Source organism: Protopterus annectens, chromosome 9.part0, assembly GCF_019279795.1.
Source record: "Protopterus annectens isolate FY-2018-M chromosome 9.part0, PAN1.0, whole genome shotgun sequence".
NCBI classification, from domain to species: domain Eukaryota; kingdom Metazoa; phylum Chordata; order Ceratodontiformes; family Protopteridae; genus Protopterus; species Protopterus annectens.
The window spans coordinates 779,503,701-779,575,789 of NC_056743.1; positions in this window are offsets into that span (position 1 = coordinate 779,503,701).

Genomic DNA, 72,089 nt, shown 5'->3' on the forward strand with positions numbered 1-72,089 from the left:
ACATGAAGAGTCCTTGTTGTTAGGAATTTCTCTGTCAGAGTACATAACATTTATTCTTCTTTCATTCATATAGTCCACATGAGTGTTGCCTAGAAAAAGATGCCTGAGGCCAAAAGGACATAATTTAAAAGCAGGTAGTCAGGTCAAAAGGTAGATGGAAAGCACTATTCCATGGAAAGAGTGGTGTATATTTGAAACTACCTTCTCAAAGACATGGTAAAATTGAAATTGATAATGGAATACAGAATGCATGGGGAAGATAAAAGGGAACTCCTATGAGGGTTGAGGAAAGTAAGTTGGGTTTAACAGAACCTGAAGGTTACTGATGACACAGAGATGTGGGCAAACTACAAGGGCTGGGAGGTGCTTGACTGCAGAAAAACTACATATTTGTTTAGATCACCTTTTTATATGACCTTTGATGAAGACACTGAACCATCATTGTTTTTCCTTTTCTGAACTGATCCTGTCCAATCTGTTTTAAAGCAAAGAAAGGATATCAAGAACTGCACATAGTCGTCTGGCAAGTGGACATCTCTCCCCTGTCTGTACAGAAGGAGAGCAGTTTTCATTTTTTCTGCATGTAGTACATTTCAGTATTTTCTTTCTATCCTACAACTCTTGCTATAACTATTGAATACTTTTGGATTACTTTTAAGTAATCTGATATGAGAGCCTTATAGATCTTTCTTCTTTTGTTGTTACTATAACTTCTACAACTGTAATCTCACTTAGGACCTTCTTCCCTATATATTGTACTTTGTACTGACTTTGAACTGTAATACTCCTGACAAAGCCTTCCAACTTTCTCACGTCCCTTTCCATCCTTTCACCTTCCACCCACTGGTGTTCATTGATCATTACTCACTGTTGCTACATCTGCAAAACATGTGAGGTTTTTCTTCCTCCCAGTCCTCTGTCACTTGCAAAAACAAAAATTAAAATGAAAATGAACTGGAATTAGTACCACATCTATCCTCTTCACTATCTGTCTGCTAGTTCTCTTCTTCCAGCACAGCTTTATTAATTATTACCTTCAGTGTCCCACTGTTAAGTCTATGCTTTACCCATGTTACCAAAACAAAAGCATGTCAAAGACTGCCATAGTTAGCATTTTGTGTCATGTTATGCAAATGACATAATAATGTTAGGTACATTTCCTTGAAGCTAAAAAATTTAGTTTATAACTGCTTAGAAATTATCCCTCATAACTGACAGCTCAAGTAGATAAAAGCTTGAAATGTCAGCACTAAAGCTACTAATACAAGAAAGTAAATTAGAATAAAAAACAAATGGAAAAACATTCTTGCAGAGGTTAGACCCCTTTAAATCTCCCACTGGGGAAGCTTCATCTTTGCACCCTTTTTTAGTATTATTTACATTGCAAAACTGCCTCAGAGAAAAAAATATCATTGACAGTCAGTGAAAACCATGTCTCACTCTTTCTCTGGAAGGTTGTGAGATAAGTAACAGCACCTCAGCCTCATTTCTGTGTGAAATTAGCAACTGCAACCTTGAGCAGCTATACAGGAGCAGCTTAGGAATGTGCACTAATGTCTGGAAAAGGTAACTCCAAGCTGTGCCGTCCCTTCTCACTATACGTTCTGCTTTATGCAACAGCGTGGAATGCTGCTGCATTTGCTTGTTATAATGTTTCCTGCTGTCTTGGGTCCTGCACCTAACACCAAGTGCTAAGTAAGGATCCTTTTCCTGTAGAAGCAGTTTTATGATTTCCTTTCTAGTGAGGTTAAGCTAGCAAGTTTACTGCATCTCTCTCCCTCTCGCTCACACACACACACACACACACACACACACACACACACACACACACACACACACACACACACACACACACACACACACACAAATACATAATGGTCTAGCAATGTTCATCTTATTATTGCTGTTTATTTAGTAGGGAGATCTATCCTTATTACTATGTAAAATAAAAGCCTTTTTAAATATGAGGCCGTCTGCTGCGTAACAGAGGATGTGTGTGTGGGGGGGGGGGGTATAGGGATATAATAGTGTACTCATTCAGTTGTTCTTTCAGCTTTTCCCAGTTAGGGGTCGCCACAGTGGAACTCCAGTCCACTAATGATTGGCAGTAGATTTTTACAGTGCCGAGGTGCCAGCACGACGCCCAACCTTCAACGAAGGCACACCCATTCTACACATGTCTTTTGAATGCCACTCAACTGCGGGGAGGACATGCAGACTCAACACAGAAGGCGCTCCAGCCAAGAATCGAACAGGAGAACCTCTTGCTGTAAGGCAACAACGCTACCGCTGCACCACCACAGCTTGACTAGTGTAGTTATTCAGTAGAAGCACATAAAATCTGCAATCTACAGTTTCAAGCACCAGATATTTTGAGTCACCATTCTGTATTAATAGTGAATATTCAAAGATGAAAATTTTAGAAAAATAAATAAAAGTAATTCAACATATTACATTAACAATTACAGCTTTGTAGTATGTTTTTGTTTAAAAAATAAAGGGAGACTTTCTGTAGAATTTTATACTTCTTATACCTGCAGTCTGGTGTGTTTCATTTTGTATGATATTTTATACTTAGGAAATGTGTTTAAAAATCATCTGTGTCTTTTAAACTGAAAGCCTCCATAGACTTCTTAAAAAAGCACACGCACACCATTTATTATTGCTTATCAAAACCTAACGTGTTTACATAGTTATAATTATGCCTTGCTTTTACGATGAGTAACTGTTTCTCTTTAGTTCTCTTACCTCACTGCATTCTTTCCTATAACATTGATAAGGTTGGCACCTTTGGAAGTTAGCATCTCTTAAGTACCTTCTGTTTGCCAAAGCAATGATAAATAAATTATTTAAATTAAAATGGGGGTATTTATAGCAAGACGGTTGAAAGAAGTTTGGAATTATGAAACTGTTTGGCATACACCTTCTAAACACACTGCTGTAGATGAAATTAAATGTCACTGCATTTTGTCTTATGTTAGACTGCTTGCCTGTAGCTTTTAATTTGATTTTTATTGAAACTGCATACAAAAAACAAAATGGTATCTTGGGGGATACTTGAATGGTGAGATGAAAGAATGCTGAATGAATACATCATAGTGAACTTGACACTTTAAGAGCAGATATGAAGTAGCAATATATGCATTCATTTAGAACAAAAGAGAAATTTAAGAATGACTCATTATAAGCCTGCCACTTAAAGTTTTTATCTTTCTCTTTTGTCAGTTTAGATCTAAATAATCCTGATTTACAGTAGTTGGTCTGAGACAAAGGAAAAATCTGAGTCATGCTAAACTAAGTAAAACTACATGCTTTAGTCTAAACTATTAAACAGACTGGTGAAAATGTACTTTAGTTAATGTAGTTACCAATAACTTTAGTGCTGGGCTATTCCAAAGGCAAGAAAACTACTGAGAAGGAGGAGACTGCACAGGGGGAGGAGCCCACCACACAGGAGGAGGAGACTACACAGGAGGGGGAAAAAGACTATAAAGCCCTTTTCCATCTGGGTGTCTGCTGATTCAGTGCAGTACAAGCAGAAGCACAGCTAGGGTAGGACAAAGGAGGCTGGCGCCTTGTGCACAAAATGTCAGGGGACACAATCGGTAAATACTAGTCGGTCTGCTATTCATACTGGCATTTCAAAATAAATGTTGGTTTCCCGATCACTCAGTCCTGCAGCTCATAGAGAAAACCTCTTTCCAGACTCTCCCTTTAACATGACATACTCTTGTAAATATCTAGGGATTTGTTATGACCACTCCTCTTCTTCTACATTACATTCCAATATATCCAAAATATGGTCAATAATTTTCCAAGATTTGTCCAGATGGCAATAGATGAAACTGCCTTTACTATCTAAAACATTTATCATTAAAATGAACATCCCCCCAAAGCTTCTTTATCGATTTTATGCATCTCTCTCTTCCATTCCCAACACATTCTTTAGTAAAATCCACAAAGCTCTTGGAAAGTTTATCTGGCATCCAAAGTCGGTAAGGGTGTCATACCAAAAACTTATTTTCCCAAAATCTAAGGGGAGGTCTTGGCATGCCAGACCTTCAACTCTACTATAGAATCCTGCATGCCAACAGATTAATTACAATTGTCAACTACCTTGTGAACAACCAAATGTGGACTCCTTTTTGGGTAAAAATCTGCTTTAATCATGCTTTGGAAAATAGTTTGAATCCCAAAGCTCTCCCCTTCTTAGATCCACTAACTCTTAGGAAGTTAAAGTTACACCACATCTTAAAGGGTAAAATTAAATCCTTCCAAGAAAATTTTAAGTCCCTGAAACTAGAAAAAGCTCTCCTATTCCAGCCCATCCACTTAAATCCCAATATCAAACTGAATAATAACATGATTAACACTGTAGATTATCCTATAATAAAAGATTACACACTCTGGGATATACATAAACATAAAGCTTCCTTGCCACTAGAACTACGAGTTACCTTAAATTTATCTAAAAAATACATTATAATTCTGCGACAAATTAGAGAAATTATTGCATCCTTACTTCAAGATCTCAATATTGCTGACTCTGACTTCAACCAGGTATCTAAATTATTACAGATCTTAGCAAGTAAGAAGAATATGCTGTCCTCTCTCTCATAAATTCATAAATACAATTCAGTAACAAGATAAGGTGGTATATGCAGACTACTGGGATCAACAAGGGACTATCATATTAGAAGAACAAAGGATATCAGCCATTAAATCCACCCTTTTATTCTCCCCATTTAAAAAGCTTACTTATACACAATTTATGATTAACAATAACTTATACTACACTCCCACACATTTAAATAAATTTAACCCAAATGTATCTCCTGCATGCCCATGCTGCTCCTACCCCCATGCTGACATCCTACATATAATATGGACTTGCCGTTACTCTTCCAGTATTTGGTGCTCTCTCAAGGTGAGACTTGACAAGATTGGCTATCACAAATCAACCCTTTCATGGGAGATGGCATTATTACACATTACTAATCTTAAATTATCAAAATTAAGATTTCATATCCTAATAACACTTAGCTTATTAGTTAAATTCTACATCTCTAAACATTGGCTAGATTGCTCTAAGATGTCTTGGAGAGGGTTTAGGAATATGGTTGTCAAATACATTACTTCACAAAAGCTTTTAATAACAAATTCGTGTAAACACACCTATTTCCAGAAATTCTGGAATGTCATATTTGAGCTTTTGGTTGACAACTAACTACTGATCTTCTGAGTTGGTACATTACTACTAAAAGCTCTTCCTTTTTAGATTTCTTTTTTTTCCTTTAATTCACTTTTGTTTCCCATATTCCCCTCATTTTTGTGGCTCAAGATAAGTATACATGTTTTCTATCCTATCTCATATCTATGTCTTAAATGAAGGCTAATACATTTTGTGTAGGTACAGTACCTACCCTCCTGCATATATGTTCTTTTTTTTTACTAAACTTATCTCCATGGTTTGCATTATCCCTAAGCAACACTGTTGTACATATTGTTTATAGTTATTAATTGTATGTTCTCTTCTGTATTAATGTGCATTTCTAAACTGCAGTTGTTTTGTGATATGTCTATAAAGCAAAATGAATAAAAATTTCTATTTGTAAAAAAAATAAATATCGGTACTGAATTTGCAGTCAGAATTGATGTGCCAAGTGCTCTAGTGCTTTGTGTCTGTCATGAACTATAGCAAGCAGTTTGCTAGAGTGTATAAGTAAGAAAAGTTTTTTTGATTCTTAAATTAGATTTAAATTTGGAGTGGGAGATGCCTGATTAGGGGATGGCAGTGGGCATAAAATAACTAGCTAAACCTCTGCTACAAGGCTTCATCAGCTTACTAGGACCAAGTCTATAGTGTTCCAGCCTTTGGTGAGATCAGAGGCTTCCACCAGAGTTTGGGTTCCAGTGAGGGATTGGAGTGCTTGGTTTTGATTGGTCTATTTCTGTGAGTGCATTGGCTACATTTTTGTCTGTCCAATTTCTGTAGGGGAGGAGCCTTAGCAACTTTAAATACTAGGAGGCTAGTTCAGTTTGGCAAGTTGCTGTGCAAATTCAGCAGTGAAAAACATTTATCCAACCCAAGAGCTTTCTCTACAACAGCTAATGCAACCTCTTCATCCTTGTTATATATGCTATTATTTTCACTGCTTTCTTTGTTGTAATCTAGTTCTTTTACTGCTCTTGATTTTATTACTGCCTTATTTGTATAGTGAAATAACTGTAATTTTTAGATTATTAAATTACTCAATGCAGTTCTTGTGGGCCCATTGGTGAAATTACTACTTTTGTTCTAATGACTGTTGTGCTATTAATTTTACAGTTATGCTATTGGGAACAGCTTACCTTGTCCTTATAATCAAAGGCTGCTGTCCCCCTCACTTAAATTCCCACTCACTTAACTATACCCTTGTTTATTCTACCCAGTAGTTACAAGCTTTACAGAATGGCTTCGGCTCTATCCTGCAAATTCCTACATTGCCGACTGCTCCAAAGCACTGGACATACATGGACTCACCCCATGTGTAGGATTTCTCTAAATTCCCCATGAATGAGTAAAAACATTAACTAAAAGAACTTCACTGTTTTGGCTACCTGGCTTAATGATTGATTTTCTGCCTGCCACGTTCTCTCTCTCAGCCTGAATTCATCCTGCTCCGTTCACCCTCTGCTAAGCTCCAGGCTCACTCCGGTCCCCTATCCTACCCCCATTCCCACACACCTTATATCATTTAATTTATACCTAACCTCTCCTTTCCCCACCCCTTATACCCCTCCCCTTCCTGCATGCTGAGCCAATCCAGTCACTGAGACCTCCAGCTAGATAGTCCACCTACTCTATACTACCTACACTTACTTATTCCTTTGCTTTCTGCTTGAGGCATTCTTTATTTCTCTCTGTTAGTAAAACTACTTTAGAAATATCCTTAACATTATATTTCCCTTCTATTTCCTGCCTTCTACTACTAAACCATCTCTTTACTCTACCAACATGATTTTTACCTTACTCTATATCCCTCCTCCTCTTCTACCTTTCCTTCTCACCTCCTACAATATCCAGCTCACACCTATATATATATATATATATATATATATATATATATATATATATATATATATTTATATCTGACATTAGCATACCCACATTTTATACATCCTCCTCAATTATTTAAGATCCTCCCCTCCATCTTTACCTCAAATATTGTCTTTCCTGAAATAAAAATTCTTTCATCCTCCACAAATCTCCCTAAAACTAAAATAAGACATATCACCTTCTACCTTAACCTCTGTATCACATCCTTCCTCTCCAAAACACTACTCTTATCAGGTGATATTCATCCTAACCCAGGCCCAGTACTTTATCCCCAGACAGTTATTCACCTGGCCTTCTCACAAGCCACCCTACTGTACCAAAAAATCAATTGTCTTTCTACTCATTGAATATTAGAAGTGTACTAAACAAACTTAGTAAATTCCATGCCTGGATATCAAAACACTCCTCAGATATAATCACCCTCAATGAAACATGGCTAAAACCAGCAAACTCTGATAAAGACTTTCTACCTCCAGGATATAATATACTTTGACTAGACTGACAAAATAAAAAAGGTGAAGGAATAGCCATTGTCTACTCAGATAATCTCACACTCACAGCACTAGATAAACCAACCCCCTCCTTTCTACCTGTAGAACTATGAATGACCAACATTAAACTAAACTCTCATATTACTATTGCTACTATTTATATACCCCCAGGCAATAACATTCCCTTACATTAAAATATTCTTTCCTTGCTCACTCAACACATTCATAATGAAATTATACTCCTAGGGGACGTCAATATAAATTGGCTGCTACTCTGTGAATCAAGTTCTACCTCATGCATCAATCTGCATGGATTTACCCAACTAATCTCCACACCTACCCACACAAATAAAACTAGCTCACTGATTGACTAGATATTAGTCTCAGACCCACATAAATACCACAACCCGGAAACTTTATCTGATTGCTTAAGTGACAATTCCCCAGTAAAAGTCCTACGTTACTCTCCTCATATCACCAGATCACATAGATTCATCCAATCTCACAAGCTATCCCAGTTCAACCCAGTAGTCTTCAATACCCTCCTCTCTAAAATTAACTGGACATCTCTAAATCATCTACCTTTAGATGAAGTAGTACAATCATTCAACACAACCTCCCTTAATATTCTTAACTCAATAGCCCCCTTGTACCCAATCCATGTCAAATCTAACATACCTCCCCTGGTTAACTAATGCCACCCGCATCTTAATGAGATCAAGAGATAAACTGTGGAAAACCTGGGTGAAAACCAAACTCACTGCTGACTTACATAAATATAAAGAACTCAGAAATCTCTCAAAGAATATCAACAAAGACAAAAATGGATTTCTACTTAAACCTCCTATTCCACAAAGCTCAAATCCCAAGAAATTTTGGCACTCAAATCAAATACTACATCCAGGACACCCCTCATCCCCTAATACCTTCCCACCAATACACCCAAAGGAACAGCCTCAATCTTCAACTCTTACTTCATTGAATATATCAGTAACTCCTGTCCTCTCTAATCCTAACACAACAAACTCATCTGACCTGTCCCCTAGTCAGAACTCTAACTCATTCTCACTTAAGCCTATATCCACTGGCTATAGTGGATATAAAAAGTTTACACACCCCTGTTAAAATGTCAGGTTTTTGTGATATTAAAAAAATGAGACCATAATAAATAATTTCAAAACTTTTCCCACCTTTAATATCACCTATAACCTGTACAATTCAATTGAAAAACAAACAAATCTATTAGAGGAAAAATATAAAAAACATACAATACGTTGGTTGCATAAGTGTACGCACCCTCAAACTAATACTTTGTTGTATGTGCACACCCTTAAACTAATACTTTGTTGAAGCACCTTTTGATTTAATTACAACATTCAGTCTTCTTGGGTACACACCTGACATCAATTAAAGAGACTCTGATTAACCCCAATTAAAGGTCAGCTGTCCTAGTAGGATTTTCCTGACATTTACTCAGTTGCCTGGTACAGCAAAAGCCAAGGTTCGCAGAGAACTTACAAAGCATCAAAGGGATCTCATTGTTGAAAGATATCAGTCAGGAGAAGGGTACAAAAAAAATTTCCACAGCACTGGATATACCATGGAACACAGTGAAGACCGTTATCAAAAAGTGGAGAAAATATAGGACAACAGTGACGTTGCAAAGAACTCGACGTCCCTCCAAAATTGATGAAAAGACAAGACAAAAACTGGTCAGGGAGGCTGCCAAGAGACCTACAGCAACACTGAAGGAGGTGCAGGAATTTCTGGCAAGTATTGGTTGTGTACTACATGTGACAACAATCTCCCATATTCTCCATATGTCTGGACTATGGGGTAGGGTTGCAAGATGGAAGCCTTTTCTTACACAGAAAAACATTTGGACCCTGCTAAAATTTGCAAAATGATACATCAAGTCTCCCAAAAGCATGTGGGAAAATATGTTATGATCTGGTAAGACCAAGACTGAAAATTTTGGCCACAATTCCAAAAGGTATGTTTGACACAAAAACAGCACTTTGTATCACCAAAAGAACACCATCCACATGGTGAAGCATGGTGGTGGCAGTATCATGCTTTGCGGTTGTTTTTCTTCAGCTGGAACTAGGGCTTTAGTCAAAATGGAGGGAATTATGAACAGTTCCAAATACCGGTCACTTTTGGCCCAAAACCTTCAGGCATCTGCTAGAAAGATGAAGAGGAATTTCACCTTTCAACATGACAATGACCCAAGCATATTTCTAACTCAACAAAAGAATGGCTTCACCAGAAGAAAATTAAAGTTTTGGAATGGCCCAGACCTAAATCCAATAGAAAATCTGTGGGGTGACCTGAAGAAGGCTGTGCACAAGAGATGCAGTCACAATCTAACAGATTTGGAGTGCTTCTGCAAGGAAGAGTGGGCAAATATTGTCAAGTCAAGATATGCCATGCTGACTCTTACCCAAGAAGACTGAATTCTGTCATTAAATCAAAAGGTGTTTCAACAAAGTCTTGGCTTAAGGGTGTGCACACTTATGCAGCCAACTTATTGTACGTTTTTTATTTTTTTATATTTTTTCCCCCTAACAGATTTGTTTTTCAATTGAATTGTACAGGATATAGGTTGCATTAAAGGTGGGAAACGTTTTAAAATGGTTTATTGTGATCTCATTTTTTTATATCACAAAAACCTGGCATTTTAACGGGTGTGTAAACTTTTTATTTCCACTGTATATCAAGTGTCTACTTCATAAACTGAAACCCTATTCTGAATCTGCAGATAATATACCTCCATACTTCCTCCAAGTTGCAGCAGACTCAGCCCTCCCTATTTCCATACTAATAAATCATTCTATCACAGAATCATAAGTCCCCTCTATCTGGAAAAAAATCTATACTATCCCTATACACAAAGGAGGTAACTCTATAGAAATCTCCGGTTTCAGACCCATTTCAATTTTATCACCCCTCTCAAAATTATTAGAAAAATGCCTGCAAAAATTTGTGAAAATCTTCTCACCCCCACACAGCATGGCTTTTGCCCAAAACGGCACCAACACTGCCCTCTTATCCTTTTATCAACACTATTTCCCTGCCTAGAGATAATAATAAACTAGTGTCATGCTTATTCCTTGATCTCTAAAGCATTCAACACAGTCTCTCTCTCTGCTTTCTTCTGGACAAACTTGCTAACCTTAATTTCTCTACTCTACAATTGCCTGGTTTTCTAGTTACCTCACAGATTGACTACAATCTGTAAAATGACTCTCTGCTCTTTCTCCTCCTCTATCAAATGAGTGTTCCCCAAGGACCCATCCTAGGTCTACTACTTTTCAATAAATTTACTAACCTACTTTATGCCTCCTGCTTTCCAATCAACCCTCATCCAATATGCAGATGACTCTACAGTCATCACCATTGCATACTCTCTTTCTGGATTATATTTCATGACTCAGAAATCCTTTAACTCAGTTGAAACCTGGCAAACAACCAACTAATTCTAAAACCTAAAAAAGTCAAACTATTACTTTTTCTGCCCAAAAAACAGAACCACCTCAAATCTACTTTTACTAGCCTTTCTCTTAACAAAAAATCTATCTTAGCTGAACCAAACACAAAACGTCTTGGGATCATGATAGATGACCAACTCAAATTTGATTTACTTGTAAATAACTGCATTAAGAAAACCCATCAAAAACGTGGTCTATTATATAGAAATAAAAAGTTCCTGTCTAACAAAGCCAAAGTCTCTCTTTCTCTCTCATGCCTACCTCCTGCTAAGCCTACTGTACAGCTTACAGATTCTCACCAACCTCGATACTAAGTTAGAAACTACCTATAAGAAAATATCCAGATTTACTGCAAATCACAGTAACAGCTCTCATCACTATCTCTAAAACACTTAGACTGATTAGAACTCCTTCACTTGCTTCTTCTCTCACAGCTACAAATTATTCACTTTATATTATACCCACCATCCTTTTGTCCAAACTTGTCTGCTCTAATCTCCTACTATACTCCTACCAGGACTCTTCGAAGCTCTGATAAGGACTTGCTCCAAATTTATAAACACAACACTAAAATTGGTGGTAACCTTTACAGCTACTATCCTGCTAATTCTTGGAACAAATTACCACTAGAAATTGCTAATGCTTTGTTTGTTAAATAAATTTTCCTTGTAAAATAAATATAACTGTCAATTGTGGAGCTTTTCTCCCTGAGCCTCGCTGAAAAAGGGCTATCTCAGCCCAATCATACAAACCCGGTCAACATATATAAAATAAATAAATAAACACATGACACTATTGGGCCTTGTTGGAATTGTACCTTTATTCACTTTGCTTTGCTGACTAGCGGTACTAAGTTTGAATAGTATTACATTATTGTGCCTTGTTACTTTGGTACAATTGCTCAATACTGGCAATATCTACGATAATATTGTGTTTGTGTGTGTATGTATGTATACATATATATGGTTCATACTAGTTTGGCCGATTATGGAGAAGATTGACCTGCTTATAGTCAACTCACTTTGGTGGACACTGTATATAGTTAACAGTTGTGCAATAAATCATCCCTTGGGAGGGGAGTATGCCACTTCCCCATGCATTGTGTAATCTTAGAGTTAGTATATATAAATATCAGGGGTTGTAAGGGTGCAGCGTGGGCATTCCCCTCTGTAAAAAAGCACATTTTTGTGGATGTTCCAAGGATTATCCTTGGAGCATGTGTAGTAAGTAGTGTGTCAATGTGTTTTTGTCAATATTAGTGCCTTAAAATAACAGCTGATCACATTGCCTACCCTGTCTCAATCCTTATAAATACCCAATCCAGGAATCCCATGTTCTCTTCCTTGGTAAAAAGTCACATATTATCCCTCTAGACAAAGGAGGAAATTCAACAGACATTACAAACATTAGATCTGTAGCAATCTTATTTCCCTCCTCTCCAAAATACTTGAAAAAGTTTATTCAAAAACAATTGCTAAACTATCTCCTACTGGAAGAGCCCTTATCCCCCACACAACATGGCTTCCATCCTTTCCATAGTACTAACACTGCACTTCTAGCCTATATAAATACTGTCAAGTAAGCTAGAGATAACAACAAACTAGTCTCCTCCTTATTTCTAGACTTGTCTTTGACACTTTTTGTTACTGCAAAGTTCTATTTAAAATGTCCATATTATGCCTCTCTCAGTCCTTCCCTCTATGGTTCAAAGCTACCTGTCCAATAGGCATCAGTCAGTAAATGGCACTGCACCTTCTGTCCATACTTCCCAGTCACCACTGGTGTACCACAAGGCTCTATCATTGGTCTGCTCCTCTTTAACATTCTCACCAACCCCTTCCACAACAGCCTCCCTAATACAGTACGCAGATGACTCCGCACTCATTTGCACATCTGACAACCTCCAAAAAATTACTCAGGAAGCTTTAACAGTGACTGAAACATGTCTTTGTAACTCATAACTTAAGCTTAACCCTAAAATAAAAGTCCTCTCTCCTTGATAATGCAAACATTGGGTAGAACTACCCTATCAACTAAGCTATAAACAGCTTCTTACCACCTATAAAGTTATCCAAAATATTGCTTGTTCAGCATTAAATAACATTCTATACAACTATGATCCCAGTAGGTCATTACAATCCAATGACCAAAAACTCCCATCTTTCCACAAACCTTTCAAATCTGTTGGGCATCATCTGTATTTGTATCAAGGCCTGGAACTCCTTATCTGTTTCCATCAGATCAATACCCTTTCTCCCATCCTTGAAAAATATTCTGAAAGACTTTCTAGTGAAAAGCTGACTCTGTTCTTGCTCATCACCAGGATAAACTATATCCATAAACGGGAACAAATATCTATTCATACTTTACATCCCCGTAACCTTCCCTCCTTCATTCACTTCCTTACTTTTATGACTTTCTTTCCCCTGGCTTTCTCTTTAAATATACCATACACCTACATTTCTCACACTTCGTATTACAATTCCTGTTTATACTATACCAACTTACCTTTAATTTCTCTATAAACTGGCTAAATTTACTCTAACTCTTAATCATTGTCATATAACTTGCATCTATTTTTAACCAATATTTTCATTATTTAAACTGTAGTTTTATTTTTGTGAGAGACCCATACACGCATTACATGTAAAGGGATGTAACGATTTTCTAATTTGTCCTCATTACACAACAGTAGCAAATAGTAGTAGATTTAATTTCCAGGCATTTATTTTGCTTGAAAGTGTTTAGTAAAAACTTGAGCTTTAATAAGTGTTGAGATGAAACTGATCTGACTTTTTGAAGTAGAATACGAGAATTTCTGAATCCCTGGTTAATCCTTTACCACCAAATTGCAATAAGGGAAAGAAGTCGGTATTCTTTGTTTCAGCCAATGATAATGCAGAGGGAAGCAGAGAGAAAAGCTTTTCCATACAGTAGAGTCAGGACAGGAACATTAGGTTGCACAGAATTCAGTTTCAGTGGATTGTGGGGCACCTTTGTGACTTTTGCTTAAAAAAGGCTATATATATATATATATATATATATATATATATATATATATATATATATGTGTGTGTGTGTGTGTGTGTGTGTGTGTGTGTGTGTGTGTGTGTGAGTCTGTGTGTGTGTGTGTGTGTGTCTGTGTGTGTGTGTGTGTTATATCTTAGGAGTTTGACAGTTTCTTACTTCCTTTGTGAAACCCCAGGCTGAGCCTGAAATTGGTCTTTAAGAATCATAGGTGTAAACCCAGTAAACAAATGCAAAAATACCTACACATGTAAATAAATAAATACAATAAATAAAACAGGTTTCCAAAACAATTTAAATTAAACTTGATTTCTTGAATATAAAATTATTAGAACATCCTAGCTCTATGGAAAACTACAGCTGAACTAATAGCAAAGGAAAGCATCCTCAACACATCCTCTCCAGTTATAGCACTAACAAGGTACAATGAATATGAAGTATGTAAACGTAACTAGAAATGAAAATCTGCAGAAAGAAATAATTAACAGAAGTGGTTCTTCAGTACTGTCTAGTGCAGCATCATAAAAAAATAAAATGAAAGGTGTACCTCAGTATGTCTAAATGAGATAATATCTATGGTTTGATGCTTAATAAAAATCATGGTAGCTCTTGTCAAGCCAACTAATTAAGCAGCTACTACAGCAGTCTGTACATGTTCATCACAGCACGTAAAGTGCACAATGTCTTTAGGCAGCACTATGTGGGATCCTGTATATGTGCATCACAGCACGTAAAGTGCACAATGTCTTTAGGCAGTACCATGTGGGATCCTGTACATCACAGCACAAAGTGCACACTGTCTTTAGGCAGCACCATGTAGGATCCTGTACATGTGCATTACAGCACATAAAGTGCACACTGTCTTTAGGCAGCACCATGTGGGATCCTGTACATGCGCATCGCAGCACAAAGTGTACAATGTTTTAGGCTGTACCATGTGGGATCCTGTACATGTGCATCACAGCATGTAAAGTGCACAATGTCTTAAGGCAGTACCATGTGGGATCCTGTAGATGTGCATCACAGCACATAAAGTGCACAATGTCTTTAGGCAGTACCATGTGGGATCCAGTACATGTGCATCACAGCACATAATGTGCACAATGTCTTTAGGCAGTACCATGTGGGATCCTGTACATGTGCATTACAGCACATAAAGTGCATACTGTCTTTAGGCAGCACCATGTGGGATCCTGCACATGTGCATCACAGCACGTAAAGTGCACATTGTCTTAAGGCAGTACCATGTGGGATCCTGTAGATGTGCATCACAGCACATAAAGTGCACAATGTCTTTAGGCAGTACCATGTGGATCCAGTGCATGTGCATCACAGCACATAAAGTGCACAATGTCTTTAGGCAGTACCATGTGGGATCCTGCACATGTGCATCGCAGCACAAAGTGCACAATGTTTTAGGTAGTACTATGTGGGATCCTGTACATGTGCATCACAGCACGTAAAGTGCACATTGTCTTAAGGCAGTACCATGTGGGATCCTGTAGATGTGCATCACAGCACATAAAGTGCACAATGTCTTTAGGCAGTACCATGTGGATCCAGTGCATGTGCATCACAGCACATAAAGTGCACAATGTCTTTAGGCAGTACCATGTGGATCCAGTGCATGTACATCACAGCACATAAAGTGCACAATGTCTTTAGGAAGTACCATGTGGGATCCTGTATGTGTACATCACAGCGCATAAAGTGTATGATGTCTTTAGGCAGTACCATGTGGGATCCTGTCGATGTGCATCACAGTATATAAGAAGTGTACAATGCCTATAGGCAGTACCATGTGGGATCCTGTACAAGGCACTTAGATGCAATGTATCTGGTAGGTAGTGATTAAATTGTAATATATGTGGCAAATATTAACTACAATGTAATATTTCTTGTAGGTATTGAGTAAAATATAATATATTTGGCAAGCGTTGATTAGTCCTCGCTATCAGAAAATTAAACTAAATGCCAAAAGGACTTTACAAAAATCCCTTTGTGTGGTATGAATTAAAAAAATTCTGACTTTACTGCCTTTCCTGTTTCTGTTCTCATATCATTTCTATATCCTCAAAATACATAACAATCCCTTTTTTCCCCCAACATAACAGTCAAGAATATTATTTTTTTGTGGTTGGTAGCTCTACCAACTGCAGTCTTACTGAGCTTGGTCACTACAACACAGGTCGTGTCTGAAAGGGATGCATTCAGACCTGAGATTGGGCAATTTTTCCAGTTAATATACAAAGAAACAAATATCTTAAAGCTAATAAGTTACTCTGTAAAACTTAACTCAGGTAAACTTATCCCCTTAACTCCCTCTGTAATCACTGTCATGTCTGTCTCATTCTGTTACTGTTACAACTACTGCCAGGAGCTGACAACCTGATCTCTGTACGTCCATTTGTTATACCACACCTGTTGCCACTCCACATTAGTTTATTACCCTATCCCTCTGGGCTCCACAATGTAAATAAGTACAGAGTATGTGAAGCAAAATCAGTTCAGCTGAGTCTTTGTGTCAGCTACATCTTTTTGACATCCTGGCAGCATGTGAACCCAGGTTAAAACCAGACATTTTTATTTCACACTGGGACTCTGGCCAAAATATCTGACTCTGCAGGACAGACCGAACTACATTTTAGGAAGTGGTACTATACTGCTCTGCTGATTAAAAACATTAAAATATTAAAGTATTATACTGTAGCTAGCAGTGACAAAACTGAGTGCAAATTATGCCTTAACTACCAGAACAATATGTTAAGTGTTCCATAAAGAATCATGTGAGAAAACAACATGAGAACAGAATTACAGTTTACAGTTAATATTCTCTGGATCAACCATGGAAATCATCTACCACTTATTTGATAAAGAGGTGCAGATGCTCCGTGAGCTCAGACTTCTTAGCCCCACCCACATAACCAAGAGAGTAGTGTTCTACTGACCATGCAACGTACATGCAGGCTACTAGTAAAGGTAGTCACTGTCTGGGGCAGTGATAAAAGCAGAAAAGACTTCTCTCATGTCTATTCTTCTGTTATGGTAAATAAAGAGAATCGTACTGAAACTGGTATGATGCATCATTCTTTAAACAACATGATACGCAAAACACATTTAAAGTGGCTGACCAATGGTTCCCCTAAAGTCTTGGGCTGTAGGTGGCCCCTATTATAATCCCCTACTTGCCTTCCTGTCTTTTCTGGTGTTTAATAACTAGCTCTTCCAGTCTCTGTTCATGTCCATCCCATGCAGCCTTCTGGTGGTTTTCCTCTGGAGTCCTTCAAGTGACTCAATGCTCCTCTGTTTCTACAGCCGTGAAAACTGCACACAGTATTCAAGGTGTCACCTGACCAGGCCCTGATGGACTGGGACTACTACCCAATATTTTGGGATCTATTCCCTACAGTCACACCCCAGCATTCTGTTTGCTACTGTTGTTGCTCTCTCTCTCTCTATCTGTCCCTTTTGGTTCGGTCCAGGTGATATTTACAAACTAAGAATCGCTTTGTGTCTGTTGTCATCAGTTCCATACTCCCAGCTGAGACTTAATATCAGAATTGTGCCTGCTCAGCCTAATTTGTCACTTTTCTGTCCGCCTGTTCAGTCTCTCAGAATCCTTCCTTAAATAATTTTCCCTATCGTCAACTGTTGCAGCTATCTTTGTGTCATTGGCAAAGAGGTTGTTCTTGAAATTAATTTTCTCAGATGTCTTTGAAACAAAACACTGTAGAGTACAGTACCCAGAAATGACCTCTGCTATTTTCCTGTAGTCACTTTTCTTATTCCTGACACTATCCATCCCTCTCATAACAGCCCTCTGTTCCTTTTATTTCTATGAAACTGCAATCTGGTCTCTTAGTTTTAGTCCGATTTCCATTTTTTTTTCTAACAGGAACCTGTGCAGAACCAAGTCAAAGTTGTTAGGAAGTTCAGGTAGCACATTTTTACCTGTATAGCTCTATTAAGTTCTCCTGTAATCCAAACATTTAAAGTGGATTGGGAGTTAACTAAAAGTTCATTCTGGTCATGAACTTGTTTTGATCATTGTCATTGAGACAGATGTCTGTCCTACAGGAAAGCAATCAGTTTTATATGGAATCCTGGCATTTTATCATTCAAAATTTGTTTGATCCCTGTATTATTGGACTTATAATGTCAAAATATCATTTAGTTGTTGTTGTTGTGTCTTTCGGCTTTTCCCGGTTAGGGGTCGCCACAGCGGAACTCCGGTCCGCTAATGATTGGCAGTTGATTTTTACGTGCTGAGTTGCCAGCCCTAACGCACAACCTTCAACCTTCCATGCAGAAGATGCTCTGAGAGTCGAACTGGTCAGCGTCTTACTGTGAGGCGACAACGCTACCGCAGCACCACCACAGCGGATCAAATATGTATGTAGCTGTAAGATTGATGAATGTTAAAGAAATATTTCCTTGTCCAAGAATTTGAGCAATCTTGGAGTTACTATATTGTATCCATGAACTTGGTTGAACAGGTGGGATTCAGTGACTTCCTGATTCATCAAAGACTGGCTCATCTATACCATGGACCTTGGGCAATAGAAATTGTCCTCTCCTGCAATACCCATGATGACGCTTGCCTTGGAGTTTTGATGAGTCAGGTTTCATTGACTCAGGCTCAGTGAGTTGAGAGTCAATGAAACTGGCTCAACAATGGAGTAAAAGCTTGTATAATTTAATATAGTCACAGGGTGTTGGGGTGCAGAACCTCTTTTCTCCTTTACACAAATTACTTCCTTTTTGGGGGGATTTATGGTAAGGATGTATGTGGCATAATATGTAACTTGCTCAGCCATCCTCCTGAAATCTCCTTTAAGTTAATTGCGACTATTTGCAGAAAAGAAAAATGTCTTCCGGCTAGTGTGCCAGTACCCTTGCTTCAGAAGGAAAATAAAAATTGATGTGTGAAGATAAATGAAGACAAGTGGTCTGCCACAAGGTAATTTGACAATGCACAAAGACATTGGCCAGAATGTAGATATACAAATGGACACAGCATTGACTAATACAAAATTCAATGCGTTACTGGCTGAAATGCAAAAAAAAAACAACAATTCTATGTTAGACTATATGGCTAACATGGATAGTAAAGTACAGGATATTAAACAAACTCACTACCCCCTCAGATTCATTCTTCCATCTACAATCCCCTTTCCCATTTTTGCACTTGGGAAGGGGGTGGCAATCATTTAGGTTCACTTAGCCGGGTGGCTAGCCTCTCTGATAAACTCACCCAACCCACCTAAATCAAGGAAGAGTTTCTTACTACAAAGCAAAAATTCTGTTATGCAGAAGACAGATTAAGATACCTAGAGAACAAAATAACTGCATTATCACACCTATTAGGTTAGACAGTTTTTATTGGGATAACATAGCTTTGCAGAAACAGAGTTGTCATGATGTCACAAGTTTATATTATACAAGGAATACAGTATTATTTTCCATTTTCTATAAATTTGTTGCTTGTTTTCCATTGTTCTTGGTGTTTAAGTACGATTAATATTTACATTTGTATTTGCTGTAATGTTAAGATCTTGCACAAGAAGTAAGAAAGAGAACTTGGGAAGGACAATTTTAGTAACAATGTTAATGTCCTGAAGTAACAATATGAGATGAATATAGGCAATTCAGAATTTATTAATCTGTAATAATTACCAGTCAAATGTATAACAGTTGAAGCGTGCGGCTAGAGACCTAAGAAGATATGTAATAATAGCTAGTGCAGCAATTACTACTCCCTCATTGAATCTTGTGGTACATATGTAACCAGTTAATGTGTTTTCAATAAACTTTTCATGAAAAAAGACAATTTTTTTATATTCTTCATTTTTGCTTTTATATCTATATGTTGTTGTTTTTATTATCATTATTTTGCTGAAGGTGAGCAAGATGAAGTGTGTATCCTCTTAACTTCAGTAATCAATTTTTTAGTAATGTTCGGTTAACAGAATTATACTTTCCGGGATTTTCCTTTCTCCCTTTCTTGTGGTGGAGTATAGCACTTGCTGTGTCAGACAATTCTGCATTGGTTATGGGTTTACTGAAGAGCTCCAGGAAAGATCTGCCAGCACACTGTCAAAATTTATGAGGATTCTTGGTTTTATTGTTCTCTTAAGGTATCATTTTGAAGAAGCAATGTTTCAGAATCTTCTTCTTCTTTCGGCTTTTCCTGGTTAGGGGTCGCCACAGCGGATCACTTGTCCGCTCATGAATACAGTTAGTAAATTAAAAAGATGCTGTTTGGAGGGTCAAAGTATCTGTAGCTTTTATGTTTCTTAAATAAAATAGCCTCTGTCTTTGCTATGACCTGTGACATTTCTTTCAGAGTTTGCAAAAATTACAAACCTGTCTTTCTGATACTCCAGTGAGTGTGTATATGCGTGTATCTGTGTATTAGTAGACTTGCAATATAATAGAGTCATTCTGCTGTCTCTACAGTCATATACACAAACACAACAGACATTAAAATTAAAAATAAGAAAATAATTGTAAACCGAAGTGAAAACCAGCAAGTTCTAAAATATGTTAGTGACTGAGTGAGAAAGAAATAGTTAAAGTAATAGATTGAAAAATTGTAATTTTAATGTCTGTTGCATTTGTGTATATGAATGTAGAAACAGCATCTCATCCAGGGACAAAGAGGTCATAAGATCCCTGTATTCTTCCCTTACAAGGCAAATTACTGAGTACAATGCCGCTTCGGCATGTACCTCGCAAAGCACATGTAGCAGCTGGAGAGACCAGAGAGGTTCTTCACCAGGAGAATTCAGGGCCTCAAACACCTACCCTACACAGATAGGCTAAAAGCCCTGTCCCTCTACTCAGTTTCATACAGGCTCCTCAGAGGTGACCTCTGTCTTGCATACAAAGCAATCTCAGACCCTGCCTTGATGGGACTGCTGCATATCCACAAGTCAAGCTCCACTCGAGCAACCCATACACATGACCTCAACCTGGTCTGTGATATCAATAGGAGTTGTTGGCAAGACAGACTTGTGTCCCAGAGACTCCCCATCTGTGAAATAGACTCCCACTCCACTTCAAAAAGAGTACCTCATTATCCCTTTTTAAGTACAACCTGGATAACTGGATGGGAAACAGAAAATACACCCCTGGGATTCTACCTGTGTCCCTGCTGTACAGTGGTTTTGGGTGCTGACTTATCTAAACATGGGCTAAACTCTTGGCTAGGCTTATAAGGGCCTCAGGGCCAATAGCCTAGTATTTATTTATTTATTTAACATTTGTTTACCTGTAAAGTCTGACTTGGAATGAAGCCAATTTTTAGCGGAGGCGCAGGGAGAAATGCTTCAGATTCATGTCTTTGTGAAGTGGGAGGAAATTGGAGCACCCAGAGGAAACCCACACAAAAGCAGGGAGGACATGCAGACTCCACACAGAAGGGAGTCTAGCCGAGAATGGAACCAGAGAACCTCTTGTTTTGAGGCGACAACACTACTGCTACACCACTGCACAGTCCAATAGCCATAGTAACCTCCTATGATCCTAAATATTATGCCCTTAATTGCATATTTTCAAATATATTGGAAATTATGAATGAATCCCCAAAGTCTCCAGATTTAAATCACTTTTGCAGGCAGTCTCATAAAAAACAACAAAGTAACAATATATTGCAATGTTGAATTACTGTGATACAAAATTGAAGTGATATAAATCAAACACTTTAACAAATGAAATATGTAATGCAGTGGGCTAGACCTCTCAGCACCACCCACACCCAATATAGCTATAGTAACTCAAGGACCCCCTTTGATTTGCAGTATGATGTAACCCTCTTTTATTTGAACAGTAAGCATGAAGCTAACGCATTTGTAATATGTGAGCAGCTTACGTCCAGTACAAGTTTTATTCACCATATTTTATTGATATACATGCTATTAGTTCAAGTGCATCTATTCTAAGAAACTGATGTTTTCCTTTTAGTTTTATATTCTTTTTGTTCATATTATTCCTTACATTAGGTATGTAAACTGCAAACCTGCAGCTGTAAACTGTTATAAGCCAGCATCAAAGCAATGCAAACTTCCTAATTAAAAAAAAAGTCATACAACAAACTTATCTCACCTGAAACGGGAATTTTAAGTCAAGCTAGTTTACAGCTTCTTCTTTTCCAGTTTCCTGTAGTTAAGACTATGCCTAGACTAGCCCCCACATAGACTGAGAGGACCCCTTAGTAGTCAGAATGACAGATTTCTCTGCTTTTATTGCCATGCCGCTAAGTTACAAAGCAAGATAATTTTGCCAATTGAACAGAGGCATTTCTTACCATCAACTAAGGCTGTCTATAATGGTCTGGCTCTCTGAATTTGCTATAGTTTCTTGAGCCATTACAAGAGATTCATTCATTCATTCTCAATTTGTTCAGAGATGGTCAAGTCCTCAAGCTCTTAGGTTCCACCTAAAAAGATCTCCATTTGGGATTCAAGTCATCTTGGTTGTAAAGACTATTCTTCTTTTTGAGCAAAGCTAATAGTTATGTTTCTACCTCTTTTTTTTTTTTTTTTTTAATGAGATTTTCCCGATGTGTATGCAGAGCATAATGCCTTCCCCTTAGCTGGAAGTGGTCCATTCAAACTTTTACGTGGTGATTTCACCTGCAATCAGACAAAAGCTGTCCAGGGGTGGGGGTGGGCATCATTCATGCAATCATGATGGTGCTTTATGCCTTGCCAACATCCTGACAATGAGGACTTTTTTTTTTTATATTGCTGATTGCTAGGGGAATGTGCAATATGCATCACTGTGGAGGCCCACGAGGCCTTCAGCCTATAAGTGCACACTTCTATTTACCCATGCTGGAGGATAGCACCAGGCAGTGTCTTAGTAAACTTAATGCCTATCCCCAGGTAACACATTTGTATTACTCCTCCGCCTCCTCTGTGGGATTGTGACAGTGTACAGTTTGCTCCAACCTCTCCTCTCCCAGGACAGACTTGGCAGTGCCATCAGGCAGCAGAGACATTACTCAAACTTGAATTATCAAGGTTGTAGTCATAGCTTTATCCTTGTATTCTACATGAGCTGGCTACCCTTAATTCTTCTTTGATCCTAACAGCTGGAGAGTTTTTTTTTTCTTATAAACAGTATTTTCTTGACTTTAACAAGTCAATCAGGTATATCAAGTTGCAGGTGGTGACTTTGCACATCGTTCCCCATCTGCCGCAAGGCACCTTGAATGCTGTTATTGGACATGATGGACAATTCTGGCACATCAGTTTCTGTAGTCTTGACTGAAAATCCCTTTGATTCATTGTGGGCGGGCAGTGATTTCCTTAGAAATACTATCATTTGGTCTCTTGATTATACCCAGAGTGTTTATGAAAATATTAACTATGGTGGCACAGACCTTGAAGAAGAACAAATTCCATCATTTCCCTTAAACGGATAACAGATTCTTGGTGGTCTCGGACAGTATCCTATGTGAACAAATTACTAGGTCTTGATCTTCAGAAATCCCTGTTGTTTCACAAACAAAAAAATTGTGCAAAAACAGATCACTGCATCCTCCTTAACCCCAGCTTCACATAGCATTCCCCTTCTAGTGTCTGACTGATGCATATAGTACATATTTGTCCATTACATCATTTAATTCACAAAATGTGAATGATTAAAAGACAGTAGACAGGTGCATGATAAACTGTTCTTTTAGCTCATAAATCTATATATCAGGAAACATTTCCTAACATATAATACACTATAAGTTGGTAAAGTGAGTCTAATCTGGCTGAAATGCTATTATTATTGAAATATTTCTTGATTTATAAGGGCATGCTTAGCAAACCTTTGAAGGCATAGCTTGTCACCTTCATCCAAGAATCTAATATTATAACCAGAAACAAGACTCTAGATCTCAGCTATTTATTTATTGACATTTGTTGACCGGGTTAGTCCAACTGGGATTTTGTCCCATTTTCAGTGGAGACCCGTATTTGATTACTTTAAAAAGGCAACTGCAAGAGTGTGTGTGTGTGTGTGTGTGTGTGTGTGTGTGTGTGTGTGTCCATCCTGCTAGCCCATGCCACACTCTTCAAATAACTTTATTTCAACTCATAACTCTAGAAGCTGTGAGATCCCATGTGTGATTGGTTTGCACAGCATGATAACTACTCAAACAATATCACAGAGTATGAGGTGATGCTGGGAAGGGAGGCATTAACTAGCAAAACATTTTTTTTGTCTGTTAAGCATTGCAGACTAAATGGCCCCATAACATCTGCATTTGCATGTTTACAGCAGGAGATGGTAAAAACAGGGAATTCTCAGTTTTGCTGGGCTGTTTCGCAAGACAGGCCCACATTCATTCATTTACTACTTTTTTCTTCATTGAGTTAACTAAAGTTCAGTTCCACAGAATGTGTGCTCACAACATATGGGCTGTTCTATGTATAAACAACTTGGCAGCAAGTATAATTTGCATGGTTTAGGCATTTGACGAAAATAAAACAACAGGCTTCTTGGCCAGAAAAAAAGTTAAAATTATTTAAAAAAATGGAGGCTGTATCGCAACAACTCAATTGCAGCAACCACTTCTGGAGAATATTAATACTGTAAAAGACTTGAACCTCACAGTTTTTCCTAAGAATAGTGAGTAACAGTAAGAAAATACTGCATCCAGAAGACCACAGAGAAGAGTGATGAAATTCCTATCTCAAAGATTTTTGTCTTTTGCCAGAACTTCTACAAGATTTATTTTTAAAATGAGCTTGTGAATGTGTGCTGCATTTGATTAACACCGCTTTTCTTTCTGGTCTAAACTTTGTTGACAATAATAGTGAAACAGCAACAGCACAGTTTTCTTTGCAAAAAGAAAAATAGGTACTTGTAAATGCTTGGGTATACCATGAGCTGAAGGTTCTCATACATTACTGTATGACAGCTGTGAAGAGCACCCCAACTGCTAGTTTATGGTACACTCCAAAAAAGCAGGTAAACAAATATCAGATTTATATGCAGAAAATGCATGGTGCTGGTTGTGGGCAAAAGGGGCATAGCTAGTAAACCTGTGCCAACCTTTCCCAGGTATGTGTGTGTGTAAAAATCAAACATCAAAGAGTGTGTGTGTCAGCAACTTACGCAGGGACAGGAAGCACTGGTTCGACAGAGAGGGTGCTGCAGGTCTTGGCTTGGCCACTCAGCTGAGGTCTCATCTCTACTGCTGTGCCAGTGGGGAGTCTTACTGAGGATCTTGAGAAAGAGGAAGAAACCAGCCCCGCACTGACTGTGGTCTCTGTGTGTTCTTAAGGGAAATTGCACTTGATGCAGAGCGCTGCATCTGGAAATACTGTGTGTATACCTGTTATCCTCCCAGTGTACATCCCCCACTGGTGCCAGGGGTGAGGACTGAGGCTCCTTGATTGCTGGTCCAGTGGTGGGTCATCACAGCCAAATTAAATTTAATAATGAATATCTCAATAAATATATCAGTAAAATGACCCGTTGTGAATTATGTAAAATAAGCTTTTAGTTTTAACAGACAGGTAATCAAAGACATTTCATTTAACCTTGGAAAACTTCCTGCATTCAGCCTTAACTGCTTTAACGGTTCTTTTTTCTCTAAAATGAAGTTCCAGGGTCTTTTCCTTGGGTTAAACATTACCTTTTCTAAAATGCAAAACTTAAATTCATGGTTAGAACAATCCATAATATGCTTACACAATGCAATTGTTGTTTTTCCTTTTTTAATTTCATATATATGTTCATAAACCCTCTCCCTCAATTGCCGCTTGGTTTTCCTCACATAAAATCAAGGACATTTCTGGCATAAAGTAACATATACAACACCTTTTGTATTGCAATTTTATCTACCTGTGACTTTAAATACCTGATTTTTAATCATAAATGTGTTCCATGTACTTAAATATTTACAGCCCCCACATTTAGATACAAGGTTTTTCTTATCATAATTATTACCTTTGATTGATTCAAAAATATCTTAAAGCTTCTTCCTCCTTTATAGACTATTACAGATTTCCCACTATATCCTTTATTTCCACTTTGTCAGTGACTATGTTTCATTTTTTATTTATAATGCTCCTTATTAATTCACTATCCAATGAGTAAGTAATGATCAAACAGCTTACCTGCCTAGAATTATTTTGAGGTATCTTATCCATTAATTTATTACCAATATTATTAAATGAATTATTACTAGTCTCTCCTCTCAAAATTGACACGTAATAACCATCTTTTTCTCTTATTGATGACTTAATCCATTGAATTATCAATGAATATTTCAGGATATCCCCTACTAAGAAACATATTCTTCAACTTTCCACATTTTTGTACAAAATCATCACACAGGAAACCATATGTGCCACCTGGAGAAATTGCCCCTTAACTACCTCTTTCTTTTGCACAATAGAGTTGCAACTAGCAACATACAAAAATGATTTTGAATATGTTGGTTTTCTGTAAATTTCAGAAACCAATCTCTTTATTATCCCTATCTTTCAATAAAATTACATCCAAATATGATATGCTTTCCTCTCCAGTATTATATGTAAATTCTAAAAATTGGATAGTATTATTAATATGTTTTACAAATTCAGAAATTTTCTCAACCTCATCCATCCACACAATACAAATTTCATCCAAATACCTAGCATATCAACACCATGAGGAGACAAAATTACTATTAAAAATAAAATTTCTCTCCCACTCCACCATGACAATATTAGAAAACAACAGGCCACAGGCAGAACCCATTGCCACAGCCTTTACCTGCAAAAAATATTGGTCCTCTAAACAAATAGTTATTTTTTAAAACAAGTTCAAGCGATTCCACATATAAATTGATTTTTTTCTTGGGAGAGTTCTCCACTCTTTTGTAAGAGATCAGTAAACAATTCAACTCCTAGGGTATGCGGAATAACTGTCAACAGGTCTTTCACATCGATAGTAAAGAAAACATAGCTATCCCTGAAACCCAGTTATTGACACTTGTTCAAAACGTACTACAAGTCCTTACTTAGATGTTCTACGTTTTGCACTAATGATTTCAACCTATAATCTAAAAATGTTTCAGTGGGGTATGTTATTGAACAATGAACATCTACTATTGGTCTGAAAGGTGGGCTATTTTGGTCCTTTTGTATTTTAGGTACACTAAAGACCATGGGTATGGGAGGGTTTACCATATTTAAATACTTATAATCAACACTTATTTGTGGTTGCATTACCATGTTGTACAATAAGACGCTGATTTTTCTGTAGGATATATTTACTTCATTTTAAGATACCAGTCTGTAAACATCATTATTCTTTTCACATAATCCGATCAATCCATAATTACTAACCCCCTCCCTTATCCAGTTTCATAATTATGATATCCACAGAGTCTAATAATTCCAAAATTTCATTCTGTCATCTTGTTAGGGGGTGACCTGTAATACTAGATATTATTTTCCAAGATTAATCTAATATCTAATTCACAAAACATTCAAAAATTTGCAAAATCGGGTGGAGGGGGTGTTATAACTATAAATTTTAACTATTTTATAATTATAATTAGTTTTAGACGTTGTTTAGTTTGTTGGTCTTAAATCTCTAATAAATCACCTGTAATCCCTTGCCTAGTAACAGTTGTTTGGCCTGGCAAGTATCTGTCCCATGTAAGACTGTGTCTGATATCCATGGAAAAGGCAAAGAGACTGTACATCTGTTGTGTAAACATAGTTATGATTATCATGTTGCAGAATCAAGAATAACAACCCTCAGCTGAATGTACTTCACATTTAACAAATGCAAATCACTATAACGTGAAACCTGTCCTCATGAAAATCATCTTACACTGACTGCACAGTGTGAAGTACAGATTAGTCAGCGAATATTAACATATACACATTCTTTCAAATTCAGTAGCACTTCAGCTAAAATGTTAAAGAACTATTATGTTACTGTAGTGTGGACATACCTATAACTAACTGTTTTACATGAGCGTAAGTAATGTACAAATTCTGTAGTACATGCAAGAGTAGAGTTCTAGTGTGTTCTGCTATACTTGCTGATTTAACTGGATAGTAAACCCACTGATGCCTATATAGTTCTTATCTACAGGAAATGTCTGTAGCATGCATAGCCATTTTTCTTAATGGCATCTAAGGACATCTGCAGCTCCTGCTCAACAGTTACATCTTGAGTTCAAAACCACGCTTTTCCTTGTTGTTTCTGAGACCCTGCAGTACGAATAAGTGAGAATAAACATTACAAGCACTGTATACAGGAAAGATAACTGTCTAATGTAAGACTCAGTAAATGACAATGCTCTGTCTATATTTTGATGTGATAGTCAGACAGCTGAAGGCATCAATGAACTTAAAATAATCTACCTGGACACGTTAAGATCTTGGAATTAATCATGTTTAGGTTGGGGTGAGATTGGTTCCCCCATGTTCAGATAGCTCATAGTAGCAAAAGATTTGGCCAAGAGGATTCAGTGGTATTTCTTTTTTTCAGACATTGATTTTGGTCAGCTGCAGTTCATCCTAATGCGCCAGTGTACAGAAAGATTAAAATGTATACAATTTCCTTGTATCAGCAAGCTTTAAATAGAAAATGCCACGATCAACTCAAACAAGAAAGCATGTCTTTTTTTTTTAATTTATGGTTTTGCACTGAGCTTCATCAGGCACTCGCAACATCGAATCGTTTCCATTTTAAATAAAGTTAGTTTGAGCTACATCATTACCAGCATTACTTGTTCCTGGTGTTCAGCCAGCCAACAACATACATTTCATATGCATATAAAACAAGGTATAACCATGAAACATTTATTTAGACATCTAAGCAGTATACATATCTCACAATTTCTAAAACGTCTATGTATTTAATATTTCAGGTGTTAACCCAGGCTGAATAGAAAAACCTGTGTCCCTAAATAACCTGCAAACAGTTATTTCCTATATCCTCTCCCCAAAGCTGTGCATTGCTTAAACAGATAAACACCTTCAACTACTGCAGATTTGATAATTACAGTACAACACTGCTATTTTGTGGCTGGGTGGCTATAAATGGTTTAATGAATAATACTTCATACATTCAAGGCTGGACACATTTCTTACTCCTAACAACAAAGCTTCATGCACAGTTTTCTATCTCTCTCTCTTTTCCTCTGGATGATTTTTCAAATGTCAGGCTTTCTATTCAAACAGTGACTATGTGACCACAATATCTAATTTATGGCATCATTAATTAAACACAGCAGTTGTTCTCTCCATTTCTTAAAACTCATATAACTAGCTGTACATATGTTATTACATGCAGAATAACTACACCTCTGCCTAAGTCAAGATTTGTGCTGGCCCTTTCCTCATTTATGTGTTTTTATCTAGAACTACAATTTTACATCTGTCTTTGGAAAACTACTGGCTATTAGATTTAACTACTGTAAAAAGGTACATAATCAGTAGCCTTTCCAGAAATGTTTTAATTTGTGATGATCATTTATTGCATATAGTGTTTGACCTGGACCATCTAGGCATATCAAAATCAGTATGCAAACACTGTAGAATGCAAAGCAGTCAGCAACTATAGTTACTCTACAAACATTTTTGTGCAAGTCAGACAGTAACAAGCACTTAACTTAAGATATTAGTTATAAATGAATTATATCATTATGGTTCTGCACTCTAAATAGGTGCATATATAAAACTAGCTTATTTGTGGGCAAGGAATATACATATGCCATATTACACATGTAAGAGCTCCTGGAGTCGCACACCACCTTTCCACATGGTCAGAACATCACTCCACTACATAAATCCAGTGATGCCTGCACAAAACACATGAAGTGAGAATGGTCATGACATATGATATTCATACTTCACAATATACCCTTGTGAATACAACAAGCAAAATTGTACAGATGGTGCCCAAAATTGCTGCAGTTCTTGCTAAAGAGAATGAAAGAACAGGAAAATGTTTCATATCTTTTATTGTAGTAATAAAAAGATTTGGGTAAGAAAATTTACTTGTATTCAATTTTGCAGAATCTGATTTTGATCCAGTGCAGTGGAGCCTAGGGTACTAGTTTGTGCTAAGGCTAATTATTAATCTAAAACATCTTCAAGTTTCTGCATGCTTTAATGATGAAGTCTGATGAATTCTGAGTTACTTTTGTGATTGTTCAGATATGAAAGCTCTTACAATAGTGTTTAAGCTTTTTTCAGCTGAATTTCCTCAATTTTCTAGTTTTGTTTGAGCACAAATAATGATATGTGCCACCGTTGAAAAAAAGAGCAAAGAACAATTGGCCTCAGTAGAACTACAAACTGGATCACTTGGATCACTGATAGGACATGTACAAAAGTAGTGTTGTGGTACCTTTTCCACAAAAAAAAAAACAGAACGTCACCAATGGAGTTCACCCGGACTTTGTTGTGAAATCTTTACCATCCACTTGTCTGATGTTAAGGCAGAAACTAATGAGCTTATGTTTCTCTACTTTTTCTGATGGCTGCAAAATGGGTGCTATCATATGCTCTCTTTTGCATACTCATATCCTCAAATCTAGGCTTGATCAGACTAAAGCCTGGCATGCTAGGAATAGGCTAAAACAATGCCAAAAATGTAGTGAGGCTTTGTTTGATAAGCAAGAATTCCTTAGCTCATATCATATTGAAGAGTCACCCTTACAACTTATTCAGTGATAAGGAACCTGTGTACCTTTGTAGGCAAAAAAAGTCCTTTGACAACCATGTGTCAGTCAGACAGGAAATCCTTCTACCTGACATTAACTTCTAAATTCTTATCCTCTAGGAATATAAGAAAGTCGTAACTCATCTCTATTCCTCCCTCATTGGAATCATCATAGGATACAATAATCACCTTTGGCTCTTACCTCTCTAATTATCTTGTCTGGCTTGAAAGGTCCTGAAGATTCCTGACCAAGAAAATGAGTGGACTAAACTCTCTAAGCTATTCTGATAGATTAAAAGCCCTCTCACTATATGTTGTGCCATATAGCTTCTTACATGATGATTTGTGCATAGCCTTTCACTCCTTGAAATAGCCTAATCTGCTCAGATTCCAGCACCTCATCATGAACACCTGCAACAAAGAACTTAACCCTCATCAATGCATAAATACAGCCTATTATTATAATATACTTCTAACCCAACATGCTCCCTATTTCAGGAATACACTTCCCCTACATATCGAGCAAAACAACATAGTGGTTGTCTTAAAATTAATCTGGGTAATTGTAAATTCACTTCTGGTTATGCAGCACCATAGTCCTTGATCAATGATTTTAAATTATTCTTATCATACTGGGCTTAGCCTCTAGGTGTTTGAATGCTCTTCAGGACCTCATTCATGGCTTGTACATACCCATGATCCTATGAAGACAAGTTACCCAACACCTAAAGCTCTTAGCCCATATGTGTCATCAGTCTTCAAACTGCTCCATAAGAGTTACTAACGACCACTAAACAATAAGCTACAAATAGAGAGCAGCTCATACACATTCAGGAGAAACCATTAACAACCTTGCTAGTCAGGCATAAATACTCTCTGGCTCTTGCAGAAAAAGCCTTCACTAGAACAGCTCCTGTCTTCTGGATAACCTCCCTAACAAAATTATAGTCACAACTTCTGTCAGCTGTATCTCAAAAGATCTAAACAAATGTAGTTTTTTTCACTAAATTGAATACTAGCACCTACATTAAGTCCCATCTAATCTATACACCCACAACCTGTTTTGCTTTTATGTTGACCAAGAAATACTGTATTATATCTATATAGTACTTTCTTTTACTCAGGAATGTACACAAGTATGTATATCATTTTGTGAAATCTCTCACTTTATACTCCATTTGTATTTTGTCTATTAGCTAGAACAGATTGTGCACAGTTCTTTTTATGAAAGTATATTTGATAAATATATCTTCAACTAACAAGAACTTGCAACTTTTGTATGCAGTTTGTATTTTAACATCCTGCAACTTGTCTGTTTCTTATTCTACCAAACTGCCCGAGTCGTGCCTGAAAAGGGTCCATGCACCAGTGTACTTACCTAGTTATCAAATGAAAAATAACCAAATATGCTACTCAAGCAACATCATCTTTTGCCACTAATTTTGAAGAGAGTTTGTTCAGTCAAATGTAGAGTATTTTATATTTGTTTCTTTGGTAAGCATCCCATATTTTACATACGTATCCTTGTATTTCTTAATAAATATGCACAATATTTCCAAATGGTTAAATTTCAGTGTATTTAAGACCATGGGCTTTTACCATGTTTAATAGAAATTTATTTCCCTCATACAGCCTGCCAGATTAATATTCTGACAAACATACGGTTGTACCAGACTCCCTCTCTGGGATTTTTATTTATTATTCTATTGCTTGAAAACTAAATGTGCATCCGTGGACTCATTTAAGGCAATACATATATACAAGGTATTGGCACCTATTTTTATTTCTTACTTCTTTCAGGTTATCCCTGATCCTGACCATTAAGGTATGTGTATCACTCAGAGATGCACTGTCATATATGCTGAAGGTTTCATATAGATAACAACAGTGCTGCTGTTTCAAGGCCAGGTGGTTGTAATAATAATATATACACTGACATTCCTGCACTTTTGCTGTTCCTAGGAGCAACACATGCACAGTTGTTCTCTGTCTGAATAATCCTTCAAACTCCAAGTATTTCTCTATGAAATACTGGCAAAGTGACGACAGTATCTTGCATTCTGGTATCATTGTCATAATATTCCATTTTGCTTTATTCATGCTATAATTATATCACTGGCATTGAAAATGCCCTTATATATGAAATAAGGGGTCTATATTACATGATTGAATGCTTAGGTGATCGACCACCTAAACATCGACCAGGTAATATCAAAAGCAAAAAACAGTGAATGGCCAATTTATCGCAGGGAAAGGTTTCCCTTGGCTGTTTGCTGGATTTTGCCATTTTCTCCACTGTGAAGTGATCTCGGAGTTGGTATATGTAGTTAGGGGGTGTGGGGAGCACAGCTTAGTTTGGCTGTAAAGTTACAATTTTTTTATGGCCGATGGTAACATTTCCCGGCGGTGTTTGCTGTTTTGCAGTTTGATATTACGTGCATTCAATCACGTAATATACACCTGAAATAGGTACACTCCTGCTACTTTTAGTGACCTACATCAATATTTGTGCTGGCCTGTTTCTTAGTTCTTTCTCACTATGTGCATTCCCTTTCTTTACCCAGAACTACTTCCTTAAGTCTATGTTTGGAAACCTGCTGATCATCAGCTTTGTTACACAAAAAATATACTATAAGTCACCAGTATTTCTAGACAAATGCTTCATTTCTGGGTTGCATTTTGTTACATACCATGGATGACAGCTATAGCTGTACAGACACTGCTGTGGTCAGTTGTTGTTGTTTGTCTTTCAGCTTTTTCCCGGTAAGGGGTCGCCACAGTGGAACTCTGGTCCGCTAATGATTGGCAGTAGATTTTTACGAAACGCCGAGGAGCCAGCTCAATGCTCAACCTTCAACAAAGGCACGCCCATTTACACACGCATGTCTTTCGAATGCTACCAAACCACAGGGAGGACAGGCAGACTCCACACAGAAGGCACTCCCAAGCCAAGCCGAGAATCAAACGGAGAACCTCTTGCTGTGAGGTAACAACTGCTTTTCTTAAATAACTTAGATTTACTTCAGTTTTATAAAGTTCCACATCTTATAAGTAAATATTGTCAAAACAGATAGGGCAAGTACATAAATCTTATACTTCCCTAGAACTTTTTTTAAATTCTATCTAAAAACCAGATGAGGAAATTAAGTAATCATGTCATTATGTCGGCATAATAATTAAGATAATCAAAAATTCAGATTCTACATAAAAAGAGTCTTCCTCCCACTGGGCTATAAAACTATTATGGCTAATAATCTGGGATCACTAATGCTCCCACCACTGCATCCCATGCTAGATAACTCTACAAATGGTGATGTTACAGACAACAGGGCAAGGATAGCCTTATGCCATGAATTGCCATTTCCACAGTCCTGTAACTGAGTAATATATAAAGGGCTATGTTTAATAACTGAACATGCTTAACTTGTAATTGTTAAAGTATGTGTTGAGACGTACTGCTTCCTGTTACATTATGGGTAATCAGCCAATAGCTGTGGCCTTACAGTGTAACACCTTGGGAGGGATTCCAGCAGAAGCCACTCCTCCTATCATGTGAATGGACAACTGTATTTATGTACCTGTGCTTATGGACTACATCTTGTTGCTGAGATTCACTGTTGTGTTGGCTTTGTCTAATACTGCAGTTACATGCAGTATTACACTGAGAACATGAATAGATAGATACAGACATATGTGACATCCACGTGAGGAATGAGAGTACAGCAATGCAGGATAGGTATGTATGTATGTTCTCCTTTCTTAGTAGCAACTGTTAATGACAAGGAGCTTCATTCTCAGAAAAGGTCAACACAGTAAAGTGCAGCATAATCTAAGACAAGTTACAAGGGTGTTCATCACATTATGAGTAATCATAAAAACAGGTTATTTTGAGAAGTGTCTGGTCTTGTATCTTTTGTGGGTGCATTTTTGGTTTAGGTTGTGATGATGACTGCTTGTAATTGGTACAGTAAATCAGCACCGACACAGGGGCTTAGATAAATCTAATTTGAAAGTAGAGATATGTTTTTACTAGAAGGAAAACTAAAACAGTAAGATACATGTACACAAACTCACAAACACAATTGCAGGCAAAATCATCTAAACTGTATTAAGTGTTTTGGAAATATTGACCCATGTAGCACTTGCATAGTAGGTCTGGGTAAAAGCTCTGAAAAACATGTATCTGTTATCCAGTAATTTACATCAAAAACATTTTAAAGGGTTTACGAATGAAACATATCCAGTCCCAAAGGCCTGTCTTTTTCTTATGAATACAGATACTAATAGAATACTATGCTGATCTTTTCTTTTTTAAATTTAATAGGTTCACAGGCAGGTACTAAGCTATCTGCCTGAAGGCATTTATAAGCCTAGCCAGAATGTGTTGGCTTTCGCCGCCCCCTTAGATTAGTTCCCTGTGCCTCTGTCCAGCAGAGCCATTGAAGTGATCCCTGAGGTAAACTTTCTGTTTCCCATCCACTCATCAAGGTTTCTTTTGAAGAGGGTTAGTGAGGAGCTCTGCCTAATGTAGACTGGAATCTTGTTCCAGAGCATGGGACGTCTCTGGAACAGGAATCTATCCCTCCAGCATGTCCTATTTATTGTTGTGGTGAGGTTTAATCCCTGGAGCGTGTGGCTCGAGGGGATATGGTTTTCTTTAGATGAAGCATTTTATTAAATTTTACCAGAGTTACATACAACTTCCAATCAAAACAAACTTGGATATAACTCCTTTCAAAGTAAGGAAGGAATTAAATTATGTCATCCCCTTCAAAACCACAGAAGAAACATTAAGCTAGTATCCTGTTGCAGCATAATCACAACATAGACCTACACGGGTATAAGATTAAGCTCAAATTATTATTCTTGGGTGCATAGTGCTGTGCATACAGCCTCCCTATATCCTATAATTAGACAGACTCTGCAGTGGAATTCCTTGTGTAACTCTTTCTCCCACCAGTTTATTTGTGCATTGTGCTGTGTGACTCCTGGTCCACTGTATTTACTGTGGATAAGACATCAACTACTCAGATGCTCGAGTCCTGGAGGTGAGTTTCTTAAGGGGTAATATATCAGTCATGGGGTTATGGAATGAGCGAATAGTTAAGGGTACATCTGCCATCTATTGCGTTTAGCTGAGGATTCATTTGTTCCTGTGCATTAATATTTAGCCATTGTTTCCCATTTTCTGTGTCTTCCTCTTATGGCATAATCCATGCCTAGCCACCTGGCACACTGGATCTCAACTGAAACTTCACCTAAAACAGTTTTCAATGACTAGCAGTGAGTTAACAGGCCTGTCTCCCCACCCCCTGCCCTATAATTACTACTTTTATTGTTTCTGTTCCGCTGTGGCGACCCCCTAACCGGGAAAAGCCGAAAGACACAATTGTTTCTGTCTTGTTCTAAGCCGTTCTACTATCAGTACAATAAACAAAGAGTTCTTACCTATAAGGGATGTTTTCCCCATAGACTTCATGATAGTTTTCCCAATACTAACACTGTCATGCTGCTTGGGGGGGGGTGCTGTACTCCTCTGTGTGTTATCCTGTGGTTGAGATGTTAAATCGAGGTCCCATCTGCTTGAGTTGATGGTAGCTCAGGTTGATATAAATGATCTGACAGCACTTATCCAAAGAAGTAGGAGGATTTTATTAAAAACAATCCAGCAATATAAACATGTGAAAAGGAACATATGTATAAAAAGTGGGAAGAATTTCAACAACAACATATTGGTCTGGTACAAGTTACCCCACCTCCACCTTTATGCCATAACTAATTATTTAACTGAGTCAGAGCATGTTTGAAGTCCCACAGTTGGATGTATTATAATACAGCACAATGAAAGTATCCATAAAGTAGATATTAATATTCTGTACACAAAGTCTATGTCCTGACTTCCTGTACTACTATACAGCCCACATGAAGTTATAAAGGCAATAGTTTTGAAGGGGAATATGGAAATGTCTTTTAAAGCATTTCCTAAAGACCTGAAGTCTGCTACAATCCAAAAAATACATATGAAAAAGTTTTTTTCAGAACTGCAAATTGTACATAATCATTCAGACAACTGTTTATATCCTACCTGACCATTAATCAAAGGTTTTTACAGCAGTAATTTCCATAAAAGTCCTGTACTTCAAAATCCTTCATAAATCTGATTTGCCTTCCAGTAATAGCAGTTCTAACACCAAAACATTAGTCAGTACATAGTTTAACATTATAGTATCAAGACCTAATGTTTCAATACGATATTTTCTTAATATGATAAACATCTATAACACTAAGTTTCTGTGAATAAATCTTAATAATACTAAGATTAACACTATAATGCTATGTTTTCACACATGAATCTTATTCCTATAGTCTTTCACTTCCAGACTATCAGAATATCAACATTTCTTAGATATGTGCATGTTAGTCTATCAATACGACCTTCCTCATAAAATAGAACCTAAAATATATGGTCATCTGTTATTAATTGTACAAAAAACTCAGTAAATAAATAAGGATGACAAAAAAGTTTTAAACTTAAATTGACCACTTCCTTAAATAAAAGCAGCATACCTTTAATAACTCCACATTTAACTCCATAAATACCAATATGGTCATATGTGTATACTATGCTAATGAACACTTGGGGCGAAAATTGGAGCTGAATTTTCTCATCTGGCAGATTTGCGATGACTTCTGGCTCCATGTAAGTGTCTCTGTTTACAATCAGTTCTGCTCACTCTTGAATACTACCTTTGAGGTTTTGGACATAGCTAAAGAAAGCCTTGTGGTTGTCCTTGGTCTGTGAGGCTATCTGTTCCTCAGTACTGGCTTTGGTAGATTTAATTTGCCTTCTTAGTTGGTTGTTTAGCCTGAAGAGGGAATTTTTATCTTGCTGGGCATTGCACTTCCTAATTTTAGCTATGACTTTTCTCCTCTGTTGTACAATCTGTTTATGTCTGGATTCCTTCAGGGTGGTTTGCTTAGGCTTGTTTGTGGTAGACACAGATGTCAATACACATATATTAACATGTTTGTACAGGGTTTCTGGGTACAATTCTGTATAGGCAGCTGTGTTCTCTGGGTTTGGAGGGGCTTAAAATTTTGTCAGGTATCTGCTTAATAATAGATAGTTTGACTTAGAGTAGTACTTAATTGCACAGGGTTTGCCGGGGCCATGGCACTGATTTTTATTTTGAAGGGGACAGCTTTATGGTTTGACCTTACCAGAGAAGACCCTACACTTGGGGAGGGGGAGCAGCTTACCCCATATTTGTCAGTGCCAGATCCAGTAGGTTTTGTTTGCACCCCTAGTGCCCAATGGACAAATTGGCCCTTGGTGTTTGTATTTACAAAATCCAGGAATCTCTGGATCTGCAAGTTTGGGGTCAGGTAGGATTTCCAATTTATAGAAGGATAGTTTAGTCTCCCATGAATATGGTACTGGGTTGAGTGGCAACTGTCTCCAATAGGTTTAAGTATGAGCTATGGGTTTTGTCTGTCATAGAGGGTGATCTATAACTTTCAAAGATATATGGGACTCTACCTATAGTAATTTGGACATGGAGAAGGTCAAGTGCATCATCCTGTTTGACCAACCTTGAGGTATGTTTGTTTTTGATGTAGGTCAAGACACCTCCACCTTTAGTCCCTGCCTGTGAAGTAGCTGGTCTAAATGTGTAAAGGCATTGTATACCTGCACTGCCAAGCTGCTCTCCATAGCTTTAAACCATGTGTCAGTAACTGCACAGATGCCTGCATACTCTGTGGTAAGGAAAGCTTGGAGGGAGTGGAATTTCTTGTTTAGGCTCCTGGCATTGAGCAGTAACACCTTTAGGATTTCCTTGGGTTGATTTTGCCAAATTGGAAGCTTGGAATTGCCTAAAAAAGACATTATGGAGGAGGACAGTGTTTTTTCCAATATTTGAAAAACTAGCAGGGACAGGTGCAGAGCATCCTTGGCAAAGCAATGTGGTCTGTTGACAATATCCTTCCATGTGGACAAATATTGTACCCTCTTTGAATGACACCAGAAGCTAAGACAATTATTAAAGTCAATCATCTTCTGTTCATACAGTGGCATTACCCTTGATGAAGGTACAGTTCTACTAACTGCTAGACTCATACCAGCCTGGTACACACAGTCTGAGAACTTCATAATTTCTCTCTTTATATATTCCAGAGAGGTACATCTCAGGTCATTTACACCTTCATGGACTTTGACTGAGTCATACTGATACTTGTGGCTCAATAACCTGAGTACATGGGTGAGTTGGTGGATTCTGGCCTCTAATAGTCAACTGACTATGATTTTCTCCTTGTCCAGCCTGGTGAGTGAGGCATCCATATGTCTCATAATGGACTCTTCTATACATAGAGTACAGGGTAGCTTGCCTTATGGACTTTGTAGTTGAGGCTCCATGAAGTGTTGCTGTATGTGTGGTGTTGGGTGTTGTTTCAGTGGAGTGCTTTTGTGTTCGCTGAGGATAACTGATGTGGGTTGAGTATCTGGGTGGTCTTTAGGACTTGGGAAGATTGTATTTTATATGTTGGATTATGTGTCAGGCACATACTATGTGTGGTGGGTGTAGTGTCTGTGTGTCACTGACAACCTAATTGTTATTTTCAGTGTCTTACCTCCAGTGACATCATGTGATTACATTTCTCTCATACTGTATCAGTTTTTCTATAGATTAGTTTGTTGTCAGGGAACATGAGACAATTGCTACATTGTTTCAGGATACCCATATCCACCCTACTGGCAACAGAGAAATTGGAAAAGTGCTTATTCAAGATGTGAGGTCCTTCTAGGTGAACTACAAGGGTGTGGAATAAGAAGGGTTAATACTTGCCTAGCTTGGGTGCTTTTGAGGTTAGAAGCAAAAACGTGGGTATGCAAGAGCAGATTCACAAGGCAGTGCTCCCCAGTACACAGACTAGTTGCTCTTTGTGCAGCTGAGTTACTTGGTACAGTTTCAGAAGCAACTCAGTAGGGAAAATTTAGTTAGTAAGTGCCTGCATCTATACAAGGCACTGCTAAACACCAATATCCTTTTGGCCAATAAAACAACCTCACTTTAAGCCATAAGTCTCAACCAAACAGGGACAAATCTCAACAGAATAGGGGACAAATCCAGAAATAATCAAGGACAATCAGGAACACTTTTAAAACATTAGTAATATTAAGACATTGACATATTAAGAGAATGTGAATTAATATATATTTTTGAAGTAAAAGAAATCTGTAACTCTAATTATTTTTATTATTTATTGAGTATAATTCACTACTTTTTCTCCAAAGGTTAGCAGTTGTAGGAGGTATTAAGAGGGCTAGAGCTAAAATTTGAGTCAGAATCAGGTACAGTTGAGAGGTATGCGTTAAGCCTTCCAGTGGGTTTCCCAGCTTAGACAGATCATATTACTTCCTACTGTCACTAGATGAGTAATCCTAAGTCTTCTTAATGTGAAAACACACAAAAGTTAGCTAAAAGTGAAAAACTGCCAGAAATTAATTCAACAACTAGCCCAAACAACACATTTATTTTGATTTTCAAGCAATTATTCCAGCAGCAAGAAAACTAGACAACCAATGCACTTCACAGTCTTAAAATGCAATACATAATTCAATTAAGAAAAACAGCAGTAATATACTTAAATAACTTAGAGACATGTATATTTTCAAGTAAAAGTATTAGTTCAGCCATGGTGGTACTAGGTGCAGCAAAAAGCATTCTGACTACACAGGTAGGGGTGCCAAGCATTGCTGAGCTCTGTTGGAATGAGCAAAGAGCCATGCAAATGCCCCAAATATATAGAGGTAGTGTGGACTGGGGCAGACATAAAAACAGGGGAAGCACAGCAATGTAACGAACAGAAAGACACTGGAATGCATTTTTAATTAGGAAAAGGATAAGCAGAATATGAGTCTAGCAGCAAACTGGAATGTAAGCAGCTTTAGAAACATAGAAGCACAAATCCTGCAGCAAAAATTACAATAATGCCACTATTTCAATTCTGCTACAGTCTAAGGCACATACTAGGCAAAAATTTATCAGTAACACTGTTTTTGAAAAAATGCAATACAGCTCTTCTACAACTGCAAATGAACATATATGACTAAGGCCTCAGACTGAGTTGAAGATACAAACAGCTAGCTTTTTAAAGAATTCTACTTATGGAGACAGAAGTGCAGTACAATGTATAAATGATGCTCTGATCTTGCGGTAATTCATTACTCTCCCAAAACTGCAAATGAAGTTACAAGACTAAGGTCCCAAAACAAACTAAAATGTAAACATAGAACCTTTTTTGAGTAAAACATAGACAATTGCAGAAAAGTACAAAAATAATAGCAACAGTATAACCACATGGGTCATGATACTTGGAATTGAAAATATTTAAGCAGAATTGAAATGAAAACTTTTTTCTTCTCTTTTGATGAAACGCTTATTTCCCACAGTTCATGGCTTTCCATACTTCTGCATGTAAAACTTCATATAATACAATATCAATCCTATCTTGTAATATTTTTATGAAAATGTTATAATTAGTATTGGTAGGAATCAGCCATTTCCAGTTATTAAAATTGTTTTGGCATGCTTTTTTTGAGGAAACCATAGCACTCTAGGGCAAATTGTTTTCTCTATAATACAACAGCTAACTATTCATTTAACACTTTTTGAAATATATCCCTCTGTTTAGTGTCAAAAGACTTATAATGCTCATAGCCGATTCCATCTATACTTGGATTACTATTATTTTAACTGAATGTAATACCATTTCTGTTTACCATCAGTAGGTTTTACCACATTTCCTGCTCTAGAGGTCCTAAACCTTTTCTAACATTCCATGCAATAGATGGCTACCGAGGACAGACAGACTACATATCATGAATACACTTTTCTAGAAAGTTTGCAATCCTTGACCAATAATACAACAACTCGTCAACATTCCCAATATGGCTCATTCTAATTTTCTCATTTAATCAATTTTTCTGAAAAATAGATGCCTCTTCTTTCCTTCCATATCAGAGATATTTCTGTCTTTGTAATAATGAAGTTACTGTACCTTTAACGTGGTTATTAGGATACACATCGCTTTTCAACTTTTTAATACCCTTTCCCATATAGATATATCCCTTGTTGTTCTTAATTCTTGAACAAATTGCTAAATGATTAGGAAAAAAACATGTCAGAAATGATACGGTATCTTTGCCCTTCAAAGTTAGGGATGAAAAAAGTGAGACTCTAAAGATCATAAATATATTTTTCTTTCTATTTATTATATGGATAAGCTTTGTTTTGAAGATCTACTATCTAGGGCTTATTTCATTTTATGCAAAGAGTGCAAGATGTTATCTATGTTCAACTTATTTTGCTCTCAATCAAGTTAGCAACATGAGTACACAAAAAGTAAACACTGAATTTGCCTGAAAATTAACAAAAGCAGTTGAGTAAGTAGTAGTAAACAAAATTTTCAAATAGTACATAGAAGTATAAACATTAGGTTCTACATACATAAAACAATACTCATCAGTTGCAAATAGTGATAAAACAGAAAATAATTGTATATGTAAGAACATTCTTGAAGAAAATTGTGTCAACACTATAAAGTAATGATTTCTGTTACTAGTGGTGATATGAAGGGTCGTATTGACATAGGGAACCCAATCAACATAATACACTGTCCTTCTACTATAGCTGGACCAAACAAAAAGTCTAATAGTAGTAAGGTAGGACTTGGTGAAGATGAACCTGAGAGGGTTGACCACAAAGTCTTTAAAGTTAAAAAACAAACAAAAAAAAAACAGAAGAACATTAGCTGGTTCAAGTACTGCAAATGTTAATGGAAACTCTGAAGTTATACTTAATGAGAATTCTGATGTTGTCTTCACACTACCCCATATTGTAAGTAAACAGACACTAGCCTTGGGGACTCCATGTTTAATGGTATAAAAATATACTGACAAAAATAAGTAGGGAGTTAACCATTGTTAGTTCACTACCAGGAGGTAGGATGAAGGACATCAGTACAGATTTGCACAGAGTATTCAGGAACAACAGCAGCTATGGGCAGTTAATAACTGTCTGTGGTACAAATGATACTGGAAGGAGAAATGAGTTTGATTTTTTGAGCAAAGTTAGAGGTTATTCAGTTAAGTAAGAAAAAAGGCGTTTCACTTGTAATGATAGACATAATCTCCCCATTCAGATTTAACAAGACTGAAGAATGTGACCCATGCATTTACCAACTTAATAAGAACAAACTGCTTAAGAGCCTGTAACAAAGAAATAACAGTTTGGGAAGATATGGGAATGTATGCTGTTTTTACAAAGATAAACCTCTGAGCCACACTGAGAACCAGATCATGTTGGGTAAACTAAAGAGATTTTTTCTTATAAAGAATGTAGAGATAGTTGATTGGGATGAAAAAGAATATTAGGAGTTTAAACAATATGTTCCCCTTCTTGGAAGAGCTAATGGTGAAGACTCTGATGTAGCCCTTATAACAGAAACTTGGCTCTCAAACCCAAATACTTTCTTATTGATTAACAAACTGACTTTCATAATTATATAAGTAATAGGAATTGCAGTAGAATTTCAATCATTTAAAAATCACTGCATCCTCATTTATTATAAAGGAGACTGGTTTTGAGCTAGTGCGCATTAAGATAAGACCATTCATCTATGAAAATAGGTTTATTCTATCCCCCCTGCCCTGCCCAAATAAACCAGAAGCTGAAGTGAGGGAATTTGCAAGAGCACTGTTAGATTTATATTTGAAAATGTTGATATCATGGCTGGAGACCTGAATAAACCAAACATTTATATGAAAGACTTGTCCTCTTATGGTTGTCCTTTAAGTGACATTGTAGTTGTAGATGTTTTGTTTATGTCTTTTTCAAACTGTTAATACACCAAAAAAGAATAGAATTTTGGATGTGACTTGTGTGAAGGAGAAAATCATGATCTCTTCCTTCTCCATTTCAGTTGAACTTTGTAGTTCAGACTATTTCTGTATAAACTAGGTAATAAGTGGCTACTTGCAGAATGTGAAAGTTGTGAAAAACAGAGAATAAACGTTTATTATAGAACTGATTTTCATTCTAGAAATAATCTGAGATAATGGACATGGGGAGATATCATGAGGTAACTAGATATTGCAGTTTCCTGGATTTTTTTTAAATGTCATAAATAGAAATGTGGATAGGTATGTACCAAAGGTATAACTAAAGGAAAGGAAAATGGGTTTGATATGCTGGACTTGCAGTTAGAGAAACTGAGAAAAAAAATGGAAAAAAAATATTGTGGCGAAAATGTTAAGTCCCATCCAACAGAGAATAATTTGAATAAATATCATAAGAACACAGTAAAATTTAGAAAATCCACACATGATCTAATGTTAGCGCTTTCGTACACACCAATAATATGCACTTCTTCAGACATTACATTTCCCAAAAATCAACTGTTTTATAGTTCACATACCAAATTAATTAATTCAATAATTGATTAAATCAAATATTACATTAAATTAAATTAAATAAGCCCCATTTCATAAAAAAAAAACATAAAAGTATATTCCTAAAACTCATGTAACAGATTAAATATGCAAATTTATTAAACCCTATATGTTATCTATCTAATGCTTTCAATTTTAAAAGACATTTGATGCATGTACGAAAGCACTAACATTAAATCGTGTGTGGATTTTACTTTTCAGTCTCATTCTTTGGGTTTATCAGTTGAAGTTTGTGTTGTTTTAAAGAATTTAGAAAATATGTCTTAAGAAAATGTTTTGTAGGTATGAGAAAGATCTTGAACACATACCATAGACAAGAAAAAGACATTTTCAAGTAAATAAATCTGTATAAAGAAAATAACAGAAGCTTGGACATTGTTGAGAATAACTGCTTAGTAACAGAGACTAGAACCTTTTGGAGAGAAATTTGTTGCCAGTCAGTCATTAGCCAGTATCTGCGATGAAGCAGTTCCATATGAAGATGATGATATATGTTCTGTAATTACCTTATTAATCTTAAAAAAGCATTAGGGATAAGAAAAACTGCAACTTCATTAGGACCAAATGGACTAAATGACTTTTTTGGTAAATATTGAAGATATTTCAGGAAACCTTAAAATGCTGTTATGTCCCTGAACTATGAACAGAGGCAACTGTTGTGCCTAGTCCAAAGGGGGAGATGTTTAATTCCCTGGATAATTATAGACTCGTAACCTGCAATTTGAGTAAGTGCTTTGAAAGAATGGTGATAGAGTTGTTAGGTAATAAAGTTACCATGTGCAAATTCATTTCTCAACATGCTATTACAGGAGGCAGATCATGTTTCATAGACTTATTGAAGTTCTACCGATATATTTGGGAAGCTAAGGTTTTTGACACCCTCCCTCATAGTAGAATTGTGTGCCTTTTGTACAAACACAAGGTGAACAGATTTATAAAGATTTGGAGAGCTAATGGGCTTGAGAGCAGGAGTAGCACAATAGGAATAGGTAATAGTTATTTAGATAGTTAGAAAATTAGGTCAGGATTCACCCAAGAGTCTTGTGCATGGTCCCACTAATTATTTTTACTTCTGTCTGTCCACCAGTAAAGGACATCACTACCATTAAGTTTGTATATGTCATGAGAATAGGAGCTAAAGTAAACTCTGCAAATGATCAATCTAAACTAGGGAATATGTTAGACTATCTTGTACATGTGACTCAATTTAGCAATATGGAATTTAATGCCCCACCCCAAAAAAAGAATTCTCTTTGGTAAATCAAATAATTATCTTTATGCAATGGGTGGTCATATTTTAGAAGAGGTAGAGACTGAGATAGATTTTGGATGAGACATTTTCATTTGATTTCTAGACAAATTATGTCATAAAAAGTGCTACTATAAAATAAAAACTATACTAAGGATCAGCGAGCTTTATAAGACCTATTTGGAATATAGATGGCTGTTTGTATTTATAACAAAGCTATAAATGGATTGTAAAGAATTCAGAGGTGTTTTGCAAGGCAGATTTACTCTGTAAACATGTAATTTACAGAGGAAGATTAAAAAATCTATTTCTCTTCATAATCATCTATAGACTTGTAGGAGGGGATTTAATTTTTATTTATAAAAGTAATCACAATGACATTCATGGAGCTAAGATGGTGATTTTTTTCCTCTCCATACATAAACTGCAGAAATCCAAACAAATTAGTAGTGGTTTTATGACTGAATTCTAACTTCCTTGCTATGACTTTTCATATTAGAGATGGAAGGCAGTGGAATTCTCCATCACTGCTTTTAAGAAGCTTGAATTCCTTGGTGTTTTTAAAAGGATCTAGATGCTTGGTTGGGGATATGGTATCCGACCCTAGATATAAAGGGAGTGGACTCTTTGAAGGCCTAAACTAAGAGTCAGAGTCTAAACTGTAAAACATTGAAAATCTTCAGTAAAAAAATCAATCAATATCAGTGCAAACAATTTTTCCTTTATAAGGCTTGTTTTTTCTTAAAATAATCTGCCATAGTACACAATTGTCCTGTAAGCATGCATAGCAGACCTTATCATCCCTAAAGTTTATGTAGACTACAGTAAAAATCTCCAGTAATAATTATATTCGTACTGACTAACGCATATGGCATAAGTTGTTCAAAATGCACCTCCTTTCTTGTATATTAGTAAATACAAAGACATATCAATCTAGAAGTCTGCCACAGGAGACATATATCAAGAACAAGACATGAGTCAGGAAAGAAAACAACTAGCTCTAGAATAACGATATTACTATTGTGTAACAATATAGCTATATCTGAACACACATTCTTCTCAAACTCCATAAGATGGAATGAGACATAAAGGTTTTGCTTGCAGACATTATAGATGTGCTAAATGTCGAATTGTTAGCACCCAAATAACATTATAATATCCGTATCTACTTTTTGCACCACTGAAGCATTAACACACATCAGTCAGTAAAAATATTAACATTAAGGGATACAATTATTCTTTGCCATTTTTTTAGAATCTTTTTTTCTGTTTTAAGTTAATTTTTCTCTGAAACACACACACAGTCTTTTACAAATAGATACATTGCTATCAAGGTCTTTATTATCGTCTTTTTCATTTTCCTCAGTACTGTGTTCATCTTCCTCCCTATTGTGCATTTCCTTGGGCTCTAACACTTCACAAGGCTATTTAATATCAGTACACATAGATTCAGTATCATGCTCAACATCACCATATAAAATACTATAAGTCACAGATGGGAAAGCTATAGTGGGTTTAACATTGTTAGGTAAATCATTCATACTGTTGCAATCAAAACAGAAGTGACCCTTCTCATCACATTTCCTACAGTTGCACTGTTAGCAGAATGACCTGGTTCACCTCACTGAGCACTTTTTTGTTTTGGACTGGCTTGGATTAAATGGGTTTCAGATACACAAATAAAAGGGGGAGGGGTTATCCCCCAATACTTGATCATAGCTTACCATTGATAACATTATTAGGAATAAGAACAATCTTATTAAACAATGACTGGCCATTAACATTCCAAAACTTGCACACTGATTGGCCAGCCCAACCAGCATGCCCGTTGAAAATCCGAGCATATACTAATGGAAAAAGGTCTGGTCGTCCAGACTTTTTTCCGTTGATATATTCTTTAAATTTTATTTTTATTTCTTAAAAAATAAAAATAAAATCTGTAGTCCAGGCTCCTGACATAAAAGAGAGCAAGCATGGACAAAATAACAGGGAAATCAGGTACGTTAAACACATGTACCTGATATCCCTTATATTTTGTCCATGCTGTCTCTCTCCTACCCCTAAACTGCCCTAAAGTATTTTTTTAATTAAAAGAAAAAAAAAGAAAGAAAAACAGGCCAACGGAGATCTTCTTTTCACCGTTGTTTACTTTCCCGAGCACTGATGTACTGGGAATGCAAGTTCCAAATGCATGTGCAGTACATCAGATAAGGCTCAAGGAAATGTCCAGTGGTGGAAGAATAGCACATCACCCTTATACAAAGGCATTATTTAAGAAAAGTAAGTATTTTTTTTTCTTAAATAATGTCATTGTATAAAAGCAATAACCCATGTCTGGGTGTGGGCAATGCTGGATTTACCCACGGTTGTCTTTGTTTGGTCACTCGGGCTTCACCCTCATGACCAAACCACACCAACCGTGGGTAAATTCAGCATTACTCACACCCAGATGTGGGTTGTTATAGTGCCTGTCACTGTAAGGAAAACCCACACAGTCCAAGCACCAGCCCATACATGCCTCTCCCCAAGCTGTTTGTGTCCATTAAAAACAGTACTGAAAATGTCAGCAAAATAGTGAAAGCTGTAAATAAGAAATAAAAGCACTAGTTCTAAAAATATTTTCTCCTTTGTGCACTTTTTCAACAATATCTATTTTTTTGTTCATAGGTTGTTACTAGGCTGTCGGCCCTAGAGCCTATACAAGCCTAGCCATAACAATTCCCTGGCTATTTCTTCCCACAATATTTACTTCCCTGGACCCCTGTCTAGCAGGGTGACTGACGTGATCCCCGGGGTGAATTTCCTATCTCCCATCCAATTATCAACATTCCTTTTGAAGAGGGTCAAAGAGGTGCTCGGCTTGACATGCATGGGCAGTCTATTAGGAGTCTGGGGAGTCTCTGGGTCAGGAACCTATCCCTCCAGCATGTTTTGTTCATTGTGATGACAAGGTTTAGATCCCTGGAGTGTGTGGCTCTGAGAGATTGGGATTTCTTTAAGTGTAGCATGTCCAACAGCACTGGGTTTGACATGGCCTTTTATGTTAAACAGAGATCGCCTCTGAGTAGACGATATGCGACAGAGTATAGTTGGGAGTTTTTTTTAGATGGTCAGCATAGGGCATCTGCTTTAGGCCTGTAATTCTTTTAGTGAGGTATTTCTGCGGCCTTTCCAGTTGTTGCAGATGCCTTGAGAGGTACATACCAAACGGGGCTTTGTACTCTATAATGGGTCTAATGAAGGATGAGTACAGTGAGACAATGACCTCCTTTTTTCTGGATGAAAAGCCCTTGGTGATGAGGTCTGCCACATAGAAAGATTTCCTGACTGTTGTGGCGATGTGGTTATCAAAGGTGAGACCACTGTCCACCTGTGTCTCCAAGTCTCATCACACTTTTGGTGTTTAGTATACTGCCACCTATATGGTAATTCATGGGTACATGTTTTTTCCCAAAGGGGATAACTATACATTTCTTGGCATTGAGCTTGAGCCCATGGCTATGGCACCAAGCATCTGTTTCTGTAAGACCCTTTTGTAGAATATCCACATCATTTGGGGATTCAATAATGGCTCCTAGTTTGCAGTCATCTGCAAACTTTGCTATCCAGAGTGACTTAGTGTTGGCCTGCACTTCAGAGATGATGATGCCAAACAAGAGCGGTCCCAGGACTGAACCCTGTAGTACTCCACGTCACTTGTCTGGAGCTGGATTTGGAGTCAGCTACTTTTACAGTGTGGGTTCTGTCAGTAAGCCAGTTGTCAACCCATCAAGTGACTTAGGGATTAATGCCCAGCTTATTAAGTTTATCTATGATTCCAGAGTGGGGGATGGTGTTGAAGGCCTTGGCGAGGTCCAGATAGGCTGTGTGGACCGCCTTACCCTCGTCCACAGCTCTGGAGACTGATTCAAAGAAGTCAATCAGGTTCAGGAGACAAGATCAGCCCTTCACGAACCCAAACTGGGTGGGGTCCAGTGTTTGAAGGTTGCCAATGTCTTTGTTTATAAGTTCCAAGATAATACATTCCATGGCCTTGCAGATCAAGCTTGTCAGACTGTTGTATGTTTGTCACCTCATTGTCCCATTTACTTTATTTGTTTCATATAAAATGTGTAACTTTCCCATACATATAACTTGTTAAAGTATTCCAGAGTGTATTTCTACTAATAACCTCATTGTCATTAAATTAAAGATCTATATATATTTCTTCGTACGACCATTGTTTAAAGGTTTACATTTTAGTGATATATTCTGGTATTCTGCACCACACTGGTAGCTTAGCATTTTTTAGTGTTAATGTTTTATGATCTGATATGGGACATGTTATTATTCTAGAGTTACTAATGTTCTGATTTAAGTTCATTGTTATAAAGATAGTATCTTAGTCTGTGAGTACCAAATATATTTTAACAATGAATGAATTTTAAAGACCTTCCTTGTTTTCTTCTGTTCAGATCTGTTTAGTCCAGTCTATCCAATACTTAAAACCTCAGCTGTAGCAAAGATTGTAGGGTATTTAATTGCACACTTGTCATCCTCACTTAGTAGACAATTAAAATCTCCTACCAAAATTATACCTCCTTTCATATACCAGTAAAATGCTCAGCTGTTTTCGTGCATATTTAGTCCCTGGACCAGGTATCCAATAAGCATTTGGTAGTGTATATATTCTAGTTTGGTATTCTACAACCGTCCTGGGAAATATTCTGCCCTATTAATGTACTTTATCATTTGAGTTTATAATAAGATCCAATTAATGTTTTATACTGGGCCATAGTGAATCTTCTTTGGTTATATTTGTTTCTCGTATAAATGCAACTTTAACTTTATAATAATAGGAAAATGTTTTTGTAGTATGTTGGCTTCTGAACAGCCTTCAGTGAATGTCCTTTAAAGCTGTAGTGTCTGTAATTAAATGCAGTATTCTAGCTGGTCTTATCAGCCATCTTTGTCTTTTAATTCACCTAACCCAATGGCTGCCCCCACCAACACCTCATTTTGGCTTATTCATTCCTCCAGTGGTGAGAGATAGGGACCACTGAAATAGGAAAGGGTCATCCAGCCCATTCATTCAATTTTTTTTTGAGGGGTGGGGGCTAATCAGCCTATTTATTCCTGTAGTGGTCAGAGTCAGGTGTTAGGGAGCAGATCAGTGTTCTAGTCCTATGAAGGTCCTCACCTTTTCCCTCCTGCCCCCTTCCATAGGTGACTGACTGGCTCACAATGACAGAATGATGCTTCCAGCTCTACATCCATCTTACTCATGCATGCTGTCACCCTACCACCACCCCTACCCCCAACCCTACACAGTATATTAAGAAAACTTATTTCCCTAACATTAACAACATTCAATGTAGGTGCTGTTAGGTTTTAGGGTTTTTTGCAATGACTGGAAATGAAAGGCATTTGCTTTTATTTTTTTATAGTAGCTTCAGGATTTTTTATATTCATTAGTGCTGATGTTTGTGTTTGATTTCATGTGGCTTGATGGTTGACATTAATGGACGTACACACGCACACACAAACTGCTCTTGGGGGGGGGCTTGCTCTACTACTATGATCATCCATCTATTAAATTAATTTGGATTCAAGTCACCACTATATACGTCTGCTGCTCTGAAGCTTTTGCCCCACTAGCTTCTTTACTATTCTTATTAAACTTACAATTTGAACAGGCAGTACACTATTTTTATGTTAAAAGACAGTCATTTAATAAATTCCTGCTGTTGTCATTGCTTAATAAATATAAATTAGAATTGTAAGTGCATAATATTAATTCTAAATGTGTATACATGGCTAACAACCTTAATATGGGAGAAAGTGATTATGTAAATTAAAACCTGCGTAACGTGGCTATTTGCTTATCTTAGACAATAGACAGTGGTGGTATGATAAGTATCATTAAAAAGAGATGGAGAATTTTACAAGCACACAGTGAACTCTATGATTTATGGGGTGTCCTCACATTATTTTAAAGGCCAGATGATATGAAAATGTTGTTGGCAAATACGGTCAATTTCCCTTCTATGTCTGCTGGACTAAAGGCACCTATATGTATAGGTTCTGTTCATTATTGTTGGTTTATATGAGAAGGTCTGATGGTTTTGTTAACTCATATAAATAGAACTAGTGGAATGAATAAGTATTATAACTGACAATGCTGTTAGTAATGCGTATTTAAATGACTGAGAGGTGAATGTTACTTTATTGGTAAAACTAACTGGCATTTATACACTATACAAACAAAAAATATTTGTATTGATGCATTCTGCCTAGTAGATTGGAATTAATCATTTTACAAAGCACCTGGATCATCTTGTAGCACTTAAAAGCACAATATATTAACAAGTCAGTGTGACACCCATGCACTGGCACAGTAATCAAGGAGCCTCAATCCTCACCAATAACAAAATAAAGGGGTGTCCACACTGGGAAGGATAAGTACACACACAGTAAAGTACAATTTCCCTTAAGAGCACACAGAGATCACAGTCAGTCTGGGGCTGGTTTCTCCCTATCTCTCCAGATCCCCAATAAGACTCCCCATTGGCACAGTTATAGATCTCTGTCTAGTGGTCAAGCTAAAACCCTCAGCACCCTCTCTGTCCAACAAGTGCTTTGTGTTCCTGCCCAAGTAGCTGACACACACACAGTTTAAGATATGAGTTATATAAAAATGCACAGACACTCCTGGGGAAGGCTGGCACAGGTTCTCCAGCTATGTCCCTTCCTGCCAATCTATAAGGTAGTACCAGCTGCCACCAACCACTAATATCAGCTACTATAAAGGCTCTTACCAAAGGGTGCCCAATTATTACTGTGCAATATTATTATCCAAATAGTAAGTGTGACCCAGGGCTAAAGCTATAAGAGTGGCTTGGACAGTATCACTATATACATGCAATGTACTCTAGAACTTAAATTATTTCTACACAAAACAGCCACAGTTGAAAGGTTTAAAAATATTTAATAATAAATAATACAAACACAAGACAATACTTCTTACTACACAGTGCTAGTCAAGAGTTCAGAGATCACAGGAAAATGCTTAAAATAATACAGTGGAATAGTTCTGACATCAATATAGAAAACAGCTAGACTAAACTTAGTATTTTCTATCTCTTCCTACAAGCAATCACAGTTCTAAATAAACTCACATATACAGCAAAAGCTGAGTACTGGTGAGTTGTTGTCAGCTTTAGACAAAATCCAAAAATGAGCTCTCTCTGTCTCTGAGAAAGTCCTTTTAATTGATAATACATCCTGCAGACTCATTTTAGAATACATCATTCTTAACAATTCTCTGGTTTTCCAGGCTAACAGAAACTCTGCATTTACATTTCTTAGTAAGCTTGCACCTGGTCAGGAAACAATAGCAATTAAAGACATTATATATGTAAAATCTGGCAATTAACTCTGGTCTCAAAGCAACAGAAAGCATCTGCTGGTTCAGACACCATGGCTCCGAGCCCTGAGATCAAACAGTCATAAAATGCTTGACTTATCTGCTTTTTTACAGCAGAGTGCACTGTTGTTACATTTTTGCAGTTCAACATCCAATACAGTCTTCTCACATTTAAGAGAACAAGCCTATGGCTTTTATTAATCTTTACAAAGACATAGAGTTATCTACAAAATTCTATGTAGCTAGGCTGGCAGCCTTCACATATCTTCACATTTCTCACCTCTCCCTGAGAACTCAAGCTAGTTTTTCAAGTGTCCCTTGAGAAACGTTGCTTGAGAGGGTTAGGCCTTTCTGAGTATACCTTACCCCATTCCCTGTCTTGAGACCCATTCTGCACTGGCATTGCTACTCCCACTGTAGTGCTGCACTGATGTATCATATGCTTGCAACCATAGGCTCCATCTTAGCAACTTGGTATTTTGATGGCTGGCTCTGTTTAACCATGTTATGGGATTGTGATCTGTCACTACAGTGAATTTTCTTCCATGCAGATAAGGTTGAAGTTTCTGCAGTGCCCACACTATGGCTAGACATTCTTTTCCTACAGCTGCATAACATTCCTCCCTGGGTTGGAGCCTACAACTGAGATAAACCACTGGGTGCATTTCTCCCTCTGAACAAATCTGGCTAAGTAGAGCCCCCACCCTATGGTTCAAAGCATCCACCTGCACAACAAATTATTTGCTGTAATCTGGACTGACTAACACAGGGGGAACTCCTAAAGCTTATTTAAGCTTCTGAAATGCCTGCTCACATGCTGTGGTCCACACTTCCTTATCTGGCCTGTTCTTCCTTGTCAGGTCTGTGAGGGGAGCAGCTAGGATACTATAACTGGGGATGAACTTTCTGTAGTAACCTGCTGTCCCTACGAATGTCCTCTCCTGCTTTTTGATAACAGGTGCAGGCCATGCCTGAATAGCTTCCACTTTGGCAGATTCTTGCCTGATCTTACCACTCCATACTCTATGTCCCAGGTAGGAGACCTCTGCCATACCCACCTGACATTTGCTAGGCTTAATGGTTAACCCTGTCCTCTGTAGTCTGCCTAGCTCCTCCATGACATGTTGAATGTGCTCTTGCCAGGAATGGCTGTAGATGGCAATATTATCTAGGTAAGCAAGGGCAAACCTCCTGCCCCTACTAGGATATGATCTATTAGCCTCTGGAAAGTTGCTGGGGCATTTTTCATACCAAAGGGGTATCTTTGTGAACTCATGCAAGCCAAAAGGAGTCACAAAGGCTGACCTCTATCTAGTATTGGGAGTCAAGGGCACCTGCCAGTAACTCTTGGCAAGATCAATGGTGGTAAGATGCTTATCCCCACCCGGCTGTTCTAGGGCCTCATCTGTCCTAGGCATGGGGTAGGCATCTGACTCTGCGTGACTATTTAATTTCCTGTAGTCCACACAGATCCTGGTGCTGCCATCTTTCTTTGGCACCAGCACCACTGGGGAGGCCAGGGAGTATTGGACTCTTGAATTACCCCTAGTTCCAATGTCCCTGTATCTCCCCCCTCAGAGTCTGTTTGACTCTCTCAGGGACACTATAAAGGGCTTGCCTAATAGGCCTTTGGGGTCCTATAGGGTTCACCCTAGTTTCCCAGTGAACATGTCCCTAAACTCCTGTAACACTGCTCGGATTTCTCAAACCTGGGTATAAGATAGCTGCTGGGACATTGCTATTCCTACCCCTGAGGTGTCATTCTGAGCCTCACTGAAGAGATCAGTCACCAGATCTCCCTCAGACTCCTGCAATCCAGTGCAAATACTCAGCACAAGAACCTCCCTATTATGGTAAGGTTTCATCATGTTAACATGGTACAATTTGTGCTCCTGCCTACCAGTTCCACTATGTAGTTGACATCACTTACCTTTCTTACTACCTTGTAGGGTCCCTCCCAAGCTGCTTGCAACTTGTTGCATCTGACAGGAATGAGAACCATTACCTGCTGCCCTACAGTATACTCTCTAGCTCAAACATTCCTGTCATACCAGACCTTCTTCTGCTGTTGGGTTTCTGCCAGGTTTTCCTGGGCCAAGCCCATGTGTTCCCTAAGCCTTGTCTTGAGGCTTAGGACATATGCCACAACAGACTCCTTGTGGGATTCACACTCACTATCCCACTCATCACAAATCAAATCTAAAGGCCCCCTCACCCTATGCCCATACAGCAACTCAAAGGGTGAAAAACATGTGGATTCCTGGGGAACCTCTTTGTAAGCAAACAACAGATGAGGTAAATATTTGTCCACTCCCTCTTAAACTGGTCTGCAAATGCAAGGACTTGATTGTAGAGCTTAACCTCTCAGCATTAGTCTGGGGATGGTAGGGGGAGGTATTCAGGTGCTTCACCCCACAGTACTTCCACAGACAAGCCAGCAGGTCTGACATGAAATTGGCACCTCTATCAGTCAGTATTTCTTTTGGGAAACCTATCTGTTAAATAAATTCGTTAGAGTCAGACTGTAAAAATCATTGAGTTATTCAAACACAATGTCAATTAATAACAAACAATAATGCAGGAGATCTCAGATATCTTAAAGCTCTAATGTACATTAGGAGGCAAAAAAACATACACAAGGTTTGTATAGAATTTTGACTGATTTTATTCACAAAGTACATCTGTTATATACATGTCATTATCAGTTTTGCCCACCTCACTGGTGTGGTCAGTGACAGGGTCTTTACATCATAGTAATTCATAAAAAGTGCTGAATTTGTGTTTTCAAAAGTCTTTTTCCCATGAGAATGTTACAGCCTTGCAAGCAGCTGGTCAGTCACGATGACCTCCTGAGGATGTAGCCAATTCAAGGTTCTCTGATAGGTTCAAATACAATAGATGTATGTCTTCCTTAATGCCTCCCTTTGTCTTTCTCGTTCCCAGCTGCGCACTATCAGAGATAGTGCGCACAAGGCTATTCTCCTGGTGGAGGCAGGAAAGAGGACACACATGCGAACAGATTTATTATTTTCTAACTTTGCAAAATAATCTTTACTTGAAAGACATGAGCCAGGCTGTGCTTGCAAGCTGCCAAGGTCAAATTTCTGATTATACTGCAGCTTGTGCTTCAAGCAATAATATGCAGGTTCATTTCTATTATTATTCTAGTGAGACAGAATTAAATGCATTAGATACTATTTTTCAAACTTTGTTCTCTATTATGGGTTTAAGTACATTTATTCCTAACTAAAGCACACATTTCTCTATATATTTGATCACACAACTTATATATGTTTGAATGATTAAATACACATCTTCCTAAGTAGCACACATTGTAAATATATTTTTCTAGGCAGCATGTATGTAAATATATTTTCTAAGCAGCATGTATGTAAATATATTTTCTAAGCAGCATGTATAGATTTTTCTAACATTCTCCCTCCTCTTAATGCATTTAATGCTATTTGAAACATAAACAGTATTAGTTCATTTCTTAGCCTTTTCCTTTCAAGGACTTTCAGCTAAGTAAGTCATTTGTTTTATATTTCAGATAGACTTTCACTTGGTATCAACAAATTCAATTCCATATCTTGGTACATGGTTTCAGTCACTGATACATCAACTAAGTCTTTAACTAATTTTTTCGCACAGGGTATTCCACAGCAGACACATGCTCCAATTATGAGCAGTACCACACAAATTGCAATCAGAATGTTCATAAGGACCGACCCCCACCCCCCAAACAGATTCTGGAAAAAGTTCGTCAGTGGGTTTGGGCCTGGTTCTGCCATTGCTGACACCTGCTGTATTACCTCCAGGTGATCATTAATTTCATGCTGGTTGTCTGGAATGTACGCACAGCATTCTTCTTTGATGAGCGCACACGTACCAGCTCTCCCCGCTACGGGGAAGTCGAGAGCCATTCGGTTCTGTAGTACAACTGTCCTCATTGCATTCATCTCATCAGTCACAAGTTCAAGAGCGGAAAAAGTCGCATTGCTCATTACTTGAGGAGTTTTGACAATTTCCTCAGTTCCCAAATCGATTTGACTGCTCCATAGGTTGGGAATATTCCAGCCCAGGATATAACACTGTCACTCAAGTCCATATGAGTCGATTTTTCTTTGTCCTTCACAGGAATGATCCTTCCAGCTTGCTTCAATCTTACCCACTGGATTAGTAGGTTTTCTGACTGTATTTTCGCTTGCTGAGCTACGCCTCTCACATTACGATTTTACCCAGGGCAATTCTGCAGTATGTCTTATGGCTGGAACCAGATAACCGAAAAACCAACAGCCGGACCAATTGTCAGGTAACGATTTAAAGGGATTTTCCCCAGAAACAAAGTAACAGTTTTCTACTTTTGTACTGATCTTGGGTTAACCCTGAATGAAACATTTTCTTATCTATAACAGAGAATTGTCTATATATTTCAGGAGATTTTTGCACATTTCTCAATGTTGTTTTCATCAAGCTTAAATATGAATCATAATTTGTGCTACAACTAGTACCTTGGTCTATGGGTTTTATATAACATTTGTAAGACACAGTTATGTTACAGTTACTCCAACCAACCTGGAGTGTATCATTTTTAACAAAACAAACAATTCCTTTCTGAGTAACAGGCAAATATAATGCCACTTTGTCTTGTGATCTCACAGTGCCTGTATCAAACAATAAGTTTTCCCAAGTTTCATTTATCCCCAAAGGGACAGCAGACATCAAAAGTCCTCCATATGCTGTGGGTATTGCAGTACAAACCCAGCAATTTGAAACGTTCATAGTCTCTACATAAACTCGTTTCATAGCCAGGTATGTGTTAAAGTTTGGGTGCCAGTCTATAGCCAGTCCTTCATCACGTTTTATTAATTTCACTTCTGTAGTTATATGCAAGAAAAACCATAACAACAAAAAGGTTACTACAAACATAGTTATTAAGTGTATGATCAGTAGGCCAGTGAACCAGTGTCTCTGGGGTTGTTTCACATTTTTATTCATTCTGCCTCTGGCCATCCTGTTCCTGTGGTATGTCCAAACTGAATTTCTTAACAGGTTTGCAATGGGTTAAATGAACCCAAGATGGTCTCTCAGCAATTTTCACTGCAGTGGGTGTTGCCAATAGTACCTGGTACGGACCTTCCCACCTTGGACTCGCCCAGTTCTTTCTCTTTATGATTTTCAGCCAAATCCAGGACCCCGGGGTCAGCATGGCTTCTGGTTTTGTTTCTTGTTTATCTGAAAAAGAGTTCAACTGCAAAACAGTCTTATTTGTTAATAACTTTTTCATATAACTAGCTAATGAGCCATCGGCCTCCAGCTCTGCAAGCATGAGGGCCTTCCATTGTGGCACACAATATGCCCTTCCAAACACTATCTCAAAAGGGGTCAAGCCCTTTACATTTGGAACAGTTCTCATGCTCAGCAGTGCTAAAGGCAGACAGCAAATCCAAGTCTTTTGAGTCTCACTCATTAATTTTCTCAACTTATTTTTCAAGATTCCATTGTACCTCTCCACCAGTCCTGCTGACTGAGGGTGATAAGCACAATGGTTTTTCAAAGAAATCCCAAAAAATCTCCCAAGCTGTTGTATTGTCTGGTTTACGAAATGTGTCCCATTGTCACTATAAATTCTTTCCGGTATGCCAAATCTAGGAATGATTTCTTTCACTAGGGCCTTTGCCACTGTTGCTGCATCCGGATTTCTAGTTGGAAAAGCTTCTACCCATTTTGAAAACATATCTATGATTACTAAACAGTATTTTTTCCCTTCACATTTGTTCAGTTCTATGAAATCCATACAAATAGTATGGAACGGATAGGGTGGTGTTGGAAAGCTCCCTCGCTTTGGTTTAAATGCTCCCTGTGCATGATGTTTGCTACAAATATGACATGTTGCACAAAATTTTTGTGTATAATTGTAAATCCATATGTTTGGAATGTTTTGTTAACTAACTGTACCATCCCCCCTGGTGAGACATGGCTCTGCCCATGACTCAACAAAGCTGCATATCTAAATAAATTAGATGGCAATATGGGCTTTTTCTCTTTGGAGATGTACAGTCCCTCTTCAAGGATTGCTCCTCGTTTTATCCACTTTTGCTTCTCTGCTTTTGAAGCTAATGTTTGCATTGTTTTTAACATTTCTAAATCTAGAGTCTCAGAAGGTTGTAGTTCTTCATTTAAGAGCACAGTTTCTGGGTCTGAGGCAGCTTGCAGCTGCATCAGCCCGAGCATTTCCTTTTGAAATTCTATCTTGTTGTTTTGTATGGGCTGCACACTTACAGATAGCTATTCTAGTGGGTAACTGAATAGAATCTAACAGGTTCAAAATCAATTGTGCATGATTAATCGGCTTGCCAGTGGATGTTATCATTCCCCTGTTTTTCCATTGTTGTGCAAAGACATGCACTGTAGAGAAAGCATACTGACTGTCAGTATATATGTTAACACATTTGCCTTTCGCTAGAGTGCAAGCACGCAATCAAAGCTATCAATTCTGCTGCTTGGGCTGACAGGTTATGTTGCAGGGGTTGTGCTTCTATGATTTCATCATCAGTTACTACTGCATAACCCACTAGGTTTTTCCCTGTAGGACCTCGTCTACAGGACCCATCCACAAAAAATGTCACCTCTGCGTCAGCTAAGGGTACATCAGTAAGGTCTTGTCTGGGTGTGGTTATTTGTTCCATTTCCTGTAGGCAGCTGTGTGGTATGCCATCCACAGGAACCGGAAGTAATGTCGATGGATTTAATGTCGTGCATCGTTCAATTGTCATATGGGGTTGACTCAATAGTATGGTCATGCAAGAAAGATGTCTGGCAGGGGATAAAAATGCTATTTTCTCTTGTAGTAAAATTATCGCAACTGCATGAGGTACTCTCAACGTGAGAGGATGAAACAATACCACTGAGGCTGAAGCTTGCACTGCCATAGCTGCTGCGACTACCGCTTGTACACAGGGTGGCAATGATCGCGCCACCGGATCTAACTGTGATGAATAGTAAGCTATGGGGTTGCTTGCCGCCATGTTGTTGCGTCAGTACTGACGTCATATATCCCCGCCTACAATCTACAGTTTGGAAAAATCTCTTATGGTAATTCGGAAGCCCTAAAACTAATGATGAAACTATCAGTTTTTTTAGTCTGCAAAAGGCTGCCTCTGCTTCCGGAGTCCAGTGTAGTGTTTCTTGTGCTGCCATTGGTGTTTTAAATATTAAATCAGCCAATGGAGCCGTTTCTAAAGCATAATTGGTATCCAACCGACAGAAATTATCGCTCCCAAGAAGGACATCATTTCCTTCTTGGTAGTTGGTCTAGGTGCTTGTAAAATAGTTTTTTTTCGATCTTCATCTAATGTTCTGCCTTCTTTGGATATCACATATCCCAGGTATTTAACCTGTTCTTTCCAAAGTTGCAATTTATGTTTATTCACTTTATGCCCTTGCTCAGCTAAGAATTTTAATAATGCTATTGTATCTTCCCTACACTGTTGCTGGGTAGGGGCTGCAAGCAAGATGTCATCTACATAAAGTAGTACTTGGCTGCCCCCTGGTGGAGAAAACCCTGCCAGGTTGCTAGCCATCTCTTGTGCGAATATCGTTGGACTTTCACTATATCCCTGTGGTAGTCGGGTAATGCATTATATCTTTTGCCCTGAAATGTAAATGCAAACCAATGCTGGCTGTCAGGGTGGATAGGTATTGAAAAAAATGCATTGCTAATATCTACCACGGTGAAATATTTTGTTATGGCTTCAAATCATTTAATAAGGTATGTGGGTCTGGCACCGTAGGTGCTCTTGGTATTACCGCATCATTTACAGCTTGTAAATCTTGTACCATCCGCCATTCCCCGTTTGCTTTTTTCACAGGAAATAGAGGAGTATTACATGGTGAATCTAAAGATTCCACCAGTATCCCTTTCTTAAGTAATGCCATTATGATAGGCTTGATTCCCTGTTCTGCATCCTTGCTCAAAGGATATTGTCTTTTTCTTGGTCTAAAGGCTGATTTTGGTGTAATAACTACTGGCCCTGCTGTACGAATAAGTCCTACATCTGATTTTCCTGTTGACCAAAGAACATTTGGTATTTCACTCAAAGCCTTTTCTTCTTCTTCTATCAAGAACACCAATCAGCTGTCTTCACTCTGTTGTAAGTGTACAGCTGGCGTTTGCGTTAACCAATTCAGTTTCTGTTTCTGTACTCCTAAGTCCGATAATTCTGAGTCAGTTAGTCTCTCCCATCCTGTCACTTTGTCACCCAAGTCTACCCACCTAACATTCTTGTTTTTGGTTAGGCTAACGTGTGGTAGTTTATTGGATTTGTACAATTCCAAAAACTCCTGAGGTAACGAACAACTCACTACACTGTTGCCCTCAGTGTCCCAGTATAGGGTCCGTAATATCAGTCTATTTGCAGGATTCCTGAACAACTTTTGTTCGTATTCTTTATCAGGTCCTGGTGTGTTACAATAATATAGGGTACAATGTAATAAATGTTGCTGGTCAGTATCGAGGGGAGGCACCTTGCTGGTGGCTACATTCATCAGTTCCTTGGTCACTGCCCTGGACCGGTTGTAACCAGATCCTGGCTGTACCAATAATAAGCCTCACCCTCCGACCGCACTACAAAGGTATCAGTTTGTCTCTGTGCCTCCATACCGTTCATGGTAGGGACTACTGCTATGCCAAAAAGTTGCATAAGATCTCTTCCTAATAAGTTCATGGGGCATTTGGCAGAAAGTACTATTTTACTTCTTTGGGTCATGCCGAGACGGGTCAGTTATTGCTATATCATGGGAAAGTGGTTCCCTGTACAACTGTCCGTTTGCTGCTTTCACTAATATGTAATCAGGTGACTCAGAATGTTCCGGTAACTTTGAAGGATGTATCAAAGTTCGTGATGCTCCTGAATCACACAAAAATTTGACTTCTCTCCCTTCTACCAGAAGTGTAACTTCCGGTTTCGTGTCTGCTAAATAGAGCTCTAAGCTCAGTAATGCCAGATCTAAAACTTCACTTTCCCCAACTTCTACATCCAGTTGCATGTCATTTGTTTCTTCTAAGGTATTTACATCATTCCCCTGCTCATTAGTCTCTCCTGGTGACTGCTGAGCAGCATAACTGTCATATAGTCAATCCTCATCTTCCTTATCCTTTTTTCCGCAGGTGCCTTGCTCCTGCAATCCCTTGCCAAATGTCCCTTCTTACCGCAATTGAAGCACTCACCTTTTTTCTTTCTACTCTCATAAATTTCTGAGTTTTTGTCAGAGCGTTTGTTACCCTGAGTATTTTGCTTACCCTTTTGGCTGCTTGTACTACAAAACTTCCGCACCGCCTTCAGCTGTGAAGACCTGCGTTTTCTTTTCTTTTACTGTTAAAATGTTTTTCGGCATGTCTAGCATACTCTAACAAGGCTTGAAGCCTACTTGTTCGGTGATCTATCATGTGCTTCGTGATGAAGCTATTGATAGGGCAATACAACCTTTCAAAATGCATTCTTCAATTGTTGTTCATATGAACTATCATTCTTTTGATTTTCAGGAACAGGCATGCCACTATGGTTATTAAAACATTCTAATAATCTACCATAGTATGCATCCACAGTTTCATTATCTTGTTGTACACACTGGTTAATGCAAGTCCAGTCTGCCCTAGGTTTCCATTTTTCAGTAATGCGGTCTGTAAGACCCTTCAATCTAGTATCTAGTTCTGCGTCACTATGTGGGAGTGGCCTGTGTTGCGTCCACGGGCATTCCAGGCGCCACAAATCATGTGCCAGTCCGGACCTAAAATTTGTCTAACTACTCTTTCTACCTCTTCCCCATTTAAGTGGTAACTCAATCTCATACCCTGTAAATCCTGTAGAAATTTCTCAAAGTTAATTTTTGGATGGGGAATTCCTTCTGTAGCTTTTCGGATGTCTTCCGGTGTCCATGGTCTATACACTAAGAGAGTTGAGGCCTGGCCCTCCTGTCCTGCCTGTGGGTTTGGTACCTCTATTAATGGACAGATTTCCTCACTCTCATCTAATAAACTTCCGCTTGGTTGAACATCTGTAAGCGTTTGACGTGTTCGGGATCTAGTCCCGATAGGTTCTCTTACAAATGGTTGTCTTAATATCCCTGTTGTCTCTGGGTAACGTGGGGGGGGTTCAGCCCGCCCTCCCGCTTCATATTCTGAGTAAGGCATCGGTGGACGTGGTAGGGGAGGGACCGATGCTACTATTATGTTATTATCCTCTTTGTCTAAAAATAATGCCCTTGCATTTTTATTTTTCTGTTCCCTTCGGTTCGCTTCCTCAATCCACCTATGTGCTTGAGGAACACCCAACTGTCGTTGTTTTTTTGCCTGACCTTCTGCGTCAGATTTTAACTGTCTCAAAAGTTTTACTAATGACATTTTATCCAATTTACCATCAAAGTCATACTTGTTAACCCATTTTGCAAAATATCTCACATTATCTGCTCTCTGTAATTGCATATATTTTGCATCTTCTGTTAGAGGCGGGTCACGTGACCCTTTAGTGCATTCATTTCCCATGTCTCTGAAAGAGAAAAAAAAGAAGAGAGAGAGAGAGAGAAAAAAAAACAACAACAGAACTGTTACGTAACCCTTTCTCTTGTACCACGTGGTATCTTATTCCCCGTATTCACAGTAGTGTCTAGAATGACTGTTTACTTTGTTTTGTTTTATTTCCTGATCTATGACTCAAGATACAATACTTCGACTACCTCTCTCCCTGCTATCACAAACCTTAGCAATAGCACAGTGTAACCTGGTCCCCGATCTAAAACAAAAACAAAGAGAGGAATTCTGCTTACCCGAGCCTCCTGCTTATGTTTGATAGGCTTTTTAGGACCCAGTTTTCCGCTTTTCGGCCACAGATCAGACAAGTGGACAGCCTCTTTGGGCACGACAATTCAGTCGGAGGTCTTTCCTTCTTCTGCGCAGACTTCAGTACCACCTATATATTCTGACCTGTAGCTTACCAAGGGAATTCCGGTCCGAAGGACCAAGATGTTAAATAAATTCGTTAGAGTCAGACTGTAAAAATCATTGAGTTATTCAAACACAATGTCAATTAATAACAAACAATAATGCAGGAGATCTCAGATATCTTAAAGCTCTAATGTACATTAGGAGGCAAAAAACCATACACAAGGTTTGTATAGAATTTTGACTGATTTTATTCACAAAGTACATCTGTTATATACATGTCATTATCAGTTTTGCCCACCTCACTGGTGTGGTCAGTGACAGGGTCTTTACATCATAGTAATTCATAAAAAGTGCTGAATTTGTGTTTTTCAAAAAGTCTTTTTCCCATGAGAATGTTACAGCCTTGCAAGCAGCTGGTCAGTCACGATGACCTCCTGAGGATGTAGCCAATTCAAGGTTCTCTGATAGGTTCAAATACAATAGATGTATGTCTTCCTTAATGTCTCCCTTTGTCTTTCTCGTTCCCAGCTGCGCACTATCAGAGATAGTGCGCACAAGGCTATTCTCCTGGTGGAGGCAGGAAAGAGGACACACATGCGAACAGATTTATTATTTTCTAACTTTGCAAAATAATCTTTACTTGAAAGACATGAGCCAGGCTGTGCTTGCAAGCTGCCAAGGTCAAATTTCTGATTATACTGCAGCTTGTGCTTCAAGCAATAATATGCAGGTTCATTTCTATTATTATTCTAGTGAGACAGAATTAAATGCATTAGATACTATTTTTCAAACTTTGTTCTCTATTATGGGTTTAAGTACATTTATTCCTAACTAAAGCACACATTTCTCTATATATTTGATCACACAACTTATATATGTTTGAATGATTAAATACACATCTTCCTAAGTAGCACACATTGTAAATATATTTTTCTAGGCAGCATGTATGTAAATATATTTTCTAAGCAGCATGTATGTAAATATATTTTCTAAGCAGCATGTATAGATTTTTCTAACACTATCCTGCTGAAAATATCTAACAAAGCATTTGCCACCTTTTCTGCCTCAGTGGGGGACAAAGCCACTGCCTCAGGGTATCTTGTAGCAAAATCTACTACCACTAGGATATACTTTTTCTCCTGTGGAACTTGGGGTACTCAGAGGCCCCACAATATTCATAGCTACCCTCTGAAATGGCTCCTCAATCACAGGCAAAGGCATCAAAGGAGCTCTCACCTTTTCTCCTGCCTTGCCTACCTTTTGGCACTGCTCACAGGTCCTGCAGTACCCGATTACATCTCTGCAAATTCCAGGCCAATAGAAGTTCTGCATAATACATCTATTTGTATGTTTTATGCCCATATGACCTGCAAAGGGAATATCATCGGCTATGGCTAGAAGCGCCAGATGATAGGCTCTAGGCACTATCAACTGCTGTATCCTCTCACCTTCTAGCTTTCCCTCAGGGGTCCACTCTCTATACAGTAACCCTTTGTCCCAGTATACAGATTCCCCCTTCCCTTGAGAATCAGGTGTCTCCCTAGCTACCTGCCTCAGGCCTTGCAATGTAGGGTCTGAAAGCTGAGCCTGTCTCAACTCTCTCTTTGTACCCCTTCCCAGCTCTCCTTCCACAGGAAGCCTGGTATCCTCTGACAACAGTGCCTCACTGTCAGCCTGGGTACTACTACTCACCTCTACCTTTGCAGTCACTCTGTCCAAGGGAACATCAGTACTCACAAGCAGCTGTAGCTCACCTTCAGTCTCACTGCTACAGAGTAGCTCACTCCTTGAAGTAACCACATCACCAGTCCTTGCTGCAAGTATGTGGTCTGTCTGGGTCTCCCCCAGGCTACCAGACCGACATGCTTGTCTTGAAGCCTGACTGCGTGTAACTGCATAAACACATGGTGCTGCCTCTTCAAAATCCTTCCGTATCAGGACATCTGCAGGATGGTAGATCTGTACCCCTGTTGTCTCAAGACAACCTACTATTGGCATTTTATCTTTCCCACTTACTGGCTTTCTCACCTTTTGTTCCCCACTTTGCCTCCATTGACATCTGCATGCCACATGACCCCACTGGTTGCATTCAAAACATTTAACCCTAGGTCCTGGACGTGTACTTGGACTAGTGGCTTCCCCTGCTACTGGCAGATTCTGTTGCAGCACTCTGGGCTGCCCACCATGGGTTCCTTTTAACCCATGACCAGAACTGGGGGTACCTTTCCTGTGCAGGGATAGCCTGCTTGCTAGATATAGGTCTCTCTCCCTTTTTCCCCAACTCAACTGAAGTAGCACATCGTCTATCAGCTAACCAGATCCTCATGTCCTCAGGCAAAGTGCTAAGGGTTGTTCACTCACCAAAAGGTCTGCCAGCCCTTCAGAAGTGGTGACCTGACATCAACTCATCCACCTATGAAAATAAGTGCTCAGTTCAGCAACATATTCACATACATTTTCATCTGTCTTGGGTCTGTGCTCACAAAACTTTTTCCTACAAGTTTCAGGTGTTAGCATAAAAAAATCTAACAGACAATTCTTAACAGCAGTATAATCAAAAAAATTCCTGATCAGAAAATTTAGACAACACAGTTACATCTTTCCCATGAAGTAAGGTGGTCAAGAACCATACCCAGAGCCTTTGGTCAGCATCATACTGTTTACATACCCTGCCAAACATGTGAATGAAACTATCCCCCTCTGTAAACTACAGAAGAAATTTACTGACCTTTTGTGCTTTTGGGGTTTGGTTACTCCCTTCCTCATTATCCCCATGACTCTGGTGAAGACTCAGCATCTCCTGTTCATGCTGCCTCTGCCTTTCCTTCTCTTCAGCTTCCAGGTGTAGCAGTTTCCCATTCTACTCAGCCTGTAGACATCTCAGTATCTCTGCTGCTTCTGTTTCCAAATGCCTGGCCTCCAATCAAGTCTCTTTAGCTCCAGATGGATTTTTAAGTCCTCTGCAGAAAGGTTGAGCTGTCCATTCTCTGAGTGTTGTACATCTCCACGGCCAGTCTGATCATCTTCCTGATTGCTGTTTTCTGATGCAGCTGTGACCAAAGCTGGAATCATGTCTGCTTTAGTCAGGTTTCCATGCACCAGTCCCTTAGCCTGGCACATCTCAGTCTACTGGCTCCTTGACAGCTTGCCATACTCCTCTGCTGACATGCTTGCCTGTCCTCCCTGACTAAGTAAGCTAACAAAAAAAGTAAAACAATTGTGATCTGAACTCTGAATATTTACTGTGTGGCTGATTTAGAGTACAAAAACACCTTCAGTGATCACTGTACACAAACTACAGGAATTCACTATCCACACCACTACAAACCAATTGCCAACCAATTAATATGTGGTGTGGGTATCCCACCACTTAAAAACAATTTATATGTGATACCCGTGCACTGGCCCAGTAATCAAGGAGCCTCAATCCTCACCACTAACACCAGTGAGGGGTGTCCACATTGAGAAGGATAACAAATATACACACAGTAAAGTACAATTTCCCTTAAGTGCACACAGAGATCACAGTGAGTCTGGCGCTGGTTTCTTCCTTTCTCTCCATATCCCCAATAAGACTCCCCACTGGTACATTTATAGGGTCCAGATCTCAGCCTAGTGGTCAAGCTAAAACCTCCAGCACCCTCTCTGTCCAACCAGTGCTTCGTGTCCCAGCATTAGACAAAATCCAAAAATGCTCTCTCTCTGTCTTTGAGAAAGTCCTTTTAATTGATAATACATCCTGCTGACTCATTTTAGATTACATCATTCTTAACAATTCTCTGGTTTTCCAGGCTAGCAGAAACTTTGCATTTACATTTCTTAGTAAGCTTGCACCTGGTCAGGAAACAACAGCAATTAAATACATTATATATGTAAAATCTAGCAATTAACTCTGGTCTCAAAACAATAGAAAGAATCTGTTGGCTCAGACACCACGGCTCCCAGCCCTGAAATCAAACAGTCATAAAATGCTTGACTTATCAGTTTTCTTACAGCAGAGTGCACTGTTGTTACATTTTTGCAGTTCAACATCCAATACAGTCTTCTCACATTTAAGAGAACAAGCCTATGGCTTTTATTAATATTTGCAAAGACATAGAATTATTGGTACTTTTCCGTTATCGGGGCAACAGTGTCAAGACGATCGTTCAGCTGTAATCCAGTTCTTTAACATATCTATTACCAGATATTCTGTTAATCTGTTTAAATAATACATTTTAAAATAAAGACAGTAACTGTGTTAACTGTATTCACTTTATTTATATCTGGTTAACAAATATGTGAAAGAACTAGATTATAGCTGAGCGATCGCACTGAAACTGTTCTCCTGATAACTTACACTGAGACTAATACATAAGAAAATCTGTTCAGACTGAATGTGGTAATTATTAATTATTGGTTTCAAAGACATCTGCCTCTAAAAATCACAAAGTAGTTAAATGAATGGCAACTTAAAGCTATCATACTTTCTTGATTCCAATGGATTTCTGTTCTGTAAGGGGCTAGCAGAGTGTTGTTCATGTCACTTGAAAATTGCTATGTACATGTTTTTCTTTTTTCTGAAGTGGTTAGAAAACACATTTGTGAATGGGCTCAGACTTTCAAATAAATGTTTTCTAACTTTGTAAAATAAAAACATACCTGAAGTTATATACAACGGTTGTTCCCAATGTCAAGGAATACTTTTTCAAGCAGTAGATGACACTTACAAAAAAAAAAAAAAAAAAACATGTACTACCTTACAGCTGTTTCTAGGATGACGATTGCATCTTTGGAGCTGTCTTTATGGCTCAATGACTGTATGTGCACTGTATGTGTATTTGTACATTTTTTATTTCTGTGTATGAAATAAGTAACTGTTATTTTTTACAATTACCTATTTATATTATCAAAGAAATACATGAAAAGACACTACATTCGGAGCTGTGTGACCGCATTTAAACTGTTGCCCCGATAAAGGAAAAGTACCGAATTATCTACAAAATTCTATTTAGCTAGGCTGGCAGCCTTCACATATCTTCACAGGCAGTATTTGTTCTCTCCCAATAAAGAAAAAAAAAACCTTTTGGAAGAGGGCTACACATCTTGGCAAAGGCAAAAGAAATCATTTTGAATTTCATATTATATCTTCACAGCAAAAACAAGGACTTATACTTTTTAATTTCTTATTCTGCTGTTTCTCATGTTATTTCATATTATGCAAATCAGCATATTCGTTTTGATCACTTATTCAAACACAGAAACGATAGTGGGATAAAGAAAATATGGAACCAAACTCAACAAAATTGACATCTCTTCTCCTCTTATAAAATTACTGAAGGTTGACCCAATTTAGAAACTAATGCATATATTGTATATTCCACTCTGATTACTTGAATGCATATATAAAGTTTTCTAGGTAACTAACCTGAACTACCCTGTTATTGCTTACATTTCTGCATTTTTTGTTTGTGATTTTTTTTTTTTATTGCACCTAGGCTGAGTCTGACATTGGTAATTATTCATCAATGCACTGCCCCTGTGAGCAGAAATAAAATACAGAATGATCAACTAATCCTGCAGAGGACTCCAGTTCACAGCATGTTTACCCACCTTACATGTACTGGCTATTTGGAAAATTGCAAATTTAGATAAGGCATGTTTTTTTGGATCTAGGAGGAAAAGCAAAGCAAAACAGACCATCTGATAAAAATCACATGAAAAAAGGAATGACATACAGATTTTACAATACATCCGCATCCTTGTGGAAGAGGGTGTTTTAGCACTTATAAAAAAACAGGGGTGATCAGTTTGCCCTGTGATGTCAACCATGACTGAAGTACTTCAACATGTAACATTAGCATGCAGATAAAAGGATGAAACATTAACACAAAATCACCCATTATACTGTCTGCAGGTTTCTAAAGAATAATTTTCAGATTGTTATATCCTATATTTAATAAAAGAATAGAGGATATATGAACACTATGTACTCTCTAAATTGGCCCTAGGTGCGAGTGTGTGCATGTGTGTGCCTTCTGTGGAAGGTTGGGTGCTGGGCTGGCAACTCGACACTGTAAAACTCCACTGCCAATCATGAGCGGACAGGTGATCCGTTGTGGCGACCCCTAACCCTAAAAGCCAAAAGAAGAAGAAAATTCATACATAGGCAGACAGAATAGTCTTTATAGTTTTATATGCAAAAAAAAAAAAAAAAGATTTACCAATAAAAGTGCTAAAACAAATATTGTAAAATGGTACAGTTGCATCTGGTGAAAGTAAAGAAATCCGCTTTTTTATTATACTGATTCTTACTTATTTAGTTATTTCTTATTGTCTATCTATGCATATACTCAAAGTGCAAGATTACAGTGCAGATAAATACTCAAATTTACCATGCATTGCCCAGCTGCTGTGGTAGTGTACAGGGATAAAGTCCTGCCTATGACCAAGGTGACCTGCATTTGATTAGTGGCTTGGGTAACTGGCAGCGTGTGAAGGGAGGATGGGTGTGCCTATCCTGGGATGGGCGGAGATATGGTCTTCTGCAATGATCCCTGGTGGAGATTGGGGACATTGTTGAGAGGAGGTGTGGTCCAAAGAGGAGGCAGTGGTGGACCTGGCTGAGCTACTGCAGAGATGGAGAGATACACTGCAATGTCCCCACTGCATGCCCACTCCTCACAGGGAAAAGTGGGTAGATCATACAAGAAACTCTTCCTAGATGGAAGCACATATGGATGAGCCCCAGGATCCACAACTAGCCCCAGCATAACAGACTAAATCTGGGGGGTAAGGAGATTGGCTGGTAGAACTGATGTGGACATAGGGTTGCCAGACTGGTAACATCACAGAAAAGGGACAAAAAGAGTTTACCATGCAACGCACAGGGATTATGGGAAAATTCAAAACATTTTATCCTTTCTAGTAAGTGACATTATTTACAAACCAGAACTCATACAAGCATTAAAATGGTGGTGGTGCTATCTTACATAAAGAGAAAGAAATATGATCAGCAGCTTCCAGTTTGAATAGGTGCGTGTGTGTGCGTGTGTGTGTGTGTAATATGTCCATATCACTGCATCTCTGTGTTTGGGCCAGAAATACCCAGTGTTTTCTGTTAGTCAGTATGCAATTCATTTTTATAAATGAGATGGCGGTAATGAAATAAGTGCCAAATTCAAACTATAGCAGTTTTAAAATGGTACCAATTTGTCAACATCATAGGGGTTATTCATTTTAACTTGCTATATTCTGCTTTGCACTCTGATTTATACTGAGAAGTTAAAAAAAAAGCAAATATTTAACTAGGATGACTAACCTTTAACAGCATCAGTGATTGCCTGATATCTTAATTCAGGCACATGTGCACCACCTGACATAGTCAGTTTCACTTCCAGTTCCATCCCGCTGTAACTATGTCAGGCAATAGTCATGTAACATACCCAAATATAATTATCATTTTAAGAATGGCTGTTTCTTCTGGCAGCCCAAATGGTCCCATAAAGGTGCCACTTTAATCTCATTAAAACCATAAAAGTTTTAGGTAAAAAAAGACACAATCACTGTATTCTAAATAGTGGACTTTTTTCTTTTTAAGTGCACAAGGAACAGCGCACATTACCAGTATGATCTGCATGCTGCATGAGTTCAGCTATTTTTTCTGCCATGGCAATGTCTCAGACAAAACTTTTTACATATTTTCATTAAAAAAAAAAAAAAAAAAAAATATATATATATATATATATATATATATATATATATATATATATATATATCTATATATATATCTATATATCTTTGTGTGTGTGTCTATGTGTATATAGCTGACCATGTCTACTTTTTTTTTTTTGAGGTTGACTAAGAACACTCACCTTTTTAAGTGAATTACTCAGTGTTGCACATAATGGAAACTGAAGAAATTAAATGTAGGGGTTTTAGGATGAAGAAAGTTGCTAGCTATAACCCTAAATTTTATATGGGTAAGCTTCTCCCAGTCTTTTGCTATTAACATGTTAACCCCATCTCTAATTTACTTATTAAATTGCTGGATAGTTAGCAAACTTCCCACATACATACAACGGTCTTACATTTTGATAAAATATTTTTACTGAGTTGCCACTTAACCTACTCTTCACAGGTGTACAATTGCCTTTTTTGGCAAGACTGTATGCTTTACTCGAGTCAAAAGCATTATTTATGAATCAGTACAGTGA